At 40.7% G+C, this 72,089-nt stretch overlaps 1 protein-coding gene across 1 annotated transcript; it reads left to right on the top strand.

Annotated features, from left to right (window-relative positions):
• Positions 1-18,972: 18,972 nt before the first annotated feature.
• Positions 18,973-70,840, top strand: LOC140545854 (complexin-1). Its single transcript, XM_072668870.1, has 4 exons — positions 18,973-19,404; positions 20,313-20,429; positions 60,433-60,608; positions 66,730-70,840. The coding sequence occupies exons 2-4, from the start codon at positions 20,399-20,401 to the stop codon at positions 66,925-66,927; spliced, it is 405 nt and encodes a 134-aa protein (XP_072524971.1). The 5' UTR covers positions 18,973-19,404; positions 20,313-20,398; the 3' UTR covers positions 66,928-70,840.
• The last annotated feature ends 1,249 nt before the right edge of the window (positions 70,841-72,089 follow it).

Below are 72,089 nucleotides of genomic sequence, written 5' to 3'. Positions count from 1 at the left end.
GGCACTATGTCTAATGCCAGGTGTCGGCTAGAGGGTTATAAAGACCTCAGAATTGAACTGTGTTCTCAGGAATAATGGTGCTCCATCCAATCATTTTGGGATAAGTTGGGGGGGGGGGGGGGGGGTGTGGTGTGGTGATCATCCAACATCCTGACCTTTCTAACTCTTTTGCCACTGAATGCAGTCACATCCTCACAGAAATGCTCCACAATCTAGTAGAAAGCCTTCCCTGGACAGTAGAGACAGTTACTCCAGCAAATCCTTTTGGAAGAAACAACGAATAAGCAGGGTGGTTTGTTTTGGCATGTAATCAGGGCTGGCACATACTGCTGTGCTGCTGTAGGTGAAACATATTTGCTCTGCCCCCGGCAGATTTTCCACATCACAATCAATAGACAACTCCACACAAAAGCTGAAATCCATGAACACATAGGGTTTACATGCAGTACTTACACTTTGTGACACAATACATTAAATATTCTAGTTACGGTAGGTGTATCTTAGCAGCGTAAAGTGGCCGGCCTCAGTCCTGCCAGGATGCTAATGCATGGTTCAATAATACAAGGTCACAGATATGCACATACAGACTTCAGAGACCTCCAATGACAGTGATAAATGGCATAGAGGGTTCAATGTTCAGATTATTCATTGACCTTGTTTTGTTCTGTGTATTTTGCAGTTGAAAGATAGTTAGCTTGTCCACAAGTGTAACAGTGTCATGTTACAATAACTGTCATGACATATGTTACGATGCATGATGTTATTAAAAAATATTAGAGTGTAATTAGAATTTTTGTGGCACATGCTGATTGAAAGCCATTACCTCAAACATTATAATTTCTAGCAATGACAACATGACAATGACTTATTGCTCTACATAGTCCGTCATGACAGCATGTGACATCTGCCTTTACATATTAATGGCATGGGCAACATCAGCCTCTTTTCCATTGCAAGGCCGAACAGTTCAGAGCACAGAGGCTAACCGTTCCGGTGGCTTTTCCACACAGACACAGTTTCGGCATGGAATTTGTACAAACTGGCTGAGCCTGGGTTTCTCGGCACGGTTAGCATACCGTACTTGAGGCCACAGACCCGTTTGGTGGGCGAGCTTGATTGGCGTAGGGATCTGCTGACTGGCCCCACATTTGGGTTACCTTCATTTCACAAGATCCGGGCTTTGTACAGAAAAAACACATGTTTTTTCTGAAGCTGAAAGCAATTCGTCTCCATTGACGAAGAAGCATTTGAAGCACCTTTATTTTTAAGAGTATATGAACATGAGATTGATTTTCCTCCTGGGCTTTGTTTCCAATGCATCAGAAACTGGACTAGGCTTTACGCTCCTGTAGCCATGGTAACTCTATGAAATGTATAAAAAGCTGATGTGAGCTTTAAACTTTCGCTGTGCACTCCACCACTGGAGGTTCACCCTTTCCTGATCACTTACAAATGCAGAGGAGACCGAATGCATTGAAAAGCAAATCCGAACTGACGTCTAAGAAAAACAGCACCAAAGAGAATACTGTGCAGAGATTGCTCCATCCCTGCAGCCACTGACAGCAAATCTGTGTGTGAATAGGGGCCTGTCAACTCACTTTTGTTGATCTGTATGAAGCTGAGAGGGATGATAACTATTACTGCACCAGCCTCTGACACTCATATGGCAAAGAAATAAAGGGCTATATTTCCCTAATGATGGCATCTGTGGAACTGATGAGTAGAGTGAACTGTACACACACGCATTCCTGTTGTCATATAGGGCATCAAAAGGTGTTTACAATTATGTAATTATTATTCAAACTGTAAGCAACCAGTTTATCTCCATGAGTGTGTGTCTGTGTGTGTGTGTGTGCTTGTTTGTGTGGCTGGCAGGGTGTAAAAGCAGCAGGGCTTCTCCTACTGTGCCTGCATTCGATAAGTTCAGCTTTTTGCTCTAAATCTCACTCAGTCAGCACACAATACTCTCCCAGCTGAACACACAACGTTAGCATGACTGAATGTGAAAATAAATATAAAAGGTTTCTTGGCAACTTTAGAGAAATACACTTAGGAGAAAAGTGGAGTTTAGGGCTACACTTACAGTCATTCAGTGGCAAATAATACCAGGTATGCAATAGTGTTAAAGGTTTCACAATTCTGCTTTTAATTAAATAGCTACAAAGCTAATAAATATATTCACATTTACACAAAACCAAGTTAATAGAAATGTACAGACAAAATGATGATTTGGAGGAAAAAATGGGCTTTAATTTTTGCAGTGGCAGCACAGTAACTGTGCTATCTTTAGCCAACTAGTCCAATTAAGTATGTTCAAATTATTGTAAATAACTTCACATCTGTGAAATGCCTATTCCCTGTTTCATAGTTTTACATTTTTGTTGTTATAACATTTAAAAAGGAGTACAAAAGTCTCCTATTTTAATGGGTCAGAATACAACGGTTGCAGGTCGCATCTTACAAGCCCCAATGCAAAAAAACATAACTAACGTTAACCAGAGCTCTGTCTGATGGATTCTGACATTAGCCAATGAGCTAACCGCAGCTAACATTTCATTATGCTAACCACGTCACCCACTCTCTGCAGACTCAGCTGAAACAACATCTCTCTGCTGTTCACCAGTCGATGCTGATGCTGCTGAAGCTTAATCATTTTCTATGGCTGATGTTTGTGGTTGGATCCTCTTGAAAAAATGTATCCATAGCCCACTAGACTGAATTAGACTGAAGACCTACTACAAATTCCCTCTCTACCTTCGCAACCCACCACCACCGTATCTCCTCCCTTCAACTTTGCCATATCTCTCAGTCCTAGCTCCACTTATCAGAATGGAATCTCCTCTCAAAGTATCATCAGTATGGATGACAGCATGGTCCAAACTCGCAATCAAAACTCTTGCAAATTTCTTTTATTTTAGAATACTAGATGTTCTATTAAAGGTTTATCAGACATTCCTTTATATTTACTGTATTATTCACAACAGAGGTTTTCTACTCTTCTAACATCAAGTTCATAATTTTTATACATGTTTTTAGGAAACAGCTCCCTGCAGATTATGGCCTAAACTTTCATTGCTCCATCTAGACCCCCCCTCCCCAGAGTGCACCAACACAAAAATGTCTAAACATTCATTCAGAGTGTGCTGTCAAGTAATGCACAATGATCCCAGAGAGGCATCATGTTTGTGCTCCTGCCAACATGTCAGTGTCTTAATTGTGAAGAGGCTTTTCTTTTGTATATATATTACAAAAACAACTGTCATCAACCACAGAGACAGGCTGTCATTTCCATTGCCTTGGGAGTTGAGTCACTGTAGGGGAAAGCCTGCAGCAAGGGAATCTCCATCTGTTCTGCTAAAACCAGTGCTATCAGATGTGTTTGGGGCTTTTAAAACTCACCTACATCTGCCAATTCTCACACATTCACTCTGCATTCTAAAACTGGAGCCAGATGAGACACTGCCTCCCAAATAATTATCCTAAAGCTAGGAAAACAATCTATGTCCACAAATCACTTCAGATAGGATCTAGCAGTTTCATTTCAGAAAGTGAAGATATAGAGCGAGCTCTTTATTTTTCTGAAGTGTTTTGAACCTTCATGAACCTATCTTTCACTCTGTGCCGCACATTCAATCAATATGTAGTTTGTCTGTGAGCGACTCTCGTAAACGCTGGCTTCACTATAACCCACACAAATTGCTTCTGCTCAATAGCGCTACAGTTCTGGGTCTTCAGTTTATAATCTGTGCGATCATCCGCACAACAAAGATTGTGGATTTTGATTCTAGTGGGCAGAGGATATTGGCGTTGATGAAGTTACCAAGGTAACGAAGAGGTTCATTTCAGCGCTCAGATTTTTGCTCTTTTTGAAAGGGTTTTACAGAACCTGTCTCTCCCAAGTATTTACATTATGATTCTGATATAAATATGAGTGACTGTTCTCCACATGGAGTGTTGTAATATTAGTCCAGACTTGACTGGATGCTATTTACATCAGAAAGACGCTCAAGGCAATACAGCGGTGGCCTCTATCTACTGTATGCACTCTCTCCCAAGGTTCATTTTAGCCTCAGGTACACCTGGAGAGAACAGGGCCAAGAAATTACAGTAGGACAGTATGTAAATGCTGCACTCTCTACTGCTCAACAAACCAAACATCACTGTTGCTTGTCTCCTTGTGTGTTTTTGGCTGTAGTAAGTTTAACTCTTAGCTGGGGAAGCAAACAGGGATCTGCACCTGGTAAACAGCTAACGCTCCCTCAAAAACTAACTAGACTAGACTCAGCTGACATATCAGAAGGGAAAATACTGGCTTATTTTTTATTCCCGGTAAGACTCACCTAGGGAAGCGAGTGGAGGCAAGACTAAAAGCTAACTGGCTCTAATCTCCTCATCTTACTAACAACACATCCACTGATAAGGACAACATTAATTGGTAAAATTCAGAAATAATTGCAGTGTTTGTGTTGCAGTGTTAAAACTGTATGCTATAATATGTGGATGAGCAGTCTCTGTTCTGTAAACCAGCCTATAAAAGTAGAGCTTAATGATCAACCATAAAGTTACAGTCTCTGAGACAGAGTGTGTTGTTACAGAAGCAACACTATGATGATCAAATGCAATTTGTGCACACCTGCACACTCTTTGATTACCTTTGTTTCATGCCATACTTACTTGACATATGGGCAAAGTGTAGTGTTGAGTATTATGTTCTTTAAGCTTCTAAGCTTAGAGGTATTTTTTGAATCCTAGTCTATACAAACAAGCTGAGGTTATTCTTGAGTAAACAGTGAATAACTTTTGTAAGGCGCTCTGGATAAAAGCGTCTGCTAAATGCCTTAAATGTAAATGTAAATATGTGTTGTGGCTCAGCGTGGTTCTGTCATGTCTACAGTGTGATTAGTAAGCACTTTCAGCTCAACACTGGTCACTACTGTTAGTTCCCAGTGTCAGTGTGTGTGAATTGCTCATGCACTTCCCCAGAAAGTTAGACTGTGACAAAGCTTTACAACAGAAGTGTAGCACTGCTCTTCTGCATGACATCCACACACTATCCTTGCTTTTGAGAGCCTTTCTGCTCATGTGCTAAGTGTGAGTGTGTATGAAAGAGTGAGAGATAGAGTCAGAGAGAGAGACAGAGAAAGAGAGAGAGAGAGAGAGAGAAAAAACAAAACAAGAGAGACAAGCTTTGGTGTATCAGGCAGACAGAGTGCCAGACGTTGGCTATCTCTGAGGCTTCAGGCCCTTCTCCATCCTCATTAGATTTTGTCCTTCTCCTGAAATCAAATAGGGAGCACACAATGATGCCCTGGGTGACCCTCAGTCTGTTAATGAGGCACTACACCCTTGGTCACCTTCACTGTGTTAGGTCTCTGTCTCTGTCGTGAGGTATTTGGTGTCCCCTGTTGCTTCAGAAAGGTAGCTAGCGGGCACTGTTCTAGTTCAAGCACACTCTGAGAGAGTCCGAGTGGCAGAATGGCAGTTGTACCAACACTGCTTCAAAAGCCTCTTACAAATTTGTTTTTTTTTTAACAATTTCGGCATAGATTGGTAATTCCGTTTCCAGTCTATTATCCACACCCACCTTGTATTAACACTCATTAGCTATTTTATTGGAAACACCTACAGGCTGCAATATAGGCTGCAATTCGTAGGTTTATGATAACTGACTGCAGCTCATGCTTTGCTGCAAAATTTATGACCAGCCACCAACCCTGGCCATCAACGAAAGGGGACCAAATAAGGCCACTGCACATAAAATATTATTTGGATATTATTTGGATAGTGGACATTGAGAAGCAAAAAAACTGGATATATGTCATTTGAAAGTGTACATCAGTTCTACATGACTAAAATAAAATTATATTAATATTTTTTTATGGTTTTATGGTTTATGGTTTGGCAGTAGTAGCCAGTAGGATAGCACAACACTGAGTAAACTTACTGCCCATCAGACAAGACCTCATTTTCACCTAGGACACTTTCAAGAGGCTACAATTTTTAAGCTCTTCATTTTTGGTGTAAATACAATCTGGTATGAGACCTGAACGATAAGTTGGGGAAACAAGAAGAAGAAGAAGATTGTAAAGTGACAGACAACATCACAAATAAACAATTAATTCATTCAGACACCTTTTTTTGCATTGCACACATGATGGGTGTGATAAAATGTCCAATAGCTGTAACTACAGTGTTCCCGGAAAAATCAGTTTTACATAGACAAACACAGAAAAATATAAAACTGGTGAGCAACATAAAACATAAAACTGTTGAGCAAGCCAAAGGTGACAGTGGCCAGGAAAAAAAAACCCTTAAAGCTGGAGGATGAAACTTGTGAAGAACCAAGACTCACAAGAGGAACCCGAACTCCTCTGGTCAAAACTATTTATAAATTATTGAAGAAAGTCACTGTACCGCCACATCGGTTCTGGTGTTATGCTCAGGTCTGTTGATCAAATGATAAAGATGGTAAGAATAAATGTTTAAATTTTAAGCCAAGAATTTAACCACAGCTATTTCTAACCACAGTTAGAAAATAAAGCACAGTATGTGTCCAGAATTACCAGAGTAAAGTGGTGAGGCACTTTTATCTTAAAGAGGGAGTGTGATGAAGTCAGAGTGCCTGACCCATCACCAAGCTTGCTTGGGGACATTTTAATGGACACTGGGTATTGAAAAAGTAATAATGTGTTTATACTTACCTGAACCTGCTCCTCAAAGACTTCCTGGGGGACTGGCGGCCCAGCCATCTTCACAGGGAGAAATTCTGCATTAATTCAGTGAATATTTCAGTCATTTACATCCACTATACAGCAATTTCTCATTTCTTTCTCCAGAAAAAGGCAATAAAAGAATTTTATTCTTAGTCTGCAAGGCTACGAAGTCTCGCAGAGGTTTATTCATACTGGCTATCAAAACAATCCATCACATTATTTCTGTTTAACACTTATCAGAGGAAGATAATTAATGTAACACCACTGAGAGTGGGCAGGCCGGCTACCAAGAATAATTTATGCCACCTTATTCAATTTTAGCATCTGTGGTGGGAATAGTACTCCCCTCTGTTCCACCGATGTCACGGCCTTGTTCTCGCTTTTTTATTTTTCTGAGTTTGTGCCATCCGGTTATTTTAGGTTTAGCAGTCCGTGCAAAACAGGTGGCCTGGCATTAAGCATGCTCCCTCAGCGTCGTCACCTGTGGCTAGTCGTACTGTGCACAATGGTGGATTTGAGCACTCAGCCTTGCCCCCAAGTTGTCACTTCCAGCCAGAGCAATGCAGACTCATGCTTTCCTAATGAAGAAGCTCTTGGGGCACATAGACACTAGCAGAAAGGCTTTTTGTTGTATAAAAGCAGGCAACTACTGTATATGTGTCCTTACTCTGCCATTTCGGGCTGAATGCAGAGGTTATGGCTTCTAGGATTGGGAAAGAATTGCTGACTTTAGCAGAAAGCACTTACATTAAACAGCAGCCTGTGATTCCCCAGGGCAACGATAGCAGCTCTGATTAGGTAATTATTTTCAATAAACTGCCTCGTCAACAGTTTCCAGTGGCAGTTATAGCAAAGGGCATCTCATTCTCCTATTATGCGCTCAGTTATTTATAACTGCCTTTACCCTTCAGTGCACCCGTGCAGTGCATGATAAGCACCATGTGTGACAAGGTGTCTCAAAGATGTGATTTTAGACATGATGAACCGTAGACATTCAGTCCTCAACAGCCTGTGAATTGGCCTCGTTTTTTATCCATTATAAAAAGACGTTGTCAGCAACACGTCACATTCTTTCAGTTTCAGGTACAATTGTATTGGTTTCTATTTGAAATGTTTTATACTTTTCTACACAAATATACAGTAGTTCTGAAGATGACTGTTCTGCAAACACAATTCGAGCATCAGTGATAAATAAGTTCACATTTGCATTGATGTAGACCAGTGGTTGTAAACCCCAGCCTTACAATCTTGGCACACCACAGCAACATTAAAGAACTTGGCCAAAATAACCAATTAGTGCCATCTGAGCACCTCTTTGCATCTCACAGTCACTTTCTGTTTACTGTGAATAGCTGTGCGAGAATATGTTAAAAGGGGTGTTCACTTTATTTCACATTTAAGCTCTTCTAGGTATTTATTGGGTGACACATTTTAATATCCAGAGGCTTAAATGTCTAGTTGTTTTAACTGTCTTTGCCCACTTTCATCCACTGCGCTAGGAGTAGTCATGTCTAGCTTTCGGTTTGTTGACGTTAATTAGCTGGAAGAGGTGGCTTAAAATGTTCTTCGTCTTCCATATGATGTTGATGAATATTGTCTGTGTTTTTACATGTTAAAAAAGCTGTGGCATGACCTTTCCATCACGTCTTATTCTGTAAGCTTATTGGCTGATTGCAAAGCAGGAACCCGATTACTGCCTGACTCCTGTAGACCCAAATCTTTCCCATTATCACATTCACTCAAGTTCATATCAACACATCAGATCAGATTACTGACAAAATCAAATTTTCTGCAGTTATCGGATTATCTATGTGTCATGCTTCCCGCTTCTTCCATCAAATCAGTCACTTCACCAGACTATATTTCCCAGAATCTACCAGACATCCTGTGACAAACTACAACCAATCGTGAACTGGTCCTACAAGTCGCTTCACCCAAATTCTAACATGCATCGCCTTTTTTTCATCACACCTGTATTCAAACTTGTCTTGTTTGCCACATTGTCATTGATCAGTCAGCACCAGTTGTTAGTTTCTTTGGTATTTTGAGCTGTTCTGCCTTGCTCTTTTTGTCTTTTGGATTTCCCCCTTTTTAGACTGTTTGCTGTTTCTGATTGCCTTCTGGTTTTGACCCTTGGTTGTTTACTAGCATCTCCTTTTGCCAATTACAATGTATTATATGCTACTCTTCCTGGTTTTGACCTAGCCTGGTTTTGACACGTCTCTTTTGGATTGCCCGTTTTTTACAAAATGTCTGGTTTTTCCACCAAGAGTTACAGTCAGGCCTGGGTTTGTGAAGCACATATTTTTGCTGAGAGCTCAATTAACTCTTAGTTATATCTCATCTACATCTAACCAGGTGGTCAGGTTGTGGTTTGAGAGTGAAACCTGTTATGACGAGGTTAATCCAAGGTTCCAGAAAAGCACAACCTTAATGGAAATATATTAATAAGGAGAAGGGCAGACAGACAGACTCAGGAAGGCTTGACTGGTGCTCTGGATCAGAAAAACTATTTTAATCGAGAGGCCACGTGGAGGCCAGTGTCATCTTGCCCTGCCATGACAATGCATAATCCAAAATTAAAATCTCAATGTCCTTAATGACAAGACATTATTACAGAATACAGACTTCCAATACTGTGTCTGGTCCTGTCCTGTGACTAGTCAGTGGGATTGAGTGCCTGCTACATGCAGTGAGAATACCTCGGCAAGTACAATTAAGGAGTTTGTGAGATCATGGTGCACATGGAGACTTGAGGTTAGCCTTGACGATGACCGGCTCATTACTCCATAAACTGATATCCTGAAATAGACAGATCACTGCAAGGGATGAGTGAGAGAAAGGGCAGGTCATGACTCACTGACTGACAGAGAAAGAGGGAGAGCGAGCAAGGGGAGAGAGAAGTGCTGAGGAGAATGACAGTGCATTCTGACAAGTTCGACAAGCAATTTGGTCTACAGACGGCTGTATAATTGGGCGTCATCAGCATTGGCATCATCACCATCATTCTCAAGTGTCCACCTCCAAGTTAAGAACAGCACCCAAGCCTGGAATCAAACCACCAAATGGGAGCCAACAGAACTAGGTAAAAAGACATGTTGAAGTACAGCTAAACCACACACTCAAACAAACTCTTCTTGGTATCAAAGTGGCATTCGGCCAGAGTCAGCATCAAACTCCAATGCCTATAGGTCGAGATGGTGTTAGCATTTTACTCTAATATGTGTTGATAGTTTCTTGATAGTGAAAGTATTAACCTATAAAGACTTGGAATTTATTAGTTGAGAGTATTCACTGCCCAACAGTTTTTTGTAATGAGCGGTTGGCATTGTTAGCTGACCAGTAGTTACTAAGTGATAAAGATTGATATTCGCTATATAATGTCTGTCACTCAAACACTTCAGATCATTATATGTATTAAGTTTCAACCACAGCCGTCTGTCAGTCTCACTGTTCACTGCATTATATGAACAGTGTTTACATACCTGTAACTACCTACCAGTAGTAATTATGTGTCCAGCTTCATGTTGCCTGATCTGGTAGGCATGTGGATCCATAAGCTAGTCAGCTCTGCCAGAAAATGACATACAGGTCCTAGAATACAGATCAGTCAGAATCAAGAAACAGACAAAAAAGGATATTTCAGTAAACTAAAGCTACCCATAATGAAGATGCACATGAGCAACTGAGTTAAGGACCCCAAAAACAAAGAGTCCTGCTGGTCACATCACAACATGTATATATTATATACAAGACGTATGTGAGTATGTGAAGTCCTAACAATGACTTAATTTTCTTATTCCTATGTCTTAATAAATCATGACCATGAGTTACTCCTCACTATTTAATCTGTACATACATGTGTACATACAGCTAAACCAGAACAAACAAACTCTTCCTGGTACTGCAGTGGCATTTGGCCAGAGTCAGCATCAAAATCCAATGTCTGGAGGTCGAGATGGTGTTAGCAGTTTACTCTGGTATGTTTCTTGATAGTAAAATACAACACTTGTAATTCATCTCACATTTCATGATTAGCTGCTGTGAGATTAGTTGAGCGTATTCGCTGTCCTGCTGGAGTCCTGCTGGTCACAAAGAGTCCTGCTGGTCACCTCACTTCTTGTATATAATAAATACAAGATACAAGAAGTATGTGCATGTACATGAAGAACTATAGTACTTCCCATGTCTACCATGAGTAACATATTTATATTTAAACAGCCCATATCTTACATTTCTTTTACATCTTACATTTGTTTGTGTAGTTTTTGGTAGCAATATCCATGTTTCCTTTATGCATGTCCATTTTTTAGGTTTCTTTTTATCCTTAGATTTAAACAGGATATTATTATTCCCATGCCTTAGTAAGCTTGATGTGCCCATATATTGTTCTTATTAGGGTATTTGTAAATATACTGTTTTCTTTTTTTAAACTGGAGCAGTGGACATGTGTGTTAAATGCACTTTGCTTCTCTGAATTCAGATAATTATAATCATAATTGTGCAGGAGAATGCAGTCCAGTCATTGCAGCATGTACTGGAGATGCTGTTTAGGATTTTAAATGCAGTCCTTAAACGACTGCACGATTTTGAAAGACAGTATGAATGTACATAAAGAGTACCATAATGATAGGAAATGAAAATAGGAAATAGGAAATCTACCAGCTTGTATACATGCTCCAGTTCCAATGGAATTGGATGTATAGGGATTCCAAGCCAGTACTTATCCATAACCAGGTAAGACACTGCATCATTTGCTCTTGTTCGATTGATGTTAATATTTAGCAGTTGTGACCTGGCATCGTCATACTATCTAATGGAAATGAAGACACATTGTAACTGGGCAGCAGCACCTTCATCTTAGCAACACTGTTGTTGGAATTGCTGTGGGAAGCTGAGCATTTTCCATCACCCCCAGTGAGCCAGTGCAAGAGTGTGGTGGAGAAAGGGATTGTTCCCTCAGGCCACAGGAAAAGACCAAAGGAAACCAAGCAGTTTTCTCTCATTCCCTATGTCGTTCTGGATAGCACACCTGCAAAGCAGCCCATTACTACAAACCTGTACTCTGGCATCCGGTGGAGAAAATGTGTACAAATGGAGCGGTGGGCTTGTGGAGAGGAGATACAGCTCATTTGTGCTCAAAAACAACTCACATTTGTCTGTGTGGATCTGCGTCAATGTGTGCTTGCTTGCTTGCTTGTTGTTTGACGCCCTATTTTCCATAATTTCTTTTGACATAAAAGACCATTATAACAGGTTATGCTGTGCCATCAGAGCATTTGTTCTGTACATGTGCATGTGTGCACATAATAGCACACGGTCATATAAGTTTAGTTTGAATGAGAACACGGGAGAGGGAGATTAAGAGTCTTTCATATAAAAAGACAGTATTGGAGTATCTGAGTAAATTCGTTCGAATGATGAGTCAGAACAAGCGTTAGTCAAGCTCTCTCTCTCTCTCTCTCTCTCTCTCTCTCTCTCTCTCTCTCTCTCTCTCACTCTCTCTCACTCTCTCTCCTTTTCTCGTTTTCCAAGGCTGAGGCCACATTACATTACCTGCTCTAAACTACTCTGTGTGGGAGTCTCATTTGCCGGCAGTTCGTAATTTAACCAGGTTTATGGCCTGGTGTTTTGGATTATTGTAATGTTAATCGTAAAGGCCTGCTTGTTCTTTTAGCAGTCCAGAGTATGACGCAAAAATGAAAGCTATTGACCCATGTCCACTGCAAATAACTATAGTTGCTCTGTTTCAAATTACAGTAGAACCTCGTGGCTACCATCATCTAACACAGGCGTGGTTCGTGAAGAGAATTGGTGGCATGTTGCTCGTGGGAAAATGTGGGAAACAATGTGAGTATTCTCAACATCTACAGTATGCTGACCCATTTTATCCTAAGTGCTGATATACACTTTCAGGCCTGATCGCATACAGCTATGGCTATGTGTGGCTCCAGAAACCTGTCAGGATTTCTCTCTTGTAGAAATGTCAAAATAAACTAAAATAAAAAAAAGATTTTGCAATATTTTGATTGTTTGTGTTCTGTAAATAATGGACCTTGTTTCTTTTCTTTTGACCCTTGTATTGTCTTAAACAATCCATCTGCTTCTTTCTGGTCAGATTGCAGGCATCTTACCTGGAGTGAATACCCCCTGGACTGGGCGCCACTCTATCGTAGGGTACCACACATACACATCTACTCACACCTAGGGGGCAATTTAGCAAAGCCAATTCTTACATAGAATGTTTTTGGGAGGTAGGAGAAAACTGAAGTCCTGGAGAATGTTCCCCAGACACAGTGAGAACACAACAAACTACTCACCAACGTAAGGACTGAACCCACAACCTCAGACTCCATAGCTGTTTCACTCTCACCTCAATCTCAAGTCTTGTTGGAGCTTAAGGGCACATAAACAGAGATGTACAGATTTCTACTGTAACTAACCTAACCATGATCTAGCTACAGATACATTCTTTCTGAGCAACTGTGAGACAAGGGTGGTAAAAACTCTAGTTCACAATAAAGTTTCTATACAAACGCCTTTTGAATGCATTGTTCATTTCAAATTGTGTTTGTATCGTGTATATGTAAAAGGTCACACTGGACATCTGAGGAGTTGGCAACCCAAAAGAGAAGAGCTATTTAGTTTCATGCCAAAGAAAACCACACAACAACGGGAGGCCAAGGACAAGTAACATTTTGTTTGTTTCCATGTTGGCTCTAAATATTTCTCAGTATGTGCTAATAATAATTTCATACATTAGTGCATGTTCATGTGTCTGATGAATTAATTCTTGAACAGTTAAAAGTTATACACTGAATGGACAAAAGTATTAGGACACCTGCACATTCATTGTTTCTTCTAAAAACAAGGGTATTTAAACTTTTAGAGTTTATCCGGCGTTTGTTGAAGTAACTGACTCTACTGACCAGGAAAGAGTTTTATCTGGGTTTTAAAGTATTGCTGTGAGAATTTGATACCATTTAGCGATAAGAGCATTAGTGGGGTCAGAATATTGGATGATCACCACCCCACCTCATCCCAACTTCCCAACTCATCCAACTCAAAGTATTAGATGGAGCACCATCACCAGAGAACATAGTTCCACAGCTCAATGCTGGGGGCTTTTATACCCCTCTAGCTAACGCCTAGCATTAGGTATGGTGCCAATTGGTTCATGTTTATCTGCTCCAGAGAGTCAGACATTATTGGCAATACTTCTCTACAGGGACTAGACATGCTGTGTGTGAGCATTTGTACATCTTAAAGTAGCGAAAGGTTATTACTACAAGGGGTGTCCACAGACATTTGGACATATAATGTATCTCACATCCCCAGCAGTGATTAAGACCATTCATGATTAAACTGTTGGTATTTGAGTGCTTAGCAAAGCATTGTTTTACTGAGTGACCTAATGTTGAATTCTACCCATAGATCCACAAGAGGGCCGGTCGACAAGCTGCATGGGGCTCAGGAACTTGTTTTTGCAGTTCACTGTAATTAAGCAAAGGTTAGCATAGTGGCAAGATACATTGTTTCCAACTTATATTTGTAATAAGAACGTAATCCAGCTAAAAAAGAAAAAATTGTTGCTTAAACCTTATTGATTTAAGGTAAGGTGCATGTATTTGTCACTGTACTATGTACATTGAAATGTGTCCTCTGCGTTTGACCCATCTGTGGTAGTGAACACACACAAATACACAAGTTAACTAGGGGCAGTGAGCATACACACACACAGAACGGTGGGCAGCCAACTCCAGCACCTGAGGGTGCCGAGAGGGTAAAGGGCCTTGCTCAAGGGCCCAACAGTGGCAGCTTGTCGAGCCTGGGTATCGAAACCACAACCCTGTCATCAATAGCCCAGAGCTCTAACTGCTGAGCAACTACTGCCCCTCTAAATGTTCAATCTTCTTATATGCTTCTTCCTGTCAAGGTAATGGTAATCAATGGGGGGTAAGGTATGAATACCCCCACACAAATTCACTCACACTAATGTACAAGGGGCAGTGTAGCCAAATTAACCTTTGTTTAAACTCGAAGTACATTGAGGGTAACCCTCATTTACAAGAGTGGAAATCGAATTTGAGCAAACCATAAACAATAGTAAAAATGATAAAAAGTCAGGAAGGATGTAGGAAACTGAAGTACCGGGAGGAAGAACACACCAGGGGCCTGTGAGTTCAATCTCTACTGGCGCAAGGGTTGAACACATAACCACAGGCCCCTAGAGCTGTGTGGTGCACTCACACTATCATGGTACCACTGTGCCATCCTTAATTGAATTAGAGTTTTGAAAAACACAATCCTTTTTTTAAAATCTGACTTAATTGACTTGGGTTGATTGAAAGCTGGGGGTAACTGATTAACAACACTAAAACTTTGTGACTAATCTAAAAATTAATTAATTAATTCATGCATTCATTCATTCATTCCTTCATCTTCCTGTCCGCCTGTCCTGGTTAGGGCCACGGTGGGTCTAATGCAGGAATACCCCCTGGACAGGGCACCAGTCCATCAGAGTGTACTGCACACTCCCATTCACTCAGGGACAATATAACATTGCTAGTTCACAAACTATATGTGCTGACACGAGAAAAGCACATCAAACTCCCAAGGCCCCAAGAGCTATGCAGCACTCAGGGCCACTGTGCTGCCCGAATTTAAAAAAACTGATCAATGTAATTAATCCAGTCAATTTCTAATCCACTTTTTCCTGATCAGGATTAGGGTGGTCCGAAGCCTACCTGGAATCATGGGGCACAACCCAGTGAATACCCCTGGACAGAATGCCAGTCCATTGCAGGGTACCACACACACCCATTCATACCTAGGGGCAATTTGGCATAGACAGTTGACCTATTCGACCCATGCATATTTTTACGGAGCCCCTGGGTGAAACCCAAACAGAAATGGGGATGGGGGACACACCAAACTCCTCACAGGTGGTGACTAGAGTAAGGATCTAAGGAAAGTGAGCTGCAATTTCCTGTGTATTTTCGCCAGTGTTCTGTAAAGTCCATCTAACCTGCAAATAGTTGCTATAAAAGAGTGCATTTGTTGATAAGTCATGGATAGGTCACCTAATTTTGTTGCATAGTTTATCAGCATCCCATTTTTGTCACCATCGCCCCCACAAACTTCCTCATCATAATTGCTGTCGTCATCACTACCGTCATCCACCCTCTTACCGTCGTCACCGTTCTTTCAGGTAGGGCATAAGCAGTCCCAGCAGAGGCTGTGTTTTCGGAGAGAGCTAGAGTGTGGCTGCTTTGCTGTTTGTGGCTCAGAGTGGGTGCAGATATATTTTAGAAAATTCCACCCACTCCACTCTGTAATCCGGGTTTATTACCAAGCTTTGCTCTCCCATACGTGAATCATTTTCACGCCTGGCATCAGTACAAAAGCTGGATTTGGAAACAAAGCTTTATAAATCACTTGATGAGTCCAAACCAAGTCAAACTCAAGATGAGGCATCTCTGAATGACCCTCCGCCTTCATGTCCCTTTTGCTGCAACAAGATGTCCGACACTGACCACAAAGTGACCAGAAGACTCTTGATCCCATATTGTCTTATTAAAGCATCAAAAACCCAGCCATGTGCTTCAGACTAATTAAAGCATGCCAACTGTGCACTTTATTTCACCACCATGTTGCTTTACATGAAGTTAAGCTGATAAGGTTGGTGTCAGTTTGATGTCACTGAGGACTAATCTGGGTATAATGAGACTATAGTGGCCTTTAGAGCCCTTATTACAGAAAGAAAAGGACCGGCTTTGGCATTTATCACATGAAGTGTGAGGAGGTGGCGACTGGATGCTGCCCTGCACCTGTCACTTTAAAGCTTTTTAGTCTTTCTTTGCTGGATAAATGGAGCTGATTTTATTCATCTCATTACTTAGCTGCAGCTTATAGCCTACAAAGACATGCAAAGCATCTGGTTAACAGTGAAGAGACCAACACACAAGTGTGTCTTTTCAATGCTTCAGACTAATCCCTGAAAAAACAGACCTCGCAGCACTGCAATCTGCAAGTAAAACCAGCCTGTTTCACAGGTGGGAAAAATGATAAATGACAAAAAATGCAGTTTATTTCACACACACACACACACACACACAGACACACACACACACACACATAATTTTCTGGGATATTACCATAAACTTATTGTATAACTTTATATAAATACTGCTTAAGTAGTCACCAGACTTCCTCACCAGACCTGTGGAAAACACACCACACACACCCATAACTCAAGAGGAATCTCACTGATGTTGCTGTAAACAAATATTATATATAAAACTTTGTAGTTTCAATTTACATTCATTGTAATTTGTAATTGCTGTTTTACAGTGTAAGAAACAATGAAATTACAGTTGACGTATTTAGTGCTAAAGAATAATTACATGATTCAGAACATATTAATAAGACATATTAGGAAGGAATAAGACATATTACATAATGTAATTACATTTAGGTAATTATCAGAATTCCACAGCTTGTTACAGTTGTGTAATTCCATAACAGAATTTCACAACTTTTTGCAAGTTTGAATTTGAATTAATGTATTCAAACAAGCTCTTCACAATTCACTAAAACTAATGGTTGACATTAAAGTCCAGAGGTCTGCAACGAAATCTGCAACCTCTATGTTTTATCCGTGACACTGTAAAGTTTACGTCCTTTTAAATTTGACCTTCATGTTCAAAAAAAGAATCAGAAAGGCTTTTTAATTAGTGAATTCGGCTACTATTTGTAAATAAAGATATTTGACTGTACACACAGCTTGTATCAATTCCATAAACAAACGCCAATGCCAACTTGAGCTTGTGACATAAAGTCCCCAGTATTGAGATTAAAAACAGGGAGACGGATGGAGCTCCTTCCAGTACTTTTATGGTAGAGAACTAATATAGTAGTTCAGAGCTGGCTCTAATAAAAGACATAAGTGACCTCATAAGTCACCCCTTACAAGTTCCTTTATGTTGTTTAAAAATGCCCAAGTGCCAGGGAAAGAGCAATGGGTTAATCTTGTATGACTGAACTCCTGGGGGCTCCTGAGTGGCGCAGCTGTCTCTGTGTTCCCCATGAAGTGTGGGTGTCTGTTAGCTAAAATAACAAACAGAACTGGCGATCACCTCTTAGCAGGTTAGACCCAAACGGCTAGCATCAGCCCTGTAGAAGATGCATTATCAAGAACTAATAACTAATACCTGCGCGCAAAATGCCACATCTACCTCTCTCTAAAGAGCGTCTCCACCCTCAATATCTAGACCTCCCGTCCTCTCAGCAGAATTGAAAAAAAAAGGCATGTTAGGGGGTCATTATGAAGCGTTGTGGAGGCGGAGCTTAGTGAGGACTGGGCAGGGTAGAAGACTTTTCTGATTCCTATGGTCGCCATGGTGACCAGTGGGCGTGTCAAGTTAAAATTAGGACTGCCACTGCCCACCAATATGTTATAGGGGAATCAATGGGGGGATCAATCCACCAGTGGAGGCGGGGTTACGGACACAGCAGAACAAAATTTTCCCCCCACTTGTGGACGCACTAGCCAGGTTTAGAGCAGCAAAGTGGTCATTTATCAGAATATAATGTCTTTTGTTGTATAAATCATGTGTTTGAACAAGAATGAGCATGTCTGAAAATGTTTGTAAATAATAAAACACTATATCTATAGAGAACATTTTGTCCTTATAAATATCTAGTAGGCCAAAACTGTCCCAACAACGACTCTGGAATTAGGTAATGTATCAGTAACTATCAGTAATACAAGTAAGATGTCCTTGTTTTATTGTCAGTCATCCTGAGAGCATTTGGTCCACACAAAGACATGCACGCCAGCGTACACACAGAATACATTAGTCAATGTAAAATAGCTCATATTAAGAACTGCTTGTCGTGTAAACAGAGTTCATCAGGGGTCGGGACTCTTATTGCGCCCCTCACCTTCACGACCCAAAGCACAGGGAGCGAGTGAAGAGCTCATTGTTTTACTACCCGTATTCCGACAAGCCCCGCCTCCTGCCCTGGGATAGGCTCCTATTAGCCCACCCTCTTTGTTGTGATTGGCTATCAGCTCACACTCGCAAACGCTTCTTCTTAGACTATAGGGGGTTGCTTGTGAGTGTGAACTACTAGCCAATCGTAGCGCAGGGGACAGAGGCCGCCTGACTACGGGTGGTAAAGAAACTACCAATTTTTTCCCCACTCACTCATCAATACAACCTGCATAGAAACCTGCATAGAAACATGCACGAGCGTTAATGTATATAGGAATACTGTATATGCATATGTTCACATAAGCTCTCGTGCCCTTACCCCTGCAGGACCGCGAGCGAATCAGCGAGCTAACCTCAACGTGCACTCTCGGTTGGGCTCGTGAAAGAGGGAGGGAGAGAGAGAGAGAGAGAGAGAGCGCAGCGGAACCCGGGCGCCGTGAATAATTGATCGCCCCCCTTCTCGTGCGTGGGACGCGCCTCCTCGGACGGGAGCCCCTTCATGTGATTCAGTCTAGCTGCACGCACGCTTCCCTCTCGCACCCTCTCTCTCGCTCCCTTTGCTGCCGCGCACGGACATGCTAGGAGGCAGCGGCTGAACAACCCTGTCCTGCTCGCATTGCAACTTCACCGGCCAAAGGAGGGGCTTCATCGTCCGCGCGCGAGAGAGAACCACGCTTAAATACGCCGGCCAGGTAATCATGACCTCTGTGCGCGTGAGAGAGAGAGTGTGTGTGTGTGTGTGTATGTATATGTGTGCGTGAGTGTATGAACGCCTGCACTGTGGAGCGAACGAGGAAGTGATTCCCGTGCCGTTTCTCCTTGCATCTCGAGCGCGGGTGCATCACAGCGCTGCGTTTGTAACAGCATGCTTATAAACGCGCGTACAGCGCTTCTATAGCCGCATGCACGCACGCTATAGAGCACGCAGGAGCGTGCACTTTTACCATCAAAATAAGCACCGAGCGCGTGCACCAGGGGTGCATTTAGTCATGCATGTGCACGCATATCATCCTATCCCCATCGGATCTTACATAGGGCTCGACGCTTGATGCAATTGGACAATGGAAAGTTAACCCCCAGATTGTGGGATAGCCGCCAAACAGTGCCTGGACCCCAATTGTCAAAGCCGGTGTTTATAGGTTAGATCTATAACGAGGGGGTGGGGGGTAGGGGGGATCAGGCTCGTGCCCAAGCTCCACGGGCTTGCTTTCGCTTTTCAGATGTTATGGGACGACATTTAGGCTGCAGTGTCCTGTGGTGGTCGTGCCCGTGCCCTCTGCAGCTCCACATTTACAAAATGTCCTCCTGTCCCAGAGGCAAAACAGTGGGGTTTGGGGCCAGTATCTAATGCTAACGAGACATTTCAAGCCAAATGAAGGTGTATTGCTTTGCGTTTAACAGGACCACCCGCCCCCCTGCACTCTGTGCGTTATATTGACCTCTAATGTCCTTCAGTGAGAGCTAGTCGATGGGGACTCCTTGAGAAGAGCCCACACGAAAGCTGCAAAGAAACCTGGGGGAGGAAAGTTCTAGTCTAAGCCTAAGTTCCAAAAAGTGCTGCCTGGTTAAGCTGTTGGTGTGTGTGGTGTGTTTTCCACAGGTCTGGTGAGGAAGGACTACTTAAGAGGCTGTTACCGTGAATGTAATATCTGCGCGTGAAGAAGGCAGGAATCAAAAGCCATCACCATGAATTTTGTTATGAAGCAAGCGTTGGGGGGTAAGTCCATCACTGTGCTGTTTTTTAAAAAAAATATTATTATTATTATTATTATTTAGTTTGGAAGGGAGGGAAGGGGTGGCAGGGCACTGGGGTTAAATGCACGCGCTCTAGATGTGCAGGGTGTGAATGCATTTGGATGATCCACTCTGCACCAGAGTAAACCCTTTCTTTTGTGTCAGTTTGACGCAACATACACTGCTTTGCGCGCGAGTGGGGCTTTTCTTTGGACTTTGGGGACGTGTTTAATGCAGTACAAAGCAGTTGGATTGACGTCCTGCTGCCATATGGGTGCGCGCGGGCGCGCGCGTGTGTGTTTGGTAAGCGCATCGAGCCTTTTTGCGCAGTGCCCCCGGTGCGCGCGCTCTTTTGTTTTTGCACGAGACTCTTTGCATTCTTTGCATTGAGTTCATTGCCTTAATTTGATATTTTTTTCAAACGAATGCAGTTGTTTCTATTATTTTTCTAGCTGTTGATAATGTTTAGAACTATTTGTTGATCATCTTTAAATTGACTGGGGCATTTCTGAAGAGAACCCACTAGACCTCATCAGGGGGAATGAATTGAACATGCATGCACATGCATGAAAAATGCATCATCGGAAAGCTTTTGCACAGCTGAATTTTAATGGCATTAATTTCATGAATATGCACACAAAAAATGTCAAAGAATGGAGCGTTAAACCCCTAAATGGAGGACCGCAATGTGCTCGATTAATCCCTTCCTGCATTTCTGATGGGGACTTTTCCCATCCCCTCGCAGAAGGAAAGGCTACTTAATTCTGCCAGCTATTTCACTGCTCATTTTAATTGAGGCTGACACTCAGCTTCTGAATTTATGATGTGCATTCAAGCACAAGGTGGTTGACTGGGGTGGATATATCCTTCCAAAAAAGCAGTAATAGGATCCATTTCATTAAACCGGTGTTGTGTGTGGGGGGAGGGGGGGGCAGGCAGTCAGGTCTCTGGTTCGGTGCATGGCTCCATCTACAAATGCAATGAGCGTAAGCAACCGATCTATGTGGAAAGAGATTTCACCTTTGAGAAAGTAGAGCTGTGCCAAAATCTCTGACACAAGACCTTTTCTTCCAACTTTCCGTTATTCCCTCACAGAAATGTGGTGGTAAATTGCTCCACTTTTTCTTTTGCTTTCCTCTATGTTTTTAAAGAGATTTTGAAGTCCAGTCAATACCATCTGCCCTCCTAACTGCCCAGAAGGAAATACACTGTGTAACATACCGTTGGAATATCTGCACAATAGAAAAGCTCCTTTGGCTCTTCTTGGAAGCTTTTATTGCGTCTTGCAGTTACAAACATAAATAAATGATTCGTCTGGACCAGGATAAAACTGCCGGCTGGTGCTTGTTTGTCTCTCTGTGGTCATCCCCTTTTGACCATTTCTGTAAATCAGCTATCTCCTTTTGCCGATGGCTGGTGTGGTAAGCCCTCCCAGGCGGTTCTGACCCGCATTAGATAATAAAGGCAGGGCTGAGGTGAAATAATGGACCTGTCTGGCTCTGGCTAAGATTTAGAGGCCCAAGGTCAGCGGGTGGGGACACAGGCAGGCACCGAGGCGCCGGTATAGAGGAGTAATCAGCCTCGCGGGATGGAAACCTCCTGAGCATCACTGCACAATCAGCGCTAATGCTGCACACGAGTCAGCCACCCCAGCACACACGCAGGCACACACACATGCACACACAATCACAGGTCTGTTTTTCTACAAGGTCAGGGTGTGAGGTTACATATATGCTCTCTCTCTCTCTCTCTCTCTATATATATATATATAGAAGTATATATATATATATATATATATATATATAAAAGTATTAGGACACCTGTGAGTAACTGTCTCTATCTCTAATCTTGTCTATGGAAGGCTTTCTACTAGATTTTGGAGCATTGCTGTAGGGATTGCATAGTATTCATTGACAAGTGCTAGTGAGGTCAGGATGTTGAATGATCACCACCCCATCTCACCCCCAACTCATCCCAAAAGTATTGGATGGAGCACCATCATTTCAGAGAACACAGTTTCACTGCTCCACAGCTCAAAGCTGGGGGACCTAATATCTCTTTAGCCCATGCCTGGCTTTATGTGTCATATTTATACATGTATACATGACATACTGATAGCATATGATATAATGTTATGATGGAATAGCATGTGTCCTAATACTTTGTCCATATATGTGTGTTTACCTATATGACTTTTATATATATAAAATAGCTATATTATGTTATTTCATATAGGTACATATAATCCTTAACTCTGGATAAGAGTGTCTGCTCTTGAAGCCTTGATGCCTTAAGGTAAATGTACATTTATGTGTGTGCATTCACATACCTATATAAAGTAATTATTTATATATAGTTATTTTTATCGTTTCGGTTCTGCAGGGTTAAAAATACACGCTCACATAAACACTCACATATACATGGATGCAGGCATACATGCACACACACACATATACGCAGTTAGGCATATTGATTTTTTTACACACACACACACACACACACACACACACACACACACACACCACACATACATTTACACATTAATTTGTTCGTTGTTGGGAAGCTCATTCTCATCTATCACCCCCCCCCCCCCAGCCGCCTCTCTCTCTCTTTCCATCTCTCGATCCCTCTTATGCCCCTCCCCCCCTCAAGAGCACATTTTGATAACACATAACCTGAGAACACACATACACACACACACACACCTCTGTCTCTTTATCTCTCGCTTTGTCTTCACCAGACCATCTCTTTCACTCTCTGAAACCAGCGCAGCCGTGTGGAAAGAGGTTGGCAGAGCCAGAGTGCTAATGAGGCTGACGTGGGGCATGCAGGCCCGAGTGGCCTTCTACAGACCAAATACACACACACGCAGACAAGCTGGACCATGCTTCCACCAGAAAGCATGTCTAAAAAAGTACATTTTCACACCCACACTGTTCAAAATAAAGGTACTAGAAATGGGTCTTTGAGTGATGCCACAGAAGAACCATTAATGGTTCCATAGAGAACCTTTTCGTAAAAAAAGATTTATGTGAAATACCTTTTTAAGGTTTAAAGGTTTAATGTAAATGTTCTGTACCAACTTAAATGTTCTTCACACTCACATCTATTGTAGAAACATTGACTTATAGAACCTAAAATATTTCTTTTATGGCACGCCTTTGTAGCGCCTTTATTTTAAGAGTGCAGTGGAAAGGTCATCTGCATCTCAGCACTGTTGGAAGAAAACCTTATATCTTTTAACTATAATGTACAAAAAAATGTTGCGAAATTATATTGCAAGTCATTTTGGACCAGTTCTGTTTGTCCATTTAACATGAAAATCCAGTGTGAAGAGCAGTTGCTGTTTTCTGTAATAAAAAAAATAAAATGAAAATAAATGCCAAAAACAGCTATACAAGGTTCTGAAATTGCAGCAGTAATGCACATATGTAAAGAAAAGAAAGCAAATTAGGACTAGAAGAGAACACAGTGGTCTGTGTTGATTACATTAACCTCTTTCCTGCCTAAGTTACGTGATTGTGGTTCAGTTTTATGATTGGCTACAGTAAAATGTCAGGCTGTTATTTGAAAGATCCATTCCCCCAAGCTGTCTGCGAATCAGTGGATCACACCTTTCTCTTAAGAATCTGAGAAATAAGGGCCTCATCTGCAGAGCAGTTTTGATCAATTGTGGAAATGAACAGCCTGTGTGTGGCATATGTATTGACACCTGCTCTTACAGGACACCTGATACATCTCACTTCAGCAGACAGCACTCTGGTGTGAAGATTGCTTCTGACACACACAGCAGCTTGCTTCAGTCGGTAACGCCTCTCCTGAAGGGAATGTACTTTGTGTTTATTATTATTATTATTTTTATTATTATTATTATTATTATTATTATTATCCCCAAGCCCTGAAGTGGAGTGTATCTCCATACTTAAACTTGTACTCTTGAGCATTCAGAAGCACATTAACTGTTTGAAGAGTACTATGGTTATTTGTAATTACATTGGCCCCACATATGGATGCTCACCAGGGATAATAATAGGACCAGGAGAGGTTAAACAGTTGTAAATGGTACAAGGGGCTTAGATGGGACCCATGTGAGATTACTCATTGCATCCTATGGCCCCGGAACTGGGTCCATGTGGTAAAGATTGGCGCTTGCTTATATTTACCTCTAGATGGTGCCACTCAGGCATCTACATTAGCTATGGTAAATTCGATTCTAAGCAGTGCTATGTTTTCTGTCACTACATAACACACAGAGCAGGATGACTTATATGTTGGCTAAGCTGTGTTGGCATTAGGAAGGCTGTTTGGTATTTTATTGTCCACAGCAGCATTTCAGTACAGAAATACAATCAGTTTGAAAGATACAACAACACAAACAACCTGATTAAACAAAGAGATGTGATAAGTAAACCTTAGGGAAAACTGCAAGACGAATGTAGGACATGAGCTATTCACAGTAAACATGCTCTATAAATAACACTTATTGTTTTACTTAGTGGGTTCATCTTCAGCTTCTATCAGGCTCCACCCCTTGTCAGAATTAAAGGTCATATGCTGGGTCACGTGAAGCTGTAGTAAAGTGATAGCCAGTGAAGTGACAGATTCATTACTGAAGGCCTGCAGGCTCAATTCCCATTAGTTCATGTGCACATGAAGCAGAGCTCCCTCACTGGCTCAGGAGTTAAGAGTGTGTCACCGTTGATGGACAAACTAATCAAACATAATTAAAAGAGCAGCGCTAATGGAATGGAATTAAATCGAATTGAATTGAATTGAATTGAACTGAATTGAACTGAAATGAAATCAAGTGTCATGAGGCCTGATTCAACGCTGAAGACTACTGGGAAACTCAATGGACTGAAGGAATAAGCAAAAGGTGACAGGAAATCTAGTTGATAGCGTGGCTATACCGTTATTAAACACCGCTCCGCCATGCTAAACCAGGCGTTCATTCAATCCATGTTGCACGACAACAGTCTGGCTCTTTCCGCTAATGCTGCCTGCAGAAACCTGTGGTTCAGAAATCAAACCCGGCCTACCTGCGGCTCCAGGGAGCCCCGCTCTGAGCTGTGTGAGAGCTGATGCTTATTGATTTTTGCGCTGACCTAGAAACGACTGATCGCCGGTGCTGAGCAGGCGTGATTTTTAACCGTGTAATGAGAGGGACCATAAGCAGGCGCGCGACCGCTGCAGTCGGCCTAGGGGATGGAGATCGATGCGGCGGCCGCGGAGAGGACAGGTGGCTAGCCCTCCACCTGGAGAGGGATGTGATTGTGTTCGCTGAGTTACGAGTTGACCAGCATGGCGATAAAAATGGAGCAGAGTGCCATTATGAGCAATTAGGGGAGCAAATCTCATCACTGTCCCCATTTAGTTGTAATGTGAGTCTCTGTAGAGCTGAGCTCTGTAGAGCTTTGTGTGTTATTGCTGGAGAATGACGCAGCATACTGGACACAGAAAGGGAGAGAGAGAGAATGAAAGGTGAAATTAAAAACATACAGCGCACACAAATACACACACACTAACGCACCCCTCACACCTGCTTGACTAGTGTGCCAAGACAGGGCGCAATATGCTCTCTACCTCCTCCTGTTGGCAGGAAGTGCTAAGGTCAGCTTAGGACACACTGTGTCATTCTGTTCTCCTCTTTCTCTCATCCCCCCTCCCCCACACACACACATAAATGCACACATACACACACACACACACACACACACGCACACACACACACAAGTACAACCACAAGCATACATACAGACATTCATTTATACATTCATATACACATGACTATGCACCCATGCACACGCACACACACTTGCAGACGCACAGTACATATACACACCAATAGATGCACACACATAGACACACAAACACAGATACACACACATTCTCAGCTCGGTTGGCAGCTGTACATCCCTCCGCATGGGCAGACACACTGTCCAGGCTGCAGGCTCCTGGCTCTGGCCGGCAGGAATTACATGTGTGCAATGACCCTTTCAGAACCACACTGCTGTCCACATAGGGAGAAAACACCTGCCGCTACTATCTCTCTTTCTCTCTCTCTCTCTCTTTCTCTCTCTCACACACATACACACACAAGGATTGAACATTAAAAAACATATGCACTTGGTTCTTTGAAGATCTGGAGTCCACTCAAGTGGTTCCGATTTTGCAATCTATAACTTTATAATCATATAATTGTAACATTTTACTCTAATTCTTCTTTCTGTATTTGACTGATTCATTTTACTCTGATTCTTCTTTCTGTATTTGACTCTGATTCATTTTACTCTGATACCTCTTTCTGCAATGTACAGCATGTACACTGGAAACACAAGACCACAGTAACCATAGCAATACTCCTAAAGCACTACAATTCCCACAATGCCATGCAAATGCAAAGGCTTACATGTGACACAAGTGACTGGGTATTCTCTGTGCAGTTGCTTGTAATGAATACATGTACTGTTACAGCCCTAGTTAGTGTTAATCAAGAAGGATATTTAATAATCCTATCCCCTTTTGGGGGGGGGGGGGGTCCATGAAGATAAATGTACTGACGTATTGTCATTACTATACTATGTCTATGTCTGCTAACCTCTAAGATTATGCACACACAAATGTCTACAGTCACCTGGACATCATCTACACAGTCAAGAACATTTTCACTTAAGAGTGAGACTGAATATGAGCATAAGGGCCTAATGAAAAGTCACTGACTCACTAAGAGACAGTGACACCAGTAAGAAAAGAAAACAAGCAAACAAACAAAAGCAGATGATTTGGATGATCACAGTTGGTACACAGTTAGTTATTCAAACCCTTTTCACTATGGACTCTTCTCCATCGCTGAATAGATTAGACTTACGCTCAGAGCTGATATCCTCTACTCTTCCTGAGGCACTAAGTGCACACCAGCACTGGCAGTGGTCAACTGGCCCTGTCACTCTCAGACACGCACACACAGATGGGGTCACTCACCCATGTGGTCTCAGGGTTAGATAACGTGTCGCACTGCCGCCTTTCATGTGCGCTGTGGACTCATGAGTCACGGTTTTGGCCATGACACTGCTGAGCTTCATCAGCCCTCATCTTCCTCCACTTTGATTACTATTGAACATGACAGGACTTGCTTGGACAGGAGTCACAATATGTTGGGTGAGATAAAACACAGAATATACATCACAGAGTTAAGCATGGTGGCCAGAGTACAGCACGTTTAAGCATCTGTCAAAATTGTTAGAGCAAGATCATAAAGAAAGGCAGCTAATGCCCAGTACTGAGAAGCCTGTATCTAATGTTTAAAACTTCTTAAAAGCTTTTCATAGAATAGTCATAATTCAAGAGATCTTCAAAGGAGTTCCTCCAGAGACTAACTGTAAGGGATTCAATAAGACTGAATATCTAAAAATAAGACTGAATATCTAAAAATAAGACTGAATATCTAAAAATGACACCAGAGAACCAACTGCAGATTGATAATGGTTTAAATGAATACGTTTGTTTGTTTTGTTTACCAATTTAGTACTGCCAATGAACCTACCTGTTTGTAACTCCCCCTAACTTAACACAGGTGTCCTCACTGTCTCCTGGACAGTGGCTGTTGATTGCAACGTGGCATGACTTGGGATTTGAACTTGTGACCCCTGAGTCCCTGTAGTGCACAAGTTTCATATAGAGTGTAATGTAATGTAATGTAACGTGCTCCTTAACATCAAACTAATCCAAAACACATTCAGTGATGTTGAGGTCTGAACTCTGAGGTGGTCAGTCCACTGTTCTACGAATACTAGCAGCTTCTTTGTTGATTTGCAAACATTCTTCTATTTTGTCTGTTTGCTTCTCAGTAAGGACTTTTGTGATCAGCTCCACATGCTTTCAGACAAACAGAACTCAGTGGTCTTCTTACAGAGGAAGGATGTGTGGATTTTCCAGATCAGAAGCAAGAGTTCGGAGGGTCTTCTGGTCTACCATATCTTTAAAAATCTGGATTTTCTTACATTTACATTCACATTCATCACATTTGGCTAGCATTAGGATTATCCTCAGTGACTTACATTCAAATGTTATATTTAAATTAGAGAGTTAGGAGTTAGGAGCAGATATAGCATGGTGGGCTTGCCTGGCCAGGGAATCAACCCCTTTTGGGGAAGGCAGTGTCATTATTTAAGTGTTGTTACTTATATATAATCTCCTCAGAGGTTTCTACAGAAAAATAAAATAAGTAACAGCTCTGAGTTATGGTGATGAGTAAATTATTGCTGTTTCTAAAGAATGGTGAACAGGAAGGATAAAGTGTACTAGTTTCAAAGATGTTGTTTAATCATCTGCCAATAACTCTTGGTCATCATTTCTGATTGCACTAGTTAATATTATCCACAATTTAGTCATCATTACCATCATCATCATTATAAGCCAATAATGTGGTGATTAAGCTAAGTTTTCTCTAATTAACACTCCATTCTGTATAGTTATCATCATGACTACGCCATCTTCATCAACATCAGCATCAAAAATTAACCAAATGAAGGAGGAATGTTACAGCCGACCCAACTGCAAACCGTCAAGGACAGACTGTGAATCATCATGGCGTTATCAAACATCAAATTGTTTTCACACACTGAACCTTTGATAGGCCTTATCACCATCTTCATAAATGCTATTTAAATCTGCTTGATGTTTAAGCAGTTAAGGCTAATGCTTCAAGCCACTGACAGAATCGTGTTAGTAAAGCTCACAGATCCTGCGGTGCAGACCAGACGGAACGTAGTTGACAAGGAGAACGATGAGCTTACATTGAAGCTACTGCGATGACTGTGCAGTTCACCCTGTATGTACACACTGTGCTGACGGAAAAGTTGCAGCAGAGAAATCTATCTTTGCAGAAGAGTTTCAGCTGCATGTTCTCCTGGCAGTTTCGGGCACAAGGCAATGCGTGTGACCCAGTTTTTGGAAATTCCTTGGTAAAAATAGAACCAGACACGAAACATAGTCTGCCTCTTTGGGGTTTAGTAGTAAATGAAAAATCTCACCAAATTAGAGTGGGGAAAGAAGAGGTCATACAACACTCACTTTAGTTCTTCTAAACCTGAAAATTACATAAAGGAATCTCTGCAGGTAAAAATAGGTTTGTGACGCGGGCAGTTAGATAACCACGACTTTGCCAGTATTCCAGTGTTTGGGTCTCCGGTTCGGTATCCGGTATCCCTGAGAGAGAAGTGCGTCAGCGGCTGGCGCGGGGTAAGGCCTCTTTCGCCTGTTCCGCTGCATGCCCTTGACTCCTATCCAACATGGCCGCCTCCCCAGCATGCGGATCTGCCAGGGCAGTGCCCCACTCCCTCTCTCTGTCTCTCTATCTCTCTCTCTTTGGCAAAGTACAGCTTCCAGTAGGCCAGGAAAGGTGAGAGCTGCTCTCTAAAGGGTTTGTGTGGCTGCAGGCATTGCCCTGCTTTTCTGCAGACTGCGTTTCATTATAGCGCCATCATTTATGTTAATAAAGGTCACTGGAGGTCTATCGGCTAGCTTGGCTTTTTGGTGCACTTCTGGACCATTTGTTATGAGTGACTTGCTTGTGAGATTGGTTTTGCTGTGTGTGTGTATGTGTGTAGTGGGCATGTGCTATCTGCAGCATAAGGTCATGTGGTTTATTATGCAGTTTATTACTGGTCAGCCGTTGCCTCCTCATTTCCATACAGATGGCTTTACAGCCCCTTTTAGACGTAATGGAAGCACCTGCCCACTGTGAAAGTGGCCATTTGTTAAGGTGAATTTGCTCTTCTCTCAGCAGTTAGTCGTTAATCATGTATAGCGTTTGTGTCCTTGAAGCTATCCAATTCATCAGTTGCACAAACATAAAAAAAGACAAAAAGGATTTTCTGGAGCATTGCCATAGAGGAACCACAGAAGAACCTTGTCATTATTAGACAGTTCTCTGTAAATTAGATGCACGTCTATCATTTTTAGGTGTTTTTATTTAATGTAATGCTTGGGATGTTTGAGAGGTTGGAAACTAAAAGGTTCAAATGTGGAGTTGTTTCTAGACTGATATCTGGGTTGAGTTCCTCAACTTCTTAGGAACCAACATACTGTACAGAGGCAATGACAATGGAATCAACCACATTTTGATTTCCTATTAGATATATCAAGTTGGAGAAAATGTAAATATAGGGATTTTAGAAGTCTCAGATGTTGTTCTATAGATCTAGGCTCTTCACATATCTGACCAGAATATGAATACCATGGCAGTCATTATCATAAGTACTCCATCTTCATCAACATCAGCATCATAAATTAACCAAATGAAGGAGGAATGTTTCAGCCGGCCAAACTGCAAACCGTCAATGACAGACTGTGATCATCATCAAAAACATCAAATTGTTTTCACACACTGAACCTTTGATAGGCCTTATCACCATCTTCATCGTCCATAAATTCTATTTAGATCTGCTTGATGTTTAAGCAGTTAAGGCTAATGCTTCAAGCCACTGACAGAATCGTGTTAGTGGAGCTCACAGATCCTGCGGTGCAGACCAGACGGAACGTAGTTGACAAGGAGAATGATGAGCTTACATTGAAGCTACTGCGATGACTGTGCAGTTCACCCTGTATGTACACACTGTGCTGACGGAAAAGTTGCAGCAGAGAAATCTATCTTTGCAGAAGAGTTTCAGCTACATGGTTTTCTAGGGTTCTTACATATCTGACCAAAATATGGATACCAGTAAGTGAGTAAGTTACCTTGAATGCCACCAAAAGCATTTTTTTTTACTTTTATTTTATTCTTATGTTGTTCTTTAAATTGCATTAAGTCTTTTCTCCATTTTTACAGGCATTTTTACGCCTGTGTTGACCAACATCACTCTAGGAGTGATGTGGGGAGGATGTGCCATCAACCCACCACTAAAAGTGCAAGGCCGAGAGCAAATGCTCTCTCTGACTCCAGCTTCTAATGACAAGCAACATGACCCAGCATTTAAACAGGATAGCTGTCTTAATGCTTAACTGTCATGTCACAATAGGTGAGCTCTTTTGCTGTCCCAGTTCATGTAACAAGGGTCGCTTGCACATTCTGCAGCATCTTTTTTTGCCATTTTTGTTAGCATTTATAAATCTCAATGCCATTGTAGCAAGTCTATCTGTTAAGTCTCAAACTTCTTACTCTACATGCCTATTTGCATAGTGTAGCTCATACTCCAGCATGTTATACATGCCCTCCATATGGTACACTGTGGGACTTTCTCAGCTCAGCTAGAGCAAATGAAAGGCAACTGGCTGCTGTTGAGAGTATCTTATGGCTAATGTGGCAGTTATGCCATCTCCGGTTCCAAGGGTACAGCCGTGTGGTCGTGTGTACCCGGAGGGGGCACTAGCTCTCAGCACCAGCTCTGGCCTCTGGCCTCTGCTGCTAATGTCAAAAGGGCTGCGTCACTTGCCATCTGTCGAGGGGAGATTCCTTCGGCTCTTTGCAAAACTGATAAATCTTTTCCAGGCTAAAATGTCTGGAGAAGGAAAAAGGCCTGAATGGAACAAAGCAGCATATCTGATTTTGATCACTGCCGTTAGCCTGAGTGCCAACCAGAATGCAGGGGGTCTATTTTTAGCCACACGTTTGTTGGCAGATGAATTTGGAGTGGGATCACTGGAGAAACCTGGTCAATGCTGAGCACCTAGTGAGTATACAGTCACTCCTGACAGAGCCGTGTGATGTACATTAGTCATCTCTAACATGAACGCCAGCTTGTCTGTTGTAGAGAGAGACCTACATTTCCACAGTGCAGTCTCATCCACTGTTGCATTGTTCTAAGCCACCTAAGCATTGCTCTGAGCCACACTTGACCCCCAAGGGCCTTCCATTGCATGTTCTAGTTTGAGATTGCAGAGTGGTAGATAAGCTCAACCAGGTTTGGGCACCCTGGTTGTATGCAGAAAGCTACTACCTGGGTTCTGTGCTCAATAGGAGGGCTATGTAGAGCCTTGTGTTTAGAGGTCGTCTGAAGCTTTCAGCCCTGATGTATAGGCCCGAGAGGTTGATCTGAAGTGTTTACAAGATTTGGCTTGATGAAAAACCTTGCTTTTGTTTATTTGAGCTATTTTTTATTTGTTTGCTTTGTTTTTAATCAAATAAGTTATTTCGTTTGACCCAAAAATACTAAACTGCTTGTTTGTTACCCTGTTGAGATCCATATTTTAGGGAGAATTGACAAAATGATTCTTACAGCTGTGAAAATGAGCTGTGCTGTGTTTTACATCTCCAGCTGAGTCTCACTCAATTCTGCACGACCTTCAACAGCATGCTATCTCTCTCTCTCTCTCTTTCTCTCTCTCTCTCTTTCTCTCGATGGAACTGGAAGCTATGGTGATTAAGAAGTGTTATGGTTGTAAAAAAAACAAAAAACAAAAAAAAAACACCATGCTATTCCCTGCCCTCCCCCCTCTCTGTATAGTCTCTCTGCAGACTGCAGTTTCTTCTTGTATTCTCTGTGAGAACAGGACAGGGAGAGAGAGAAAATATAGAGAGAGTAAAACAAAAAGGGGGCAGAGAAAGAGAATAAGTGAACAGAGTTACAGAGAGGGAGAAAGGGTAAAGAAAGAAAGGCAGAGTGAATGAGAGAGAGTGGTTGCAACAGACAGAAAGAGAGATTGGAAAGAAAAGAGGGAGAGAGAGGTGGAGAGAGAGGAACAGAGAAAGCAAGGGAGGGAGGGTGGTAGATGGAAAAAAGAGAAAGAGAAGCTACATTCAGCTACTTTAAGTGGCACACATTGCTGACACAGATGTGCAAATGCGCACACAGAGCTTGTCTACTCCCTATAGAGAAGTACTGCCAATAGAATAGGACTCTCTGGAGCAGAGAAGCATGAACCTATTGGCATCATGGGCTAGAGGCTCATAAAGTGGCTATAAGGCCCCCCAGCACTGAGCTGTGGAGCAGTGGGACTGTGTTCTCTGGAAAGATGGTGCTCCATCCAATACATTCAAGATGAGTTGGGGGTGAAGTGGGATGGTGATCATCCAAAATCCAGACTTCGCTAATGTGCATGTCGCTAAATACAATCAAATCCTTACAGCAATGGTCCAGAATCTAGTAGAAAACCTTCTCTGGACAGTAGAGACAGTTACTCCAACAAAATCATTTTTTAATACCCTTGAATTTAGAACAAATGAATGAGGTGTTGGTGTTTTGGTGTCCCAATATTTATGTCCATATAGTGTAGAAAGAAATTATAAAGAGTAAGAGCATTGGAAAGGTAAAGAGACGTGTTGAAAAGGTAGGAGACAGAGAGAGAGAGAGAGAGAGACTCCACTACGAGTCTAGAGTTATGACCCAGAGTGATCCATCATCAACATTGTGAACATTTCTCCTTGAAAAAGAAAATAAGACGTTCGATATTTCAAAGGGCTGCTTCAAAGGAGACACAGTCAACACATTTCCCAGCTTTGTAGCTCCATAACTCTTTTTGATATGTGACTAGAAGCATATTCATGAGGAACAGAATTAAAAATAAAGTTTCACTCCTACACCCGTACGCTTCCATGACCTTTGGAACTTACTTTGAGGAGAAAAAGTAAAAGTTCCACCTCCTCCTGGCTGCTGTAATAGCAGGGTTTTGTGAGCTGGGAAAGTCTTTGAGCTGCTGTTGTGTTGCTGGATGCTTTCAGTGGCGCTACCTGGGCGCGGGATGTGGGCGTTTAGAGAAACCTCTGTTGATCCATCATGGCTGTACTGGCAGTCCCTAAAGAGTGTCTGAAAGCTTCTCCTCCGTCCGAATAAACAGGTCAAACCATTACTGCATGCTTACGACATCAAGGTCCACTAGATGCTTTCTTTCCTCGCTCACGATTTTGACTTTTACTTAATAACTACACTTTAAACCACATCTTTTTTTCCCTATTTATTTATTTCCTCTACCTTCACACAGGAATAAAATGGTCCCTTTAAGTCTAGGAAAAAGAAAGCCTGTCTGAGGGAGCTTTGCTTTGCTGAGGTTTTATTCGAAGTTGAAAGAATCATGCTTTTATCCACATGTTATGGGTGTAATATAAACAATTGTTATTGCCAGGTGTTTGGCAGTTTGATACAAGGATTTGCCTTAGTGTTTCTGTTTCTGAGAAATGGAATATCTACTTTTGGGTTTGATTAGCAGAAATGCAAACATCATCGTCCAAGACAAAAAATGAGCGCCCAAGCAACAAACTACACTAACTGTAACCTATGAGATTAGGAATGTGATTTAACTACTGAGGTTGCTGAGGTTCACCTGTCCAATTTGTGTGGTTTTGAAGGACATACACAAAGCCATTAAGGATTTTTAGGCACCCTAAAAAATAGGTCTGAAAAAGAGATTTGTACGAGTATGAAGAAACTGTTGAAGATTGGAAGAACCGTCACAATATGTAAATATTCTATACACTCTAATCCAGAGCGGCTTACTTTTGAATCGTGTTGAATGAGCAGGTGCATGCAGTGTTAGGAGACTTGCTCAAGGGCTTTTATTGGTGTAGTGTGAAAGAAGGTAAAGGTAAGAGTTATTAACCATTACCCTACGCCAACCTATACCAGTGCAAGCATTTACATTGTGTAGACGTTTTTAACTTAAAAAGGGTTCTTCACACTAAAAGTTATTTAGGGAACCAACAGTGGTTCTTCTATGGCATCTGGTCCTAGTTTGAAATGGTGTAGCAGGTTCTTTGGTATGATTGCAAACTCAGATCTATGTTCGGAGCCACAGCTTTTTGACGTGTTGAATCAGAAGGAAACGTTTAGCCTGCACAACAATATTAAACTGATTTGTCATCTCTGTTTCAGCCATTAACAGAAGTGGTAAGTGAACCCACTTGAGAATCAGAAGAGAATCAAGAGGAAGTGTGCAAGTAATGAAAAAATGAAGCAAGCCAGCACAAAACGTTGATGTTTCTAGTGCTAAGCTAAATCAGCCGCTGCGTAATGTTCCATCAGTCAAATCTATGTGAAACGCCCCAGTATGTAATTGCAGGCATGGAGTATGTTGCTTTGCTGAGCTCATTAGTAGATCACATACTGCTTATCAAACTTTTCTTTTTCTAATGGATTCAAATATATTCCATAAATAAGCACAATCTTTTTGTCAATTAGCAACGGTTTATCATATTAAAGTCCTAGGGGACATGGTGTTAAGTATTTTAAATGTTAATGGGGGGCACAGTGACAGACCAGGTAGGGTTTATGGGTTTGATCCTGACTTTGGTCACTGTTTGAGAAGAGATTGGTGTGTTCTCTTCCTGTATTTGTAGGTTAGCTTTGGGTTCTCTGGTTTCCTCCCAAAAACACACATGGTAGAAGATTTGACTGTGATAAAGACAGCAGGACATAGATGTTGTACATCCTGGAAACTGCTGGACTTCACAATGATCTTGCCATCTTATTTAAGAACTCACTGGTCACTCCAAGACAGAGATGCTGTACAGAAGGAGAAGAAGAGCCTTTCGAGCTTCAAGCATGACTCGGCTCGACCCGCCATCCCTCAAAATGCGCGGAGGACAAGCGTCCAGGCTTTTTTCTGTCCTGGCACCAAAGTGGTGGAACGTGGTGGAACTTCCCCTGGATGTTCAAACAGCAGAGTCGCAACCTGAAGACCCACCTCTTCCGAGAATACTTGGGCAAAGTGAAGAGTACTATGGTCTCCATATTGACTTGTATTTAGTATTGTCTAAGCTTAGAGGTATGTTTGAAGTTTAACTAGGTTATTCTTGAGTAAATAGTGAAACACTCTGGATAAGAGCGTCTGCTGAATGCCGTAAATGCAAATAAATTGCCCCTAGGTGTGAGTGAATGGGTATTTGTGGTACTCTGTGATGAATTGGTGGGTTAAGGGGGTATTCTTGCCTTGAACCCAATGATTCCGGGTAGGGTCCAGACCCACCATGACCGTAACCATGGATGGATGGATGTTCATTACATACTAAAATTGGGTGTTATATTAATCATCTCCCAGTGTTTTAAATGAGAACTCTCTGGGCATGTTTAAGATTGGCCATAATTTCAGTCTGGAAATAAAAACTGCTCAGTCATTGGTTCAGTCATTGTCTTGATCAAACCTGCTCTTCATAGCAAGGAAGACACTTCAATAAAATATACATACAGCTGTTAAATGTACATTCAGATAGTTATATTAGCAAAACCTAACACTTTGTCTCATGTAATGGCAAAGTAACTGTAAGTCAGTAACTGTGGAGGAGAGCAAGGTGTCCTAAAACTTTTGACAGGCAATCACCTCTAATCCAGTCAGGCTTAGGGGATCTCACCTTGCTCAAAGTCACGCTGGCAGAGGGAGCGGTTTGCTGATTTTGCAGACGCGTCCAAAACCAATAATAGCTCCGTGTTTGGAAAGTCCTTGAGAGAGTCCACTTCTGTCTCACAGTAAACAGTAAACAGAGGTCATCTGCCTGGCCAGCTGAGGGCTGGGCTGCCTGCACTCAGCAACAGACCACACATCAATGGACTGCCTTTGTCCTGGAGAATAACAGGGCTGTATATCAGACTCGTTCATACCTTCTGACTCTCAGCCCAAACAAGGAAAGGTCTGATCTCAGGCCAAAACACATGAAGCAGAACCTATTTCCTGGGTGGACGAGATAAGCTATTGATGTGTTTGGGGTGTGTTCTGTGTTTGATAATCTGGGCCTATGCCACAAAATGGGTGAAGAGAGAGGAGGGAGGGACTGTACAGGGGGGGTCGGGGGAGCAACAGTGAGAGCAAAATCAATTGTAATCAACCTTTTCTGCAGGTGAATAATTTGAACGTCATGCGAGGCAGCCTGCGAAAAGGGCACAAACGTGACAGGAGACACACACCGGTAATCTCCACTTCTTTCACACTGACATCGTTTAGGCGACTTTGAGGCAGCCAAGTAGAAAATGCTAAACTGAAGACTTCTTAAAGTAAAGCCAGAAGGGCCAACATTAGTGTCAGACACTGTTATTTAAGTCACGGCAGACGCACGGAAAAGAAACATAAGACCAGCAAGACTCTCAGCATGTAATTAGCAGCCCATTTGTGGCTAATGCGGAGAGAGAGCACTGTAATGGCTTCAAATGAGGGCTGACATAGAAACCTTTGTCTATCTCACGACGGATGGTTCAAAGGAGAGGTTTCAAATCTTTCCCTTCCTTTGCACTAATACCACTGGTCAGTGGCTTTATCCTTCCATAAAAGGAGGACTGCATGCGCAAAGACATGACACAATCCTGGCAGTATATGCAAATGATCTTCTTTTATCCAAAAAACAACGGCTGCAGGACAATAAAGGCTGATGCTCCTCTGTGGAGCGCATATGAAGTCAGCGCAAGTTAAGCATTCGTTAGAAGTTGTGACATTTTTCCTGTTTTCCACACAATATATCACATTTTTGGGAAGTAATTATTTTTCGTACACATGCGTGAGTTGTCAACATATTTGTGGAGCGCTCGAAGTGATTAATGTCGCTATTAAATCTTTACAAGACCAGATTAATTATTCAGAGGATGCGTCGTTTCATTTTCAGCATTAAAAAAAAGGATCACAGAGTCGAGTCAGCATGCCAGAATTGGCAGAGCAAAGGAGAAGGTGCATTAACATAAAATGAGAAAAACAAACACAAACAAAAACATCTAAATTTCTTTTTTTTTTACGACTTTTTAAAAAACTTTTCTCACTGAACTCGGCTAGCGTCACAAACAATGGGTGATGTCATGCTAGGCCTCACTCCAAGCAGCAACTAGTGTCAAGCTGGGTTGCGCTAATGAGGGTCCAACAGAAATGGTATAGCAGATTTTAGTTGAGGGGGGGTTAAGGGACTCATTTAGAATGCAGCACTGGATGGCGTGCGCTTAGAGCTGTTAATGACTAATGACTGCGAGTGAGGAGAGACGCCGGGAGGATGCAATCAGGGCCAGGCTGATTAATTAGTGTCTCTTCTTTCAGGGTGAGATCTTAAAAGGGAGATAACACATCTTGTCAGGAGTTGAAAAGTTAATCCCAAAATCAAAGTTACACTTTGGCTGTCAGTGAACCACTTTACAGTTCTTATATTTCCAATAACTAACTAACAAACTGCATCCTGCCTAGACTGGATTAAAAAAAAATCTCAAAAATATTGTTCTGTGTTCATGCATACATGCTATATAGCGTCACATGCTAACAGCTTAGAACTAGTCTGGTTTTATTGCATAGCAGTTCTAAAAACATTCAATGATGAGAACTCATTTTCACTGAATCAACTACACCCATAACAGATAATGAAGTCTTTAGACTTTGTATGTAAGCACACACATCAGTTTTTCAGTCGTCTAACTACATAATTAACAACAGTTTCATGGGCCCTAAAATAGAACCCTGTGGGATTTCACAAAATGTGCTAGAATGTAAAATAGTTTCTGCATTAGGATTGATTAATGAACTAGAAAGCTTGGGTTCAAGGGGTTAGCTATGGTAACACACTTTATTTACAGAGCTTTAATTTATACAGGTAACAGTGACAGTAATTAAAAAAATAAAGGGAAATATTTGTTTAATATACAAACAGTGAATACAAACTGAATGTGTAATAAAATATGTCATTAAGTTTCACAGTTTAGAAACATATTAACTAAAAGTCCCTTTTTCTGCAATTCCTATAGGGTATTACTATCTGTAGCAATATTTCTTAAATGACAAAACGTGACTTTAGTGACTGTACTTACATTAAGGAAAAAACAAAAATCATTATCTACAAATGCATCCAGGTTTCATACTTCAAATCTGCTTTTTTGCTCTGGATTTTAGTATCAGTGTTTATTTGTTGGGTACTAGGTTTCCAATAATATGTGATACATGTTTGCTTTAACCATAGGGATCATTTGACACTGGAAAAACAGAGGTTTAGCCCGTTACTGTCTGTGTAATGCACGTCATTGTTGGTGGCTTTTGCTGGCTCTTTTGTTTGTCTGCCTTTTTAAGGCTGTGCTGTTTTATGTGCAAAGTAGCTTCATCAGAAATGGTGATTCATTGCCCACATTACTGTATGAATATCTAATAAGAGTTTTTTTTTATGTTAATTTGCGTGATCACCAACTTGGCACTAACATAAACACCATAAACCCACCTTTGGTGTTGAAAATAGTATTAAATATCGCTACTCGAGGCGTGTATTGTGTCCCCACCAATACCCTCTTTCAAATCTGTAGTTGTTGGTCATTCCTGAGACCAGGTCATACTTATGTTGTCCAGCACTGGGCAGTCAATCTCATAAATCAACATCTGACACTTATGTGTTGACACTCAGCCCCCCTGAATGAGGCTTAGAAAGCCCTGAAGGGCCTGCGCCAGTCTCCAGTCTGCCTTCAAGGATAAAAGGTTAATTTTCCGAGCGAGCAGCTTCTGTCAGATGCGTTTTAGTAATGACTCATGCAACGGAATGGGGCAATGGCACACGCACACACACACCGCATCTCTCCTGTTGTGAGTGGTACGGTTACTGATACCATGAGCCACGGCTGCAGTTTGCACACACTCACATGGTTCAGTGAGCGCTGTGGCAGGACACGCAGGCTTGAGGCTGTGCTGTGTGTAGTGATATGAATATAGAGTGGCTTATGACTGTCACCTAAAGCTTGTGCAAAAGAGTGAGCAAAGCACCATACAGGACAAAAAAGAAGAAAAACTAGGGTTGTCATGATGTGGGGATATTATTTCAATGTCGATACCCATGAGAGGTCCAAACAGCTTATGAAAAAGAAATGAATGGACCGACTTCAATGGAGAAACAACTCAAAAGCATAATTTCACTGTGGTTAAGGTTAGGTTCAGAATAAGGGTTAACAGTAGGTTTAGGTGTAGATTAGAGTGTAGGTTAAGGTTGGACTAATGTTAGGTTTAGGTGTAGATTAGGCTGTAGGGTAAGGTTAGGTTAATGTTAGGTGTAGGTGTAGATTGGGGTGTATGGTAAAGTTAGGTTAATGTTAGTTGTAGGTTTAAGTATAGATTAGGGTGTAGGGTAGGGTTAGGTTAATGTTAGGTGTAGGTTTAGGTGTAGTATTATTTTTATTTTATGTCTCTCAGAAAAAAAACACTTTCTTTAATCTTCATTATATTTCAGTATTTAAATCAATACATTTTTTAATGAGCCAATCATGCACAATCAAGTGCAGAGCATGTTGATACATGTCAGCAGCTTCAGGTAATGTTCATATCAACCATCAGAATAGGAAAAATCTCTGTCATTTCGAGAGTTTCCATTTCTAGGACTCCTGGGAGTGCAACAGTGCAACAGTCAGTAGAGAATACCTAGAATGGTGTAGTAAAGAAAACATATCCAGTGAGGGGCAGTTCTGCAGACAGAGACGCCTTGTTGTTGTGAGCTGACAGAAAGGCTACAGTAACTCGGATAACTTCTCTGTACAGTCGTGGTGAGCAGAAAAGCATATTTTAGCATGCACAGCGCATCCAGTCTTGAGGCAGATGGGCTAAAACTGCAGAAGGTTTCTTAGTGAGTGAAAATGTCATTCATTTGAATGATTTCAAACAGGGATTAGCTGCACCTTCCAAAGAACCCCCCTTTTATCCAATCCTAAAGCAATTATCCAGTATATTTAAGGACATATGAGGAACTTCAATCATATAGAATGTATTTGAGGAAGGTTTTGAAAAAGTTGATACATACTCTGATACATTTAGCAATTTTCTCAAAGGATAACGTAGACACACTTGCAGAAGCAAGGCCTTGATTCAGTGTCATTTTCTGAGAGGTTAGGAAATAAACGGCGCAGAAATCAGAAAGCTGTTTGCTATTTTAAGTCTTTTGTTTCTCAACATCAGAGCAATCTTAAAATAGTACATCCCTTTGTATTGTGCCTATTTATGCCCGTGCCATCTCTGCTGTCCTTATCTTAACTGTTTCTAGGGGGGGAAGATGAGGCAAGCCAGACAACAGCATTTGTTAGCCTGAGCATGAATGGGGAAACAAAATCCTGGACAGGTTTGGAGAGATCCAGCAATTGATATGCGTGGCCTTGCCTCTGTGCTCTAGGAGAAGGTCATGGTGGTGGATGAGTCAGCATATCAAAAATGCTGGCGTTTTGCTCGGCCTCTCCCCTTTCTTACTGTTTCAGCCTCTCCTCCTTTCACTCTCTCTTGGGGAATTCTTGATATTTAGAGCAGGAATGCCTCGGAGCCATAGCAAACGGCCACTGAATCTGAGAGCGACCTCAATTCTCAGCCCTCTCCAACAGCAGAAGCACTTCAAAGAATCCAGAATAATTGCCTGGTCACTGAGTGCATTTCTGATATTTGACATATTCTGTAAACAGCTGTGGTTTTGTAAGAAACTGCTGGCTAAAACACAAGTATGATGAGTGTAAGGTGTAAAAACATTGCTTAACTGATTTGATGCATTTACATGTAGCTGTTAAAAACAAGGACATACAGTGTTATTGATGCAAAGCACCTGAAACACCGGGAGTACCGTTATCACCCTTATGGAGAATCTGCAGCCTGCTAAACTCGAGTAACTTACAAGCCATGTCCATAAAGTACTTTGCATCTGAAAATGCTGTTGCATGCCTCGTTTTAGTACACGACCGACAGCAATATCTGTAATCATGGATTCGCGGGAATAGCTGTGGTATGTGTGAGATTTTGGGATGATGGGGATGATAATTTCTAATTTCTCTAATGATGAATGTTTCTCTAAATGTGGGTTTTATTACCCAGGTTCAGCTGGACTTCTACTACATGCCTTCAGAAAAGCCTTAAAAAAAAAGCTCTAAAGGCATCATCGGCCCCCAACTTTCCCTCATAACACAACATATTTCAATGAATATTCAAAGACCATCGTTTTGCATTTTTAATCAACACTTTCCATGTGCAGCTCATTCATTTGTATCAGAATTGAGAATCTCACAAGGATCAAAACCCCCACTCGCCCATAACTGTCGCGTCAGACTCGATTGCAGCTGCCATGACTTCTGCAGAAAGTTCCAGCAGTGATGCATTTTCACTGTGGAATTGAATGGAGCTAATGTGCAGAAGCATCCAACAGCTTTTGAAAATGATATGACGTGTTTAACAGCATTTATGTTTTGTTGCTGCCGCATCAAAACCTCATAACTGCATTTTTTCAGCTGGTATGAATGCCAGCAAACCATGACATTGGATGAACATTTAATTTCCAGATGAATGGATCAATAGAGATGCTCCAAAAAAACAAACAAAAAAACCTTCTCCCATAATGTATCCTGAGAAAAGAGGTAATGACAGCAATTTGAAACATGCAAACACTCTCCTGTGAAGCTATTAGCCAGTTTGTTTAACTCTGAAGGTAATCTGCGCTGTGTTCTGCTGATGGATGTTGGAGAAGTGTTTTAGTCTGTCATTTGTGAAATGTCATTGGCATTCAGTCACCTCAGGAAAAGGTAACAGAACATGGTGCTCTTGCTAAAAAGGCTGTGTTAGATTTATTGTAGTGATCTAGTGGGTTCAGGTCAGTTAGAAATGCCAGTCTTAATGCTGGATGGATGGGTTGGACTGGACGTAACTGGGAGGAGAACCTTGCCGTCACTCACTCACTGAGAGAAGCTGATTAGAGTGATTCTAGTAGACTAGTGGTTCTTAAACTTATTAGATAAAAAAATACAATCCATAATCATAAACATGTGTGCAACACACACACACACACACACTTCAGAAAATCTTAGCATTATGCTTATACAGTACCACAAAAATCCATCTCTTCACATGTCCCAGCTTAGAAAGCCAGGGCCAGGCATGCTACAGGACCCCTGCAACAGATTGGTTTAGAGTCTTTAGGTCAATGGCCCAACAGTTACAGCTTACAGACTTGGGTATCAAACCCATAACCATGTGGCCAATAACCCAGTACTCTACCCACTGGGATTTCACTGCTCATACACAGTAGGCTAGATGTAGCCTCCACACATAATATGTGACCATAATACCCTACTGATTGTGAGTATTACTTGCTTTTACAATTTGCAAGCAAGCATGGTAGGATTTTGGATCACTGGTTCTGGAAAATGCAATACGCCTACTGAGACATTTTAGGAAGCTTGAGATTGGGATACATCGGGAAACAATGTATGGCGGTCACATAGACTTCACTGTATTTACCTTAATCGCTAAATACACACAGATGTCATGATATGTCAAATACAGATAAAAGCATAAAGGCACTTTAGGGGAGTTTTACAAAAGTCTGCACCCAGGACCAATTACTGGTTTGCTTTCACACAGAAGAATTCCTTACAAACCATGGATCAATTGCACGATTTTGAACTTTTCTCTTTTCTGTGTGTATTTTTGCTTAACTGTAGGCCCTAGGGTTATCCATTTATTGCTTTTTCTTTTTTCCTTGGATGCCAACACTCAAGCAGTGAAGAACATCACTTTCTGGAGTCATGGAAGGCATTTTACCTTTTTATGAACGCCTGCAAACAAGGAGCTGTTCTTGTAGGAGAAGGTTTTTAGCCATGTAGGCGATAAGTCAAAGCAGTCACATTAACAAATCACGCATCCACAAATGTGACGCCGGGTTCGGATAGCTTCCACATGGTGGTTCCGCTTGAAGCGAACCCCAGACACTGATTTCAGGAGGAACCGAGATTTGTTCTCTAGGCCACTTCCAGGATTGAAAATAGCTTTCACACTTGACCAAACGTACCAATCTCTCAGATCAAGCGAAAAAAGTCAAATGTTACACAGTCTTTAGCTGCTATGAATTCATTTGAATGCTTGCAGTGTAATTTGTCTTTCCCAGTGTGTAACACAATCACTGAAAACACAGTACACAAATACCTCTGTACACCCAAAGCACTTTATTGAAAGTAGTGCTCCTGACATTATAAAGCTCTTGAATGCATTAATTTTCCACTTCAGCACAAAATGCGATCCGAGCGGTCACAAAATCACTTTGTGTATTGTCCTTGTACAGCTACATATGTTGACAAGTGGCCTAACTTTAAGAGCACCACATGCTCTTGTCCTTGGCCCGAGGAAACCCTGACGACTCTGTGGTGCTTTTTTTTCACTGTATCACGGAGCGCTGGCTCTGACTGGCTGTGACAGATGCATTCTAAAGGATGAGTTGGATGGGAAAAAAGGCAGCTAGAGAATCCCCAGGATCTTAACCACCAGAGAGCGAGGATTTGAATAGTGCATTGGAATGAGACCTGCTGGAAATCCTCAGAATGTGGCTCTGACCCTTTCATGGCTTGTGCTGGAGCCTCACGCTGCGAATGGGATTGCCCTGAAATGGGTTTTTCATAGATAGGCACGATTAACAGAAGCCAAACAAATTCCTCCACATTCTAGCGGAGGGCGGGTGAGCCCACATTTGAATAATGATGTTAGTTATCTGTGGAATCAGATTGGCTGTGTGATCGATGGGCAACTCTCTGGAAGCCACAGGGAGGAGGTTGACAGTGATTATACTGCAGAAAAAAAGATGCATTGAGAGGGGGGCTTACACAGAGCCGGGGTGAGCCGTCGCTGTCATAGTGAGGGGATGGACTCTTGGTATAACAGAAATAAAACACTTAGAGGAAAATGTTCCTAGAAAATATGAAATATGACTTTCTCAGAAAGGAATACAGCAAGGACATATATATATATATATATATATATATATATATATATTATCTGAGTGATCTGTTGAAAAATAAAATATATAAATATTTGTTTATATATTGTAAACTTATAAACAAACTTTTAAGCAGGCTTATTCTAACTAGCATGAGTGGTCATAACACATAGCCATGTCACATATTTTCGATAGGGTTGAGGTCAGAACTTTGGGAAGGCCGTTCAAAAACTTTGTACAATGTACCAGTTCCACTGGCAGCAAAAGTACCCCAGAGCATGATGCAACCACCACCATGCTTAACAACTGGTACAGTGTTTTTGGGGTTGCGTGCTTACAGCTTACTCCTCCAAACATACCTTTGGTCATTGTGGCCAAACAACGCAATCTTTGTCTTACCTGACCAGAAATATTTCCTCCAGAGGCTTCTTCTTTGTCCATGTCCTCAGCTTCAAACTTGAAGGTGGCAGTTTTCTAGGCTTCTTTCATGGACAGCGGCCTCTCAGTCTATGGTGATGTAAAACTTACCTAACTGAATGTACGCAGTTCCCTGTTACAGCGGACTCCAAGTAACATGTCTGACTTGTGTAAATCTACCATCATCTGGGATTCTCTACAAATGAAAAAATGTTCAGCAAAATTATTGCTTTTGTCTACTGCTCCCAGCGGACCACATACACACACACTTAACTACACACACATGTTCATATTCAGGAAATACTATGTGCAATATCCCCCCCATGTGCAATTAAGAGTCTTTTGCTGTAAATAATATTGTTATTGCTTTTTTAATTCTTATTTATATTGTGTATATAGTGTTAATTAGGTATTTAAATTTTTGTAACTGAGTGTCTTGCTATTCCTTTCTGCTGTTACACTGGGAAGTTCCCCACTGCGGGACTAATAAAGGACTATCTTATCTTATCTTTAAGATGTATGTTGTCACTCAGTCTGCTCTAGAAAATTCACTGAAATCACTGAAACCCTAATATTGCTATTATTAATATTAATGTCCCTGAGGATTGCATGTAAACTTCCAAACCAAAACTGCAGATCATTTTAAACATTTTTTTATAAACTATATATTTAGAACAATAGGATCAGATTTGATAATATATCATACAGAGCAGCATGTCACTAGTATGCCCTAGCCAAGCACTTTTAAGGTCAACTTGCCCTCACTGGCCCTGGAATAAACTACTCCTGGCCTAGGTAGATGTCATACAGCTTAAATAAACCAAATGCCCACACCCATCATCATCATTCCTTAACAGGTGTTTACTCACAAGAATGTGTATGTTGATTTAAACACTCTCGTATCAGTTTACCGTGAATCTCAGGGTGTTGTGTTATCAGCGATTATGGAATCTGACTTGTCCTTGAGACCTTTGTCATGTTGGTCAATAGTCATCAGTGTTGACCTTACACCATGCTACTGACATTTACCACATCGAGAGGGTAATTAGGTATCAGGAATCTTGGTAGAGTTAAACTATGACAATGTTGTGTTAGTAGATCTGGAGCTGTTTCTGTGGTGTTGAGTTGTAACCACTGTTTTCATAGATTGAAACAGATCTGAATCTGATTGGTGGAGTGGCCTGTATAAATTTGATTCTGACATAACTGAGAAGCCAGTCTAGACGGTGACATAGCTACAGGATGCCAAAACAACATACTTTACGCTAAGACGTCTACGCCCTAAATGTGAATTCAAGTGTAACTGATTAAAAGGATAACTGCCTCTTGCTGATGACCTTACCTCCTCCCCTACTCAAGCAAGGCAGTAGAGTAGCTAAGAACAGAACTTGGCAGAGAAAACCACAGCATTGCAAGATGACCTCCAGTCAAGGGGAAAATATGATTTTAGCAAGCGCCACTCAAAAACTGTGAGCTCCACTGTCTCTGCTTCTATTCTAGCACGCACAGCATAAAACTTTGCAGTCATGTCAGAATATTACGATTCTGACCATTTCATTTCTAACCATTATCACCCATGGTTAGGAATGAACTCAGCCCATTATATCAGCGCCACTTACCATCCAGGAACGCTTTGTAGTTCTATAAATACAGACTGTAGTCTGTCTGTTTCACTGCATACTTTGTTAGCCTCCTTTCACCCTGTTCTTCAATTGTCAGGACCCCACAGGACTACCACAGAGTAGGTTTAGGTAAATCTCAGATATGCGTAAAATGCTACAGACTGCTATAAAATAGAAACTGATGTCCAAGCAAACCAAACCAATGCAAATAATGTAGTGCAGATGAGGTGGTTTAATTGTGAGAAGGGAGCACAATTAGTCTACCACACCACCCAAACATACAGCATGTAATTTGTAACTGAGTCTAATGGCTAATGGCCATGTTTTTGCTAAATGGACTATGCAAGCCAAGGCTGATGCAGAGATGTGTTAGAGAGGAGTTAATGACCAGCACCATCAAGATGACCCTTTCTAAATAGGTTTACTGAGTGACAGGTACATACGCAATCCAGGCCAGAAGGAGATGTACACAGTATGCAAATGAAAGATGACTTAATATCATTATGTTTCCACTAGTTTTCTTTTAATTAGAAAGTATCAGGTGTGTCAGATTGTGTTAATTATACTGACTGTGTTCAGCTTGTGAAATATAAATGATGGTAAAAGTTTTCACAAAGTGTCCCTCAGACCAACCTACATCTACACCTACAGGGTGAAAGTGGCAGATTTATTTGACTTTCATAAATGTAACTTCCTACTCACGATTAAGCAAGCACACCAAGAAATGATGCCTACAGAATCACCTAATTCAACATTCATTTTTTGAAAAAGAAAAAATATTCATAATAAAAATCTGTCCAGCCTTTATAAAGAGAGAAATGTCTTTGTACTGAAATAGATGTGCTTCCAAACGAATGCCTATTCATTTTCCACTGAAAAGTCTTTTTGCCAGTGCTGTTCAAAGCTGAAGAATTCTGAAAATGCTCAAGGTTAGCAGACAGTAAGCACATCAAAAGAAATTGAACATGAGAAATTGTCATTCTTTTATTCATGAATACTGGCAATGTCCTGAATTTACTTTTGTTTAAGTTTCAGCAATAAAATGTGGCTGCCATCCCATAATCTTCATTGACAAGCAGAAGAGTTTATCTTCTTTACATTTTCTGACTGACAATTCAAAAGACTGTGAAACGTGATGTGTTTACCCCTCTCTTCAATCCACATCAAGGCTATACACTCTACCACACATCCCTTCCACACTACAGTCTAGATGTTCTGGACCACGGTTGTAACCAGTTATGAAAACATTGAATTGGTTTTTTATTACGTAGGCTCTCATCTTCTTCAGTGGGAAACACCTTGCAACTTGTGTTTTAAACTCACTTCATGCTGATTCATCTGATTCACTTGCTCAAATAACACCTGCCTGCTTGTGTGCACATGTGGCTGTGTCCCAATAATACACTGAAACTTTTTATCCTACAGATTCTGTCTGATCTGTTGCTCCTGTTACATAATGTTACATAATATAATATTACGTTATATAAATAGATATTTATTTCCTTCAGTGTTCATTGTGCATGCTGTTCATTAGTCTTCAATCATGTGGACCTAAAGAAGTTCCACTTAAAATACTGTAATAATGTAGAACAAGAGATCTAATATAGATTAATGATCTCTGGCAAGATCCACACCTACTTCCAGACGGAAATATCTTGAGCCCTAAACAGACACAGAAACAAATCCAGAGAATGACACTATGCTATGCCAATACTCTGCGCTCTGTATTGTGTTTTTATTGAGCTTCCATGCCTTTTATTCATGCTTCTTGTGGCTCATCATTGGCCTCAGTGGACAAAAAGGCTATTTTTGCCACTTGATGACTCCCACGTGACCTTAGATACCCTTGGAACAGAGGGCGCCACACAATGCGCTTCATATTCCCCATGATTAATGATGGTCTTCATAAAGATTTTACACTTCTGGCTAGCCTGACACAGCAACAGAAGTCAGAATCAGCTCAATCAGTTTCTCTTCACAAACACTCTTAAAAATAAAGGTGCAATAAATATTTTTTGTCATTTTAAGATTTCTGACAGATTATCATTTAATTTTTAATCCATCAAGTCAAAGTGTCATTTCAGTTGCAGATAATTTTTTATCAGTTTATCAGTTTTTTATAATAATCAGTGCCTTAAATTAGCAAAGTTTGCTTTTAATATTATTAAAATGTCTATATAATATAATAATCCTTTTTGATCTCCCAACACTCCCAAAGCAACAGAAAATACCTATTTAGATAAGATTAGAGATCATTTTAATTACCAGCATATTATTTTTGAAGAGATATATGTGTGAAGAACCTTTTTTGAAGTTTAAGGAATCGGCATATAATCTAAAGGTGCTATGCCAGTTCAAAGGTTTTCATATAACAGTACACCTAGCCAAGAACCATTTAGGACGCTTTATTTTTGAGGGTGTATCTTCTGTATTTGTGAATCTAAGTGAATAGAAAATGTGCTCTAGCTGGGGGCTCCCTCAGTAGCTTTCCTCACGTTCTCTTTCATCTCCACTGCTTAGCTGAAAATACCACCTGCACAGTGAAGGGCAGTCAGTGGGCAAGAATACGAGCACTTTGAAATTTCTGAATTCACTTTAAATAATCCTGTCCCTGCCTTCCTGCCATAACTCCATAACTCATAAGCGCAGTGACATGAGAGTAATAGGCTGCAAGTGTTGGCTGAGACCCTTCACAATCTCTGGCAGTCAACCAAGTGTACCTGCACTGCCTGAGACTGCGGCACTTTCTCCACACACGACTTTCTGCACCACATGAGCAGCCTTATCACCTCAAGCAGGGACTAACGAGGGCCATGAGACAGTGCTTAAAAAAGGCACTTTCTAGGGATACTTGTAATGCTAAATCTGGCAAGGAACCTGATGTGCCTTTCTTATGTGCTGTGGGAGATATATTGCAGTGGTGATGTTTTAATTATGAGGGATGTAACAAACTCTCAGAATTTCTCATTGATTTCATATAATGTGTTTTGTATTAATACATTTTACTTTATTACATACTTAACATTACAGAAGTTTTTACAATGTTGTACAAAATACTACTACTACTATGTGTGCTCTTTCTGCTATTTCAAGGTAAAAAGGAAAACGGTAGATGGTAGATCCTAATTGTGGGCTTACTTGTTTCATATTTATTGTAGATCAGATAATATTATCAATTAAACAACAATGTAAAATACATCGTAAAAATATTTTTTTCTCAATCATTGTATTTAAATTATTAATTAAATTAGTTTTAATGATGTTTTATTATTATTTTTGTTAAAACTATTGCATTTACATAAGTACACCTATTATTAATTTATTCAGAGTACATCAGTTAACCCCCCACTCAGTGCTCTCTCCAGTAAGCCTACACAAGTTTACCCCATGCATTCAAGCTGTAGTTATAGAAAGATGCTTGGACTTTTGGAAAAGGTTGGACTTTCTGCAGTGCAGCGCAGCCAGTCAGAACAGAGCTTGGTGACATATACCAGCCTTAAAAGCACAGTAACAAAAGTAACCTCTTGATGGTCAAGTGAAAAAAGGATAGATAAAGTAGATTTGATAGATAAAATCACATGGAAGTTAAAAGTGGACCTCAAGGAAAAAATACACACAAATGTAGGATATGAGCTCTTTATTTGAGAGGCTTGTTGTCAGTGATGCCATTGATGGTTATTTTTATTTATTGCTCTTTTGGGTCTTTTAGGATATAATGAACCTTGAAAAAAGCCACAGAAGTCATGTTGTAAAAATCAGACAACATTTGAACTTAATTGAAATTGAATGTAAAAGAAGGAAACTCCTACATTTAGATGTATTCATTTAAAATAGATGTTCATTAAGAACCTTTATTGGCATTATACTTTATACACTACAACAAATGGCTGCTCTTTCCATATCCCATTTTGGAAAGACAGGGTCAGAGGGTAGGGTCATTCCTGGGAGCTATTGCACCTGTGGAACACAGAAAGTTGCCTACTATGCTCAAGGGCCCAATAGTGTCAGGTAAGCAGACCCACATTATCAAACCCACACGACTGTGATATATATATATTAGCATGGTGGCAAATCTGTTGTTGTGTCCAATTTGCATTGTTTTTGATTAGCTACAACAACCATTTAGCTCAGTAGCTAAACATTTTAAACTGGAAACTTCCTATTATTAAGCAAATCTACACAAACTGATGTGACAAGTGGTATATTAGGCAGCAAGTGTACAGTCCGTTTTTGAAAAATGTGTAAGCATAAGGATCTGAGTGAGGGCCAGATTGTGATGTCTACACGACAGGGTAAGAGCATCTCCAAAATGGCAGGTCCTGTTGGGTTTCTCTGGTATGCAGTGGTCAGTACCTAACAAAAGTGGTCTAAGAAAAGACTACCAGTGAACCAGCAACATGGTCATTGGCATTCAAGATTCATCGATCATGGAGCAAAGGTTAGCCTATCTGGTTCAGTCTCACAGAAGAGCTACTGTAGCACAAATGACTGATAAGGTTAATGTTGACTCTGTCCTGAGGAGACCATGCCTTATTGGTTCAGAGCTGTTTTGGTTGCATGAGGGAAACCTATACAATATATCAGGCAGGTGGATTTAATATTATGCCTTTCAGTGTATAACATAATGAATAGGCCATTGGCTATGATGGACTTGTGTGCCAGTTCACATTAGATGGATAGGTGGTTTGAGCCAGTAAAATTGCCTCCACCACCAGAGATGTTTTAGTTTAGGCTCTCACAATCACTCCCATATTCCCAGCACATTGAGGGCTGGCTGTGGATGATAATGGCAAAGAATCGTTGATAAAAAGCCCCATGATGTAGCTCCTGCCATTTTCTCCCATTTATCCTGGACAGATTTAGAAAGATACGCTGGGCTTTCTCTATCCCAGGTCCTCACCGAAAAGAAAAAGAAAACCTTGCTCTCATTAAAGCACTTTCCGCTGGCCAGATCCCTCACCATCCACTTCAGGCTGTTGTAATGTAACACTTAATCCCCTTCACCTGTCCTGGAAGACCTATACATAACTCCAGTCAGGCCTATTACTTTCTCTGCCTCATAGTAACACTGTTTCAGCTGCCTCAACATGAGAGATACTATGTGCTATCACAGGGAATAGGACAGTTGAGGAGAGCAGACTATTTTAATGCATGTTAGGATTTTATGTACTGGTGCATGTTAGAGACTGGATGATATAGGAACCTCTGTAACACTATAGTAATCACCGGCTTTTCTTTAAAGGAATGGTCTCATAGGCTTCCACTGAGGACTGAGGAATAGTAAGAATGGGCCTTTACAAGCACCAGCCTAAAATAAATCCGTATCATCCCCAGGTTAATCATGAATGAATAGGGAGATATATTTGCAAAGCAAATTCAGCGTAAAATTATTATTATCTTGTAGATTAGGTCATATTCTGTCCTTCAATGCAGGGCGGTAAAGCAGTCCCAGATGATTTTGAACGAGTTTATTGTGGGGCCTTCTTTTAAGATGCAAATATTAGCTCAAAGAACTATTACCAAATATTGTGTCACTGCATTAGGGGTAAAGTAGAGTTTCTTAAAGAAATTCAAAGCTGTCTCATCTCCCATGGAAACCTATGGGAGATTATTGGGAAACCCACATTTCACAACAAAGCTTTAATAAACTGTAAAACCTTATTTTATTCCTGAGTAGTCCTGGAAATCTACAAACTAGGGTCTTTATACACCTACCTTGTTGGGTCTAGACCTTTAAACAACTGAGTTTAATCAATGTCAACTATAGGGCAATGTAGCCTACATAGGTGATGACGATGGGTTGTAGGTATATCATAAGAAGTTACATCACACAGCCTGCTATACTATAATGTGAACCCAAAACTAATCAGATTAACAGTGTAACAAAAAACAAAACCTTGGTTCGACGGTGGTTCAAACTTTCAGGAGTGAAAAGTGGTCTCTCTCAACTCAGCAAATGTGAGGCAGTGACTTTTAAGAGGTACTTTTAATATTACTCCAATAACCAAAAATGTTAACTCCAGAATAGAAACTGTGTCATGCTCCATTTTAGCCGGCCAGGAAAAAGAGGTGCCATTGCCTATTAGGATGTTCTGAACTGGGTTACCATTACAGAGATATATCTGGAAATTATTACTTGCAGAACTGCTGTTATTGCAGACCCTCTGTGGATAAAATCACATTCTAAATAGTACTCAAATTGCAAAACTTCCCCAGGTAAAACACATCGAGCTCGAACAGGACTTAAGCCATAAGAAAAGCTACAACGAACCACAACCCCCTACTCCCTCTGTTTTATGACTTTCTGTTTGTCCAAACTTCTAGAGATTCCTAATTCTAATATACAAAGGGTGCTTCACCTATACCTGCCCTCCAGTGCCCTGTCCAAAGGAGATCATGGCTGTCAGTGAAGTGTTGGGCGTGCTCTCTATGGGGGAGGGTTATGTCTCAGCGGGGCGCAGGGCGGGGCGCTGGGCTCTGCTCCCAGAGCAGGTGTGACTAATGACAGATGGAGGAGAAGGAACACACAGTCCTTGAGCTGCTCCCGCTGAAAACACACGTGCCTCAGCTCCACGGGGACACCGCTGCGTCCCTCACCGTCCTTCAGCACACAGTCATGACCTTCACTGCACACACACACACTCACACATGGTCAAACAGAGACACACGCCTGCAGAACACACAGATGTCTAAAAACACAGACAAAAAAAGGAGCGCACAAATACATAAAAAAACAGTCTCCCAACTATTTCTCAAACACACAGAATGGCACAGTTTGTTCTCTTCCACCCACACCCTCTCACAGGGACAACACACACACACATACACACACTCAAAGGCAAGAGGACATGCGAGCCATCAAGTAGGCCATTTCCATCATTTTCTCACTTTCACTTTCTCTCTCGCTGTAACACATGCACTGCAGTCTTTTACATAATGTAGGCCATTTTAAGCCGTGATTGAACTTCTCCAAATGAAATCTCTTTTTCTCCTCTGCCACTGGCCTCTGCTTCTCAATGACAGGGTCTACATCAAAACATGGAGTACACTTTTCAAGCCAGACAGCTACAGCACAGATAGAGTAGAGGAGACGCCGTGCTTGTTATTGTATGTTTACTACAGAAAGCCTTCAGAGACTCTTACTGAAACATGATGGAACTTTTTAACACTGCTACCAGTGGCACACACCTTTGGCCAGCCTGGCTAACCCTGAAATGTTTTGATATTTACATTTCTGACAAAAATATCAGTACTGTTTTTTATTACAGGTTTTAAATGAAATATAACTTACTTCTAACTTATTTTTTCAATCTTTTCGTCCTCAAATGTTTACTTTGACTGAAATCTAGAAACACTACAAATGTTTTCTTAGATGTTTTATTTACATACATTGTAAACACTTTTGTGCTCTCTTGGTTAGCTGGAGTTACATGAAATATTCTTCTTAGACTGACTGCAAACATGAGGGAACCGTTTTAGACTCTTCACAAATAGGTAGTTCACAGAAAGAGACTTTTGTAAACTGTTTGCTAACAGTTAACATAAAAGGACCTTTCTAGAAAGAGCATTGCTAGAGTGTTTGCTAAAAGTTAATATGAAGGAACCTTCTTAAACCATCTTCTTAAACTGTATACTATTAGTTAATAGGAAGGCACCATTTTAGACTTTTTGCCAATAGTTAACAGGAATGAGCCTTTCTAGACTGTCTGCTAATATTTACCATCAAGCATCCTTTGTAGACTGTTTAACACAGTCTCTATGCACAATCACACTGCACCCACAAACCTTTCCCCACCCACACTACACATGAACTCACATCCATCCAGTGCCTTTTGTAAATATTCTAAACATTCAGGTTATATCAAACCTGTACATTTAACTGCTTTTACCAGTGCAATATTGTAAATAGAGAGTATGTATAATGTATGCATATGTATAATATAAGTAAATGTGTAAATATTCAGTATTTCTATTTGTAAATTTGTATTCTTTTTTGTACTACTGTGAGGGACGATGTACCCACGTTTTTCAATCACCTTTACACCTGTGTAATGTGACAGGACAATAAAAGTGATTTGAATTGATTTGATCTGACAATACTTCAAATCAAATTCCAAATCATAATATTCTACAGTGAACATGAAGGAACCCTTTTAGACTGTTTCCTAATATTTAACATTATGGGACCTTTTTAAGCCCCTTTCAGACATGTACAGTAACCCAGAACCTTTCCGGACATTACCCAGAGGAGCTGTATGTGTGAACACAAATGTCTGACTCATTTGTACTGGACATTACCCAGACTTTATCGTGCCAACCCCCTAGTACAAAGTCCAGGTAATGTCTGAGTGAGCCCACGTGTGAAAAGATTAGGTAATTTTCTGGTGAATTCACAGTGGGTTGTGCCGTGCCTCCTGCACACATGCTGCCTCTTGCCTGTTGCACGCAGAAGATTTCCTGTAGTGAGAACATGGCTGTACACTCCGTCTGTGGGCAGCTGCGGCAATGTCTGGACCTAATTCTCTGGACATGTCTCTGAGTTCGCATGTGAAAATAGCTTTAGACTGTTTCCTAATAGTCCACATGAAGGAGCCTTAGATTGTTTGCGAATAGTGACTGTAACTTCAGGGAACCCTCCAAGCCTATTAGCTGGTGCAGTTAACAAAGTGAGACCGCTCAGGCCTAGTTAGTCGTAGCGTTGCTAGCAGCTCTCTATGAAGAGATCTCTCATAGGAGGGTGAGTGCACTCTGGCTGACGGAACTTCTGCATGAGTGCTTGCGCAGTGAGCGCTGCTGCGCTATACCGCAATGCTGCAAAGACGTCTGGGACACGGCTGTCTCACTTGGCGGCACGGCGACTTTGTCACGATCAGACAGGCTAATTAGCCTTGAGAGCTCAGATTACCAGTGCTGCACGGCAGAGGAGCAAAGACAAGAGAGAGCGATGCAAGAGAAAACAGCTTTAATTAAAAACAGATAATGAAACACGCAGGAGCTCAGACAGGAGAGAACATCGGTGTGGATATAATCATCAATAACACAAGCAAGCAGAGAGAGATCTAGAGAGCGGAAAAACATGAACCCGCAAAAATCAATTGGATCAGAATGATCGCTTGTCTATGTGAGTGTGTGTGTGTGTGTGTGTGTGTGGAGGGAGTTTCCTCATCAGCCCTGTCAAATTTGTTTGGTTATTTGACAAAGCCTAGGGCAAAGTCTGCAGAGGAAAACTATCAATTATTTTGGCTCAGAGAACAGAACAGCAAGGAATGCAAGATACTTTTACTTTCATACCAGTGCATAATTGTGGGACCCTCAAATAAGGAGACCACATTAATGTGGGAGAATGTGTTGACACATTTTTTGCTCACCGATCGTTATTTGGGAGCAGAATGTCTGTGGCGCAACACTGTTATTCAAGCATCTGTGCATGTTTTAAGAACATGCCTGGAGGCAAAATGTGGAACATAGGGAAAGCACACCAATGAATCTCTGCATTTAACTATTGCAGTCTACAGAGAAGGCTAAAGGTGTTCCATGAGCCAAGGGTTATATTAATGACAAAATAAAATAATGCAAGAGAATCTGGGGCTTTTTTATAATTTCTTGTCCCTGATTCAAATGAACAAAAGTCTAACCCAGAGCACATTTTTGTGGACCTGCTGTCCCCTGCGGGCATGCTCAGGCAAGGCATTCTCTACAATTCTGCAGTGTTGTCTCTTGTCCAGTTATTGATCACACTAACACAGGAAGAGTGGCACCACCATGCAACATGATCCCCAGTAATAGCTTTGTAATTCTGTAGAAGCTACGCTGAAAAGTGCACTTAAAAAGTTCCACTGCAGCGGCCTAAGCCAGCTTGTTAGTGTGATATCATAAAACCTGCCGCCTCATAATTGAGCAATATTTTTAGGTCCTGATACATGTTCTGACTTAGTCTAAGTGCATGCATTTTGATATGAATGCCCTAAGCTGCAGGGTTTCCCTACACTGGCTTTTAGTAGCAGCAATAGCTCTGTAATTTTGTAGAAGACAGCATTTTGTTGTGACATCATAGAAACAGATCTCATCATAATGAGTGCAATTGTACCGGGTCCATTTAAAAAAGATACACTGACATTGAAAAGTCATAATCCGGCTCGTTACTCTGATATTATACCATATCACATCATAATGGAGCGAAGTTCGCAGGCCCAGCTACATGTTCTGACAACCCGCTACTCTAAACTGCAATGTAAAAAAGCCTACACTGATCTAATTCATCATACTTGCTTAAAACTACAATCTGTAATTGTGTACAAGCTACAATAAAGGTTCACTTAAAGGGGTTCCATTGTAGTAATGAAAGCCATCTCACTGTTGTGACATCACAAAAGGTGTACCCCATTATAATGAAGCAATATTACCAGATCCAGCCACATATTCTCACATAGTCTAAGTCCATGCAGTTTAATAGGAATGCCCTAAGCCCCAAGTGAGGCATCTGTTTCCCCAGGCTGGCTTGTAATAGCAGTAATAGCTCTGTAGTTTCATAGAAAGCAGCACATTGTTGCGGCAATATTACCTGGTCTATTTAAAAGTTACACTGAAGCTTATTTTAAGTCCACTTAAAATATCCCATTATGGTGACGTGAGCCAACTTGTTATTGTAAAGTACCATGTCTCCTCATAATGTAGTAATTTAACCATGTTTAGCTACACAAGTTCAGCTAGACTTAGTCCACATTTAACTGTAAATGAATGAATCTACATCAATAGCTCTGTAATTTCACAGAAGCCAGCTCATATTTGTGACATCATAATGCCATACCGCATCATAATGGAGCACTTTTCGCAGGTCCATAAATCTGTAGTGCTGTGTTTTCACTTGCATCCTCTTGCTTGTTGAAACAGATCCCAATTAGCATTCTTGCTGATTAGCAGTCTCAGTGCATGTAAAGGCGAGAGTGGGCGGCGACCCCAAGGTCACAAAGGCCTTTCATAAATTCACGGTGGAAAGCAGATGGACATGTGCTCACGCCCTCCCTTCAGAGGGACGGGCGGCGCGGCCTGTCCAACCTGTGCACAGATTGTGTGTGGATGAGCGGTCGGGGCTAATGGTGAAGTGGTAAGCCCTCGGCCGGCTTTTTTTCTTTAGCTTCTGTGCTGTCAGGGAGGCCCCAGTCCTCATTAAAATCAATTTCCCGAGCGCAGGAAGCAGGAGGCTGTTGTCACGCAGGCTGAGTGTGGGACGAAGGCGGGCCGCTGCACCCCTGGGCTGCTGGGTAAAGGCACCCGGCTTCCTCCAGCTGCCAACATGCGACCATCAAAACTCCTGCACTAAAACGCTCATACATTTACATGGCCCTCTGTCTCTCCTGCATTCTCAAATAGGCTGAGTTAAATGAACTCCTGCAAGAAGTTTAACTTACTCCTGTGGAAGTGAATTACAGTCCACACGTTTGGACTCCAAGCTTTAACAGAATATCACCAGCTTGGATGCAAATAAAGGTATCCTATATATTTAACGTTTAAGGGAACCCTGACTGTAAGGGAACCCTGACTGTAACACAGTACTTGAGAAATACAATAAAATATAATGTACAGATCAACTGGAAATATTTTGTTGTATGAATATACCTCTAGTACATGGCTTCACGTTTGTCACAATATACTTTTGTCATCATATAATTGTACTAGACCCTACTGAGAAATTTTTTTTCTTGAGTGACATCACACTCTGGCTAAATCTGGAGAGAACAAATTATATAAATGTGCTAAATTACATATTAACCTTACTGTTCCTCGCTCAGTGGACACATATTGTTAATAATAAATGTAATATAATTAATACTATAAATATTTTTCTTCACACATTTTTAATGGGATCATTAAGTATATTGAGGTTTACATATCTTAATGTTCAGATGTATATGAAGAGCATTAAAATGAGAGCATTAAAGTTATTAAACAAATTTATCCCAAGATCCCTATGGTGATCAAATCTCTCACTTGACAGTATTGTAAACAGAAATATGAAATATAGAGATTAAAGAAATGAAAAAGCAATTATAGTATACTGTAGAATGTATTATATATCAATTGAATAACATTTAAAATAGAGAGTGAAAGTGTGAGAGCTGCTGTTGTCTAGTTTAATATCTAAACTTGGTATGATAAAAAAGATATTATTAATATGTCAAGCACCATATTTTTTTAAACCGTAGCATAACATTAATTAAATGAGTGTCTAAAGAAGTAACTTTGAAGGTACTTTGGGTGACATGAATGCACACTGCATGAATTCCCAGAATGACTCTGAGTGCACAGTTTGGTTTATTTTTCACAGCCTTTTCTCAGTCTGAAGTGTGAGGATGGACGGAGGCTCTTTTAGGAAAGCCCCTTATTTCATCATACTAGAAAACAAGTATGACATTTCAGCAACATTAATATTTGGTCGTTTTGACACGAATCAGTCCTGCAGTTTATAGTTTTCTGGTGAGAATAGTTTAATGAGATTAATGAGATTTCTTTTTTAGTAACATCTGGCACACGTTTCACACACTGCTGATGTGTACCTGAGGACATCCTCTGAGGAGAAGCTCAATGGTGCCTTTCCCTGTGCAAACTGAAGATGCTACTTTAGTGTGAGGAAAAGCATTGTCTCTGAAGTCCATTCCTGCCACATTGTTCAGTCTGTATTATTATTATTATTATTATTATTATTAATAATAATAATAATAATAATAATTAACATTAAAAGAGTATGATTGTAGGAGACTATAACACTCTTGAATGATTTTAATAAGTTGTTTATTACTGTCTGCTAATTAATTTAATATGCCAGTCACTATGCTATACATGTCAACATCAGATACATTGATAGTGATGACACAAACCACATGTTCCCTCTGCCCAGTAGTGCGATGTCAAGTCAATATCCCGTTCAGAAGTGAATGTGGCAGTCTCTTTCGCCCAAGTAGACCTGTGTTTTACTCATTAGCACTCTATAGAAATCCTAGAGCACAGTATAATCCAGAAGAGGACTACACCTTAATACATCATCTGCTAATGTTCACATTCGGAGACATTAACAAGCACTTCCTGCATGATGAATGGAGGGTTGAGGTAATCAGAACTTATTATCTGTTCCTCCTAAATCCTGCGGACGCTCTCGCTGTGTTAATGCAGTCTTTTGTTGCAATGTTCTTACCCATTGTCCCTTTCTGACCCACTGCCACGTTCCACTGTCCCATTGAAAAAGATGGAGGTGGTCACTACAGGGGGATATAAAAGAGTCGAAATAAGTGAGCTAATTCTGTCTTTTTAAAATCCACATTGTCACTTATTCACTTATATATTTTTTCCCTCCTTTTCCCATAAAGGGGCGACCAAAGACATGGGCAAAATGCTGGGAGAAAAGGAAGAGAAGGATCCCGATGCCGAGAAGAAGGAAGAGGAAAGGCAAGAGGCTCTCCGGCAGCAGGAGGAGGAGAGGAAAGCGAAATATGCAAAAATGGAAGCAGAGAGAGAATCAATCCGACAGGGCATCAGGGATAAGGTAGGAGCCAAAAGGAGTCATTAAACTCTATTATCTGTATTTAAGAATCATTTAAGGCCTCAGTTGAAGTTCTTTAAAGTTAATTACTCTGAGGTTGTACAATCCAATACAGTATATTTTGGATTGTGTTTGTTATTTTTACATAATACATATATTATTTATTTATATATAATAGTTATTGAGATTGATTGCTTATGTTGCCAATTACCGGTAATGCAAAAGGATGAGCTGTGTGATTTGCAGTGTTGAAGACATTACTCAAACAAGTAACTGATTATCTTTGACTTTACTAATTACTGACATTCCTTAACTATAGTGTTTTTTTGTTTTTGTTTTTTTTGTTTTTTTTTTACTGGAAAATACATAGGAATAGCTAACAGTCCAGTAATTCATATAGAAGCAAAATCATTAAAATAATAAATGGCCAATATATACACATATAGGTTTTAAATAATAAAGTAAAAATTTGGAAAAATATAGTTGTCATGTCCAGAAAGAACAACAGGGCTATAGATGACTAAGAAGGATGTAGACCTTGGAGAACACTAATATTATAAGGGTGGGGCATTGATACAAATATACTGTAAAGAGAGTATATACTGTTAATTTATCTCGTAATAGCTTCATTTTTCTCTGTAGTCTTAAAATACTGAATAAAACATGGACATGTGTGTAACTAGTGTCATGTGGCTTATATTATTACATTACCCTACTTCATATTAAAGTTAATGCACATAAAATAAACAAAATAAATACTATTAATATGATAAGTGACATTCGCGTTTCTGAGCAGATTAGTTTGGAATGCTTCCTGCATTTGAGTTAAAAAGTGTGCTTTTTTATGGTGTGTTATGTATTGGGTTGGAAAGGCCCTGGGGCTGCTTGTTTTGGTCGAGAGGAGAGGGAAAATGACAGCTAAGCCTTGCCAAGCATTTCGCTGTGGAGAGAGGGAGAGGCTGACTCTGCTTGACTTCCCCTTCTGAAACTGCCACACAGCCTTTTTTCAGCATGACACCACCGGTGGAAAGGAAAAAGTAAACATGGGGGCTTCAGTACTCTCTCTGCTCCGGCAGGGATTTAAAATCACTTCACCAAAGTTTGCCTTTGCTAAATGAATTATTACGGCTTAGCTGACTATCCTGTCTATGTATATATGTTGTCAAATGATGCTTTTATTCACATTCAAGACAGCTATCCCCAATCGGGAAATATTTTATGCTGCACTGACAATACTATCGATTGCATTGTTACTCGAAATGGGTTACTAAATGATAATGGATTATATCATTGTTATCACTGGTTAAGATAACTGACCTTCATTCAATAAAGCCAACTAATGTATTTAGTGTTGTTACTGACATCCCAGCCAACATGCTTATGTGGGGCTCACATGAGACATGTGGAACATGAGCTAGATGGGTTCCAGGGCATATTTTAGTCATCATTACAGCCCACCTTAATTTCACATGGGTCCAACCCAGATGGGGATCATATTTAATTCATCATTGTTCCATCACTGACCCAGGAGGGGAACCATATGTAGGGCCAAGATTGAACTTAAGAAAAAAACTCTGGTTCCCAGTTGGGCTACCCATACAGATTTTGGAGTCATTTTGGAGCATTTCTAAATAAAGAACAACTGCTAAATTCACATTGTCAAAAAATGAAAAACAGCTAAATTAAAGATATACATTATACATTATCTTTGCATGACAGCCATGATAAGTTATATACAGTATGTAATAATAAATGATACATAAATACATAAAATAGCCATTTTACAGTTCTGTTACAACATAAAAGTAGCTTCTGACTGATGTGTTATCCCATACTTTCCCATTTGTTGTCCTATAATGTAACGTAATTTATAGCTGAATGGTGTTCAGATACACTGAACACTGAACATTTAACCAAGTTCAAGTTCCAAGTACTTGTGCTCATCTAAAATTCGCATCAATGCATCAACTGGAAATTTTAATGTATTTGAATTTGACTTTTTTCCATTGTAAATTCATGAGCACGGTCATATTACGCATGATTTGTCACATCATTTAACAGATAACATTCTTGTTTTCCTTAATCTTCAATTACAGAGTAATGACATTTTCCTCACCTCTAATGCATCTTCTGGATTTTAATGTAACTATGCATCACACAGGGGGGGATAACATTACCAAGTAATACCACAGCTCACCTCTTCTTCCCACCGCATGAAAATGCTAAGTTAGCTCAGAGACTCTTCTCGATACTAGATTTCACTCAGGAAAACACATACGATTCTTATTCATGTTGACTTAAACTTAGACACAGATTCTATGTCCACTATATGTCCAAATGTTTGTGGACACCCCTTCTAATGATCATCCAACACCCTGACATCACTGACACCCTCATCGCTGATTGCAATTAAATCCTCACAGTAATGTTCCAATATCATGTAGAAAGTCTTCCCTGGACAGTAGAGACAGTTACTCCAACAAAAGCGGAATAAACTCTTTTTAATACCCTTGATTTCCGAAGAAACAATGGATGAGCAGGTGTCCCAATACCTTTGTCCATACAGTGTAGCTTATAGCTGTTATATGACGAGGTGGATTCCTGCAGTTAATGGAATGCATGCATGGCAGCACAAAACTGCATCCTACTGTGAGATAACCAAGTTTGATTAGAGCAGTAAAACTGGAATGCAAAGCAATATGTATTCATCACGCTAAAGACGAGAAGAATGATTTGGTCAATTTACTCCATGGGTCTAATTTACCACAAGCATTCTGACTGTGTGTCCACACTGGGGGAGGATGTGACTGAACTGCTGAGGATGCGGCATGCACTGAACATTTGCATTCAGCACCCAGTTTCAAGAATCCCTTTATAAGTAATTTTAAAAACAAGCCAGCACCTCCGCACCATCTAATATTGGAGAATATTGAAGGGATTTGGAAATTATGGGATGAGTAAAATTATGGGATGGTATTAATTGCTAGCAGATGAGTCAGGAAAGGCATATAATCATTGGAAGGATGGGTGGCAGCTGAGCCCCTGCTCACATTTAATACCATTGCACAAGTATTCACCCCCCCTTCCCCCCCCTTTGCTATTCATCCTATTTTGTCTGTGAAACAAACAAGAAATAAAACAAGAAACCTGAAAACTTGCATAACTATTCACCCCATATTCAGTCAATCGTGGGGTATGTTTTGGGGTCTAAGTCTAGCATATCTATCCACTGGCATTTTTGCCCATTCTTCAAGGCAAAACTGCTCCAGCTCCTTCAAGTTGGATGAGTTCAATTTTTGTACAGCAATCTTTAAGTCTGTCCACAGATCCTCAATTAGATTATATATATTGATATATATATGATATATGTGTTTTGTCAGTAGGATTTTCAGTGGGATCTGTGACAGGTCAGAGTTACCAAGGCACTGCAGAATGGATCAAGAAGAATGGCAATATAAAACACAATTAGGCTATTATACACACAGCCCGGAGGGTAGTTGTACAAGATGAAGGCAACGTGGCAGAGGCTCAAACCCCTTCTGGCGTGTATCTGTATACACAGCCTGAAGCAAACATTTATCTAGTCATCTGCTTATCCACTTCTTCATAGTCAGGGTCATGGCAGGTCTTGAGCCTGCCTAGAATCTTTGGGCGCAAAGCAGGAATACACACGTAGAGCACAACACACATCCATTCACTGATACCTAGGGGCACTGTAGCATAGCCAGTTCCCCTACCATGTGTTTTTTGGAGGTGGGACGAGACGCTTCACAGACAGCGGCCAAAGCAAAGATCGAAAGCCACAACCCCCGGCTCCTTGAGCTATGCAGTATACACACACACACACACACACACTACCTGCTGTGCCGCCCTAAAGCAAATATACATAAATAGGAATTCACACAAGACATTGTTTATTGTTACTCTAATCAAAGCCATATTACAAACTGCTTCACAATCACTGTGATGCTCCACTGAGCTGTAATTAGGAGAATAGGGTCTGTTACTCCAGGCCTAGCACACCAGAAACACACACATGTAACCTGCTGAATTATACAAGACAACACTTGTGAGGACTGTGTAACACTGCATAGCCCAATATTTGTGTAAAATCTTGTATTAATAATAATATTGGTCTACCACGTCAGTCCATATGCGTCTTTTACTTTCAGTGACGGTTCTGTATCCCTCAGCTTGTCCAGAAATTATATGCCAATTCTCACATAATGCTGCTGCTTTAACAAATCAACAATAAGCTCTAAGTGTTGTGAATTTTGTTGTGTGCATGTGCTTACTCTGATCCATCACAGTGCATCCAACAATAAAGTCAGCATAGCGCTTGGTTTATACAGTGCTAAATGAACATTCCAAGAGCATACAGAAAAGATTTTGAATGCATCCTAGGGTAAATAACATGTACATTTTTATTCTTCACCGTGTTCAGATATAATTATTTTAGAAAATTCTTCATCCAAATGTTCCAAGAGTACAGCACAGAAACTAAGACATGCAAAAATAAATCAGCTTCAGTCTTTTCTCCTGAGGCAGAAACAAAGAACAAGTGGACCATTTGTCATTTAAGCACTCGCCTAATGAAATGGCCTTCCCTGCCAATATTTGGCACTGTGTTTTAATCAGAACGTTTAATTGTAAATGAACAAGTGTGTGTGATCTAAATGAAGCTGAGAAAAAGCTCAGAGAATCAGTAAGCTAATTGTCAGGACAGTGGAGTAATCAGGCAACTATGCCAGGTGGCAGTGTGCCAAAGACATGGGCATACAGTTGACTCTACGCCAGTGTAGAGGTAGGATTTTTCAGCCATCTTTTACAAATTCAACCCTTCTTTTGCCAATCGGTGATTTCCAAAACATTCATAGGTAAACCCAGTCTGTGACCGCTACTGCTCACGGGTTGACTCACTGAGGTAATCAGAAGAATATTGCCGCACTCTTCTCCTTTATGAATTTTTGCTTTTTCATTTCCGTCTTTGTTCCCCTTCTCTCCTCATATTCACACTGTAACCTTATTAAATCACAAGGCTCACTTTAATGGACTCTTTGCAGTGGGGCTGGTTTATTAGACCTGACTGTCATCACTGATGTTGGTAAGCTCAGAGGAATCTCTGACAGGGCGTGCATTCTTTATTCAGCTGTAACGTGTCTGGACATTTTTTCTGGACACACAACAGACCCCACTGACAGAGTCCCCACTGACAGGGCAATTTTTTATTGGACCCATTTATGTAGTTCTAGTTTTGGGTTTTTTTTTTATTATTTGATCTGTGAGCAAAATCACTTACTAAATATTTTAGATCTGTAAATATTTCAGTGTTTAAAATCTTAAATAAATCAACAGAAAAACTAAACAAGCCAAATTAAATCTGTTACATAGTTCAGAAGAAGTTCTGTGAGACCACAAAACTGTAGTAATTTTTCACTGATGCAAGCTGAGCTCTGAATGAGCATCTGTGCCTGCTCTGAAAAAAAAAAAAAAAGATTTGAAGGGTCCGTCACCGAATTCTGACCCTCGGTTCGATCATCATTAGGGATGTATGGTATTTCTTTCTGCATTTTTCTTTTGTCTTTCTGCAATATGTGTATTTCATTATTTTAATTTGGTTTCTAGAGATATGTAGAGTGATGAAACAGAAGAAAGAAAGTTTGGAAACTTTCAATAGATGGTTCTTCAAAGAACTGTGTTTGTACATGAGGTGTTTGTAAAGAATCATTGAACCTCCAATACTACACATAAAAATAAAGGCTTCAAAGAGTTCTTTTTTAGAGTGATGCCATAGAAGAACCACCTTTGGTTTCATGAAGAACTATGTCTGTGTGTGTGTGTGTGTGTGTGTGTGTGTGTGGCTTAATCAAGTTAAGGTTTTAAAATGTTCTTCACACTTACAAATCTCTGATCTTTTCATTATAGATCCAAAAGTTGTTCTTCTATGGCATCACAAAACCCTTTAAAGTACCTTTATTTCTAAAAAAAGGCTTTTGCTAGAACCAAACTCAGTAGGAACCCTTTTGGATAAGCTGTGGGGCAGAAGGGCTGCTGTGTTGTATCATGTAGTAAGGCATGAAAAGGAAGACGGACTGATGAGTGTTGTTGCTGTTGTGTGTTGTAGTACGGTATAAAGAAGAAGGAGGAGAAAGAGGCGGAGGCACAGGCAGCCATGGAGCAAGCGTCCGAGGGCAGTCTTACCCGTCCCAAGAAAGCTGTGCCCGCCGGCTGTGGGGACGAGGAGGAGGAAGAAGAAAGCATTGTGGACACCGTCATGAAGTTCCTCCCAGGTCCACTTGTAGACATGTTCAATAAAAAGTAACGTCATCTTGAATATGTTGTTATTAAACCTGTCATAATCGTCATTACGTCCACCAACCCTTACCCTCCACTCACTCGTTTTAAATGCTCTGGACTCGTGGCCAGCGTGCCATAACATTTGCCTTTACCTTTGAGTTGAGAGCACATATGTGATGTTTTAAAGGGAAAGAGCGAAGACAGTGTGACCAATGCGCTAAAAAAAACGTATGTGATGTTGTTCCTCAAATTAAAGACAAATCGAATGCCAGGTTCCCAAACAGTCCAGGCCATTGAACGACAACAGTAATTACCCAAGTTCCACCTATTTTGTTTGTAAATAGACAAATATAAAAAAAGAACTATATGAATACCAGAATATATATATATATATATATATACACACACAACGACTAAGAGAAAAAGCCATAATTTTAACTTGGAGAAAGTCCTCCAAATCATATCGTATTTTTTGATTAAAGTTTGCTGTTCTGTTATTGATATTATGAATTATTAATCAGTTTGTGTGGTAGAATTGTATATAACAGTTTCCATTTATTCATTTAAGTTCCATTCTTTAACCCATCCTTTCATTCACTGCATTGACGTGTATTAAATTCTTATAATTGGAAATTTTGTGCAATGGAAGTGAGCGGAAAACCATAAGTCCATTTTTTTCCTTTTGTTATTCAAGCATGAAAATGATACATTGTGAATGCACTGTATGTCATTTAATTTGGCATTTTTGGAGGAAATACATTGATATTTACGGCAATAACTGCTTTTTTCTGATTTCATCTCATAGTTGCCACATTATAAACGTAAAACCATGTTTTCAAAGCTCTTCCTTCAGAAGTTGCAGTGCGTCCCTCATGACTAAGCTCATTGTGCCGTCCATCTCACTCTGTAAAATGGAATTCACTGACTGATGTGGATTCAGGGGTGTTAAACAGTCCCGACTAGATGGAACCACAGAGCTAAGTGCTGTGTCGAACTGAAGTAGCTTAGCTGCTGCCGAAGAACGCTAGGGAGATATTGAGCGCATACTACTACAATTGGATCAATAGGGCTATATATATTATATATATATACATATATATAAATATAAATATTTAATCGTCATCTTCATCACCGCTGTACAGTAAATAGATTAATTCAATGTTTACATTTTTATTTATGTTTCGAACCACAACCACAAGTTGTGTATACACGCTAAGTGAACAGACAGTGACAACAGTGCAATATTTGTTTTTTTGTTCGAATGAAGATGTCCTGTGTCAGTTGGTTAATTAAGGGAACGCTATCCCAAATCAGCAATAACAGACAATCTTCATCATTATGTATTCAAGCTTAATTGATTAATTAGAGAATGTTCATGTGCAGATGATGTGTCGTCTTCCTAGTGCCAGTCAAGCTAAAGACTTGAGATAAGCCTAATGAAAAATGCATCTCGGAGAGGGAAGTAGGGAGTGGAGAATTCGTTTTATTTGTGGGTGTGAATTTCAGCGTAGGCTAGCAGCGTAGGCCCTTCAAAGGGTGCTGCGTTTAAGGTCCCTGAGCCGCCAGACTTTCATGTTGCTTCACGAAGCAGTGTTTCGGCCTGTGCTTTCCTGATCGTTTTAGGTTCTTTCTTTGTTTAAGTTGTTATTGTACGCGTCGTTGTCGTTGTTGTTGGCGTTGTTGTTGCTGTTGTCGTTGATGTCATACATGTTGTCGTTATGGTCCGTAGTCGTGGTGATCGCTTAGCCAAGAAGGAAATCAATGGGTCTGAATCCCTTAAATACAAGGGACAATGAGGTAAAAAATAAGCTGTATGTGAAGCCTGCTTTTTCTTACTGTCATTAAATTAATCAGCTCAGTGGCTTTATAGGCTCACATACAGTAACGCTAACCCTCAAAGTACTGTACATAACGCTATTTAACACACAGTAGGTAACGAGTCAGTACTAGCTAGTCTATATTCAGGTGATATCATAAATTGCACGTCATCTAAGCATGCGCGTTTCTGAATTCCTGAACTCCTGAGCTTAACAAATGCCTATTATGTATACGTTTGGGGATAAAGAAGAGGTGACGTAGTTAGCTATCGGCTGCCACTGGAGTGCTTTAAACATTCCGAATATTCCAGACATTCCATTTGGCCCTTGCTGGCTTCCCAGAATTCTTGGATCAATATTCCAGCTTTAGATGATTTTGTGCATCTAAATGAAAAATGAAACCCGGTGTCTCTGAAAAAAAAAATCTGAAGGAGCCGTTACTTCACTATTAGAACTCTGAAAGGCCTGAGTCGAATGATGTGGTGTAGTAACACATACATACACAAACACATACACACACACAAGTAATCTCTACAGCTATATGACCTGCCATGTACCTCTCAAAGCCACGAGTTCAACATGTAGGATATTACTGTGCTCGCCTTCCTGCAGCGTGATTGTGCGGTGACAGTGTCCATCTAGAACCGAACAAACCAGTCTGTCGCTAAACTGCTTCTTAATTGGTGGAAATTGCGAGATATAGATTAGCTGCCAGTCATTCTCCAGCTATATTTTAAGATCTTACTGCCACTACTACTCTCATTAGTCCAGTGCTGAGGCCGTTTTTTGTGAAGCGCAGTACTTGCTGTGTGCTGGATCAAGGCGTTAACAAAAATAGGTTCAGATCTTTGAGATAAAAAAAATAAATAAGCCTGCCATCATTCACGAGTATGTCATTAGTTGGACATAACAGAGGCGTATCCAGAGCACAAATACTACAGTGTTCTTCAGTATCCGTATAAACTGCCTTCAGCTTCAGTCGTTGTCGCTGATTACATATTGTGGCCTGTGTGACTTTATACTTACATATACTTTGGTGAGACTGCCTAGCCTAATCTCCATCCATAACACGGACACTGCCCATCTCCTCATCAACTATGTTTTCTAAAACCAAAGAGTGGTCTTCTTTGTGATAGAACGTTTCACTGTTTTTTGTCATTTTGCTCATTATTTCTGGTGTTATTGTAAGAGGTGTTATAGCTTCATTTCCTTTTTAGTGTCTTGGTTCATTTGGAGTTTTTGATTTGGTGTTTTTTGCCATTCTCAAGTCTAAACACTGTCAGATAAGTGCAAGTTGCTTTCTAGAATGTGACAAAACTAAGAAATTCCTCTTAGTTCAAGACTGGACTAAAAGTCCTGCTGTTTCACAATTAACAGCTTTACTCGTTAAAGCATGAAGAATGCATTCTTGTTAGCAAATACATGGAACTTCTGTTGATAATCTGTGACCCAGACGGCTTTGTGGCTTTGTGACAATTTCCACATCATAATTTTGTCAAATTTTGCTCAAGGCAAATAATATATAACGCACACACACACACACACACACAGAGTATGATTTCTCAAGTTCTCACCTTTCTCTTCTCAGATGCTCAAAGCATTGAAAAAAACTGCCTGAGAGATCTCTATCTAATCCATTCTTGTGACCTGAATGTAAGTAAGTGTGTGCTGTTCCTCTGCATTGTCCTTCTCTGTGTCCTTCTCTGTGCCGATACAGATAAACGGTTCTTGCTGTGGTTTTTATGTCTGTAACTTCTTCCTGTTCCTATCTTTTTCCGGTGGTTATATATTTGGGAAATATGTTCCTCTGTAAGAATATGTTCCTCTTTTTTTGGTGATTTCTTTTCTTTTTTTGTAACTGTGGATAAAAAAAAGACTCTCACTTTTCTCCCTCTCTCCTTTCCCTCTCAATCTCCTTTGTTGACAAAAATTGTATGCATGCATATGGTGTGTGCAGTAGGCAAGGTTTGTAAAAGATACTTCTGTGTGTCTTCGGTGTTCCCCCCCGATCGCTCCACCTGTTAGCCCCCAATGCATGCTCATTTTAGAATGATTTTAGAACTGTAACATTCCTGCCAAAATGGAATCACCGCACACTGAGAATAAAGTGATTTCATATAAGCGCTCATGGTCCTGTGTTTCTGCTCTCCAGCCGGGGGCTGCCGGGTACCGCGCCCGGCAAGTTTTCTTGAAAGCGGAGGGAGGGATTCCCTGAGTATCTGGCAGTCCCTCTGCGGCACGCGCTCTGCGGCGCAGCCCCCGCTCTGTTTTCTACCAACATGGAAATCAGATGCAAAGGAGCCAGCGTTACGCAGATCTTCAAAAACACTGAACTCTGAATGTGGAGACAAATCCTGATCCAATAATGTTTCATTTTATTTTGCCTATTTTTTTTTCCTAGTTCCCTCCAGCTGGATAAACAACATTCAATATTCCGTTCAGCATGGTTGTTCTACATTTTCACCTTTTTGTGACAAATTTAAATAAACGTCAAAAAGGGCTGTCAACAGAATGTACCGTGTCGTTCAAATGATGATTGGATCATCTTGTCCTGAAGATTAAAACTGCTAATCATGTTGCAAAGAAAGATTCAGGAAGGGCTTCAAACAAATGCAAATTATGGAGTCTCTTCTGACCTAGACATGACTGAGCTATAGGTACCAGCTCCTTGTACATCAAAAAGAAGCATTTCTTTTTTATTTAAATGATGGAGAAGTGTCCTTCCAGGATCGTGAAGAAGGGCTTTGAGATTCGACCTTGAGTAGACATATTGTGTTGTGAAGTGAGGATTTTTCAATAAAGTAGGCATCCGTGCTGAATTCTTCTTTAAAATAACAAGTTCAGGGATTACAACTGTGAATTTTCCCCCTTCAAACATGGCTCTAGTAAAGCAGCATCCACTGAGCCACAATATTAAAGGGTCCATACCATGGAAAATGACCTTTTTTAAATGCTAATACATTGATGAACTGTATAAATACTGTTAACGTTGTAAAAATTACCATTCTCTTCCCAGCCCATATGGTCCATCTAAACTGCAAAACAGTCCTTCTTGATTAGATCATTTACATATAGCCAGCTGTTCATCCATTAAAAACACAAAAACACAACTCGCTTAATTCTAAAGGATAAATGATTTCAGGATGGTGGGAAAGGACTTTGACATTAAACATATTGTGTTGTTGTGAATGGGAATTTTTGTATTACAAGGACCTTCCCGCTGCATCCTGCATCCAAAAAATATGCCTGAACACAGCAACCCATTTAAAAAGCTTCTAGTAAAGCAGCTCGCCTCTAAATTTACCCACATTCAGGGTGCATGGCGTCCACTGAGGCTTTGTTGGAGACATTGCTAGTGCTAGGGGAGCTA

The sequence above is a fragment of the Salminus brasiliensis genome, chromosome 2, assembly GCF_030463535.1.
Source record: "Salminus brasiliensis chromosome 2, fSalBra1.hap2, whole genome shotgun sequence".
In the NCBI taxonomy this organism is placed as follows: Eukaryota; Metazoa; Chordata; class Actinopteri; order Characiformes; family Bryconidae; genus Salminus; species Salminus brasiliensis.
This window is presented reverse-complemented; position numbering and strand designations above follow the sequence as displayed.

Excerpts from the sequence above, each read along its gene's own strand:
- LOC140545854 (XM_072668870.1), top strand. The coding sequence starts at position 20,399 with ATGAATTTTGTTATGAAGCAAGCGTTGGGGG. Across the intron at positions 20,430-60,432 it reads TATGAAGCAAGCGTTGGGGG|GGGCGACCAAAGACATGGGC; the intron begins GTAAGTCCATCA and ends TTTCCCATAAAG. Across the intron at positions 60,609-66,729 it reads GACAGGGCATCAGGGATAAG|TACGGTATAAAGAAGAAGGA; the intron begins GTAGGAGCCAAA and ends TGTGTGTTGTAG.